The following is a 72,089-nucleotide window of genomic DNA, read 5'->3' on the forward strand; positions in this document are numbered from 1 at the left end:
AGCCAAAGGTTGGGTATTCTAATTGATCGATCTTAACGCATAACTTGTGATATTTCAATTATATAACAAAATATAATGCCGAAAAGAAATAACACAAACACCAGAATTTTGTTAACGAGGAAACCGCAAATGCAGAAAAACCGGGACCTAGTTTAGATTGAACACCATATTGTATTAAGCCGTTACAGACACTATCATACTACCAATTAACTTCGTACTGGACTGTAGTTGAACCCTAATCAACCTAACACTGATTCAAGGTACAGTTGCGCTCCTTACGTCTCTGATCCCAGCAAGATACTACGCACTTGATTCCTTTAGCTGATCTCACCCACAACCAAGAGTTGCTACGACCCAAAGTCGAAGACTTGATAAACAAATCTGTCTCACACAGAAAAGTCTATAGAATTGAATAAATCTGTCTCCCACAGAAATACCCAAGGGTTTTTGTTCCGTATTTTGATAAATCAAGGTGAACAGGAACCAATTGAAAAACAGGTCTTATATTCTCGAAGAACATCCTAGTATTATCAATCATTTCACAATAATCTAAATCGTATGATGTTGAAACTAGATATTGTGGAATCAGAAATGATGAGACGAACATGTTTGTGATTACTTTTTATCTTACCTATTGGAGAAATAAATCTTAAGCCAATTTTACAGTTGTATTCGTACGATAGATACAACAAGATCAGATCACTTAACTACAAGAAAAGTAGTTCGGTCTGGCTTCACAATACCAATGAAGCCTTTAAGTCGTTAACCTACGGGGTCTCGAGAAGAAACCTAAGGTTAAAGTAGAATCGAATCTAGTTATGCAACTGGTATCATACAGGAGGTGTGGGGATTAGGTTTCCAATTGTTAGAGTTCTCCTTTATATAGTTTTCAAATCAGGGTTTGCAATCCAAGTTACCTTGGTAACAAAGCATTCAATCCAAGTTACCTTGTGGGGATTAGGTTTCCCAGTTGCTAGAGTTCTCCTTTATATAGTTTTCAAATCGGGGCTTGCAATCCAGTTTCAAATCAGGGTTTGCAACCGGATTTGAGTTTGTTTAATTTCCAAAATCAGCAGAAATTTTTGGTTCGAGAACTTCCGCCAGTATGCGTACGGGTACGCATACTTAAGGTGACTAGTTAAGAGTTTGTCAATTCCCAAACTCAGCAGAAATTCACGGACGTGAACTTCCGCCAGTATGCATACGGGTACGCATACTTAACTTGTCTCCTTCACCAATTTCGTATACACACATATGCATACACTTGGCTCCCGATTTATGGATTTATTCACTAATGTGCGAACACACTATATATGCTTATATCCAAAGATGGTTACATAATCTCAACTCTTCATTTCAATCATTGAAACTTTCTTAGAGAAGTAATTAGCATTCCAAGTCTACACCAAATGATTGTATCACACAAACCATGTAAGATGTTACTCGATAATTTTTTCATGATATAAGATGAACTTGGTCGAAGCTAAAGCTTGCCAACACATATTTCGAGAAATATGTAAGCGAGATATACTCAGCTCGAAATATCAAATGTGTATATAGAAAACTATATCGTAATACGACTTATGTCTGAATATAGGAGATAGAGTAGAAATAGACTTTCCTAGTGATAGATGAATTTAAGTCTCCACATACCTTTTTTCGATGAGGTTCCACAAGCTCCCCTTAGTAGTTCTTCATCTTCAAATGACGAACGTCGTGAAATTTAAGCTCAACTACACAATCTATGTCCTAGTCCGAGACATCTATAAATAGGCTAGACTTATAGTTTTGATCACTAACATTGACAAACATGCTTGAGATAGCAACGCATGCGAGTTCGACCGAGCAATAAGCTATAAGTTCTTGGTGTTTTCTGGATACTTGTGTTGATAACACTTGTTGTTAAAATAGGTTGAAAACCTATTTATACAAGTCATAATTGAACGCACCATGTCTCATAGGAAGTGGACGTAGTTGAGTGATGGAGAAGTGGAGATCGTGCTGAATGATGAAAACCACGTCCCTATCGTAAGGAAGACTGGTTGGTTTTATTCCCACTACTTTTCTCTACTATCACTAACTGTCCGCCTTTCCTGACACTTTCTCATAATGGGCGTGTTGCACGCTACACGATATAAACCGCCAGACCAATACCCTGATGAACGTCCCCCAGTTTGTGACATGTTTGATGTCTCGAGTATTTTTTGTAGAAAAATTTACAGCAGGCTGCTGAGTGGATCTTGCTTGCAATACCTAATTATTTTGACGGCGGGCGGTCATATATTATAAGTCAATCCATGAGACTTTCCGCAAGAAATAACATGTAATCGATGCATATAAAGCATCGCTTTTAAGCAAGCAACTCAGAATAATCGATACTCATGAAGCATTGTTGTATAAAGCTCGTTTAGATTAGTCGCAGAGCTTAATGTCTTAAAAGGAGCATGACCGTCTATCTTCAGGAATCTGCCAGAAGGTATTCATGTATATCAAAGGTGAGCCGGTCGGTCCTTATAGGAGAGTGGTGGATGGTAGCCATTTTGACATCCTATTGGTCGCCCTAAATTAGATCTAGACCGATTAAATTGGCTAGACAAATTGGTTGGCTGCGATCGTTTGCGGCAGTGATGTGATGATGTTGAATTACTTAAGACTCTTATGAGAGCGTGGACAACTAACTTTGGGCAGCCACCAGGATTCATATAGATAGGCTGAGGATTGGACGACCAGTTCTTGTTGAAGAGGGGATGCCAGTGATCAAGGCGGTATCTCATTGGTTCCCGAAATCAGATCTAGGCCGGTCGATTCGGCTGGCGAAGTTGGATGCCCGAGATTGCTTTGCGACAGTAATGCGCCGTCGTTGATCGATCTTGAGGCTTTTAAAGCCGCGTGGCCAACCTACTTTGAGCCAACGCGGGCTGAGATCAATTCGATTTTCCAGGGCTAAAGGCGATCCGTTGGTGAGCATATCGACACATCATTGGTCGCTCAAAACGAAATCTAATCCATCCAACTAGGCTGGCTAAGTTGACGACCGCGATGAATTTGAGACTGCCATGGCCAGTCTTAACTCGTTAAACCCTTTGTTCAACAACGCAACTAGCCTACTTTTGGCCAGCGATTAGGGTTGTTGCTGGCGAGTTAGGAGAATTCCGATTGGTTGGAATAGTAGTGGGCCCGCCGGTGAACACCATGGAGCTTGTTTGGTCACGCTGGGAGGAAGCCAAGCTTGTTGAATTGGCCGGCCAAATCATGCGTACGTGATTGTTTTAAGACTGACATGGGCAGACTATATTCGATTCCTTAAGGAATTAGGTGTGTCGACCAGCCAACTTCCAACTTTAATTAAAATTGTAGGATGCGTGTTTAGTGCGATTTGATTGGTCGATGGGAAAGAGGGGTCGGCAGGCAGCAGTATGGGAATGGTCGGCCGATGGTACGACGTCGCCAGCTAGGGCGAACCGGTCGGCGAAGTGGCGCGGCCGCATACCTTTTGATGCCACCTTTACCTGCCGCGATTCCTCTTTATGTCTTGAAATAGAGTTTAAAATACTTAACCATTATTGGATTATGAACATATTATGTGTTCTTGCATATATGTGATCCATGACCGGAACTATAGTATGCATACCCGTATGCGCACCTGTTAGTTTTGAAATTCCGAGTACCTAAGTACACATACCCGTATGTGTACTGGCGTAAGGTTTGGGTCCGGGAATTTCTACTGTGTTTGGAGGTATGCGTACCCGTTCGCATACTGGCGAACTCAAACTCAGTACGGCTACTTAAGTGTGCGTACCCGTTTGCACACTTGAGTGGTCAAAGACCAATATCCAAGTATCAATCAATTTAAATCAACAACCAAAAGGTCGGATATTCTAATTGATTGAACAACGCACACCCTGTGATATTTCAATTATATAACAAAATATAATGCGGAAAAGAAATAACACAGACACCAGAATTTTGTTAACGAGGAAATCGCAAATGCAGAAAAACCCCGGGATCTAGTCCAGATTGATTACAGACACTAGCCTACTCCAAACTAACTTCGGTCTGGACTGTAGTTGAACCCCAATCAATCTCACACTGATCCGAGGTACAGTTATGCTCATACGCCTTTGATCCCAACAACATGCTACGTACTTGATTCCCTTAACTGATCTCACCCACAACTAAGAGTTGCTACGACCCAAAGTCGAAGACTTTAATAAACAAATCTGTATCATACAGAAAAGTCTACGGTGATAGATAAATTCGTCTCCCATGAATATACCTATGAGTTTTGTTATGTCTTTTGGTAAATCAAGATGAACATGAACCAATTGATAAACCGGACTTATATTCCCGAAGAACAGCCTAGTATTATTAATCACCTCACAATAATCCTAATCGACGCAGCGAAAAAAGATATTGTGGAATCACAAACGATGAGACGAAGTGTTTGTGATTACTTTTCTATCCTGCCTATCGGAGATATAAATCTCGAGCCAATTATTACAATCGTGCTCGTAAAGATAGAAGATGCAAGATCAGATCACACAACTACAAGAAAAGTAGTATCAGTCTGGCTTCACAATCCCAATGAAGTCTTTAAGTCGTTAACCTGGTTTAGAAGAAGAAACCAAAGGTTAAAGGAGAATCGACTCTAGCTATGCAACTAGTATCACACGTAAGGTGTGGGGATTAGGTTTCCCAGTTGCTAGAGTTCTCCTTTATATAGTCTTTCAAATCAGGGTTTGCAATCAATGCTAGCTTGGTAACAAAGCATTCAACATTCACCGTTAGATGAAAACCTGATTAGATTCAAGCTAATATTTCTCAACCGTTGGATCGAAAACTTAGCTTGTTACACAGAAACGAAATGTCTAATTTTGGGTTTACGAACCGTTCCCAAACATTAACATTTGTTGGTTCAACAATAGTTAACCAAATGGTTAGCCACATGATCACTTTCATATCCATCATATTCTTCTTCTCCATAACTAGTCCAAATGACTCAAATGAACTAGTTAGAGAGTTGTTCAATTGATTAGATCTTATGTAACTACAGAAGACACAATCGAAGAAAAAACGGTTTGATTCACTCGAATCGGTTCATGAACTTTAGCCACGGTTTGCAAAAGCATTCCTTAGTTTATATAAACATGAGTTCAAGAACAACCGGTTTTAGATATAACCTGCTCAAGTTCGCGGACTGGGTTCGCGGACTTAGGCTCACGGAAGGAGTTCACAAACTCCAACAGAAATTCTCGGGTCGAGAACTTCCACTAGTTCGTGGACTGAGTTCGCGGACTTGGCTCACGCCACATTCCGTTTCTCTTGATCAACAAAGTTCGCAAACTTTGGTTCAAGGAAGAAAGACTTATGCATATATGTGTTTCCACAACAATGCTTATATCCTACCAATAGTTATGTAATCTAAACTCTCATTTCAATCATTGAAACATTCTCCGGGGACGTTATGTATCCGTTATTCACAGACCATTTTTCGTCAGAGTAATTTCCAAAGTGATTGAAACATAATATGACTTTCGTCACTACGTAAAGATGAATTTGGCTAAAGCGAAAGCTTACCAACACATATTTCGAGAAATAGATAGGCGAGTTATACTCGGCTCGAAATAACAAATGTGTATAATGAAAGTCTATACATCAACACGACTTTTGTCTCAAGAGTAGGAGATAGAGTAGATAGACTTTTGAGTGACAGATAAGTTCAAGTCTCCACATACCTTTTAGTCGATGAATATCCACCAGTTCCTTGAGTAGTCCTTCGTCTTGTATGATGATTGCCATGGAGTCTTGAGCTCAACTACACTTTCTATCCTAGTCCGAGACCTTCAGCTATGTAGGCTGGAAATCAAGACTTATAGTTTTGATCACTAATATTGACAAACATGCTTGAGATAGCAACACATGCGAGTTCGACCGAGCAATGCTCTAACCATCTCCCCCTTTGTCAATTTTAGTGACAAAACTATTAATACATATGGAATACAAAAAATAAATAAATAAACTTTTGTAGCTCCTATTCCACATGCCTAATCTTCAACATTACTCGAAATCTTCGTCACTTCCAAGTACTCCAATGATCCCAAAGGTTGTAAGTTTAGCATCATCGTTGTTGAAAATCCGTAGCTATAACAACAAGAAAACAATAGTTCTCAATCATTGTTATACAATTTCATAGTATCATTACACAACGTCAAAGTCCAATTGTATCACAACTTCAACAACAATACTATGGTGATATGTATCACTCCCCCTTAGTCAATACTCCATCTCACATGGAAACCACTCCTCCTTACATAATGATCCGAAAACCATATGTATTTGTAGTGTGAACTACATATTAATTCTCCCCCTTTTTGTCAATAAAATTGGCAAAGGTACAAGAACGGATCCTAATGAAATTTCGGAAAGAGATATTTCTTGACCAAAAGAAAGTAAAAATATATCATCTTGTTTAGATGCAATCATAAATCCGAAGATAAATGCATTCATCAAGGAGTTTAAAGATACAAGATAACCCCTAAAATATTCCACATCCGCACTCCCCCACAAAGATTTGGCAATTAAGCGCAAGTTCAAAAAGAACTCTCCCCCATTTAATGTCATTCCCGAAAGAACAACAAGAGCGACCTTAATTTAGAAAGAAAAGAAGGATTTCTTTGGACATAAAAAATCACATACAAGTATGAATTTGAATCCAAAATATTCAATTAAACTAACCACAAGAGAATTCATGATTAATTTAATTGACAAATGCTCAACATAAGTGAACTTATGGAGACTTAAAAAATACAATTAGATTAATCACAAGAGAACCCATAATCAATATAATCGAAATAAACAATCAAACTAATCACAAAAGTAATCAATTTAATTGGTCGTGCTCGACATAAGAAAACTTACGGAGCAACAACTAAATAACCAATCAAGATGATTAATTTAGTTGAAAATGCTCGACATAAAGTACTTCACGGAACAACAACATAACTAATCATAAAAATAATCAACTTGGTCGTTCAATGCTCAACATAAGACACTTTACAGAGACTCATAGTAATACATAAAATACGGATCAAGGAAGATCAATTACTGCAGAATACACAAGGATTCATTCTATTTTCCATCACTATTCGCATAACGATATTCAATAGACATAATCCTGTAAAACAAAAGATTTTAACCTATCTTCCATCAATAATTGACATAATAGGCTTAACTTTTGTATTTGTCAAAAGTCTATTCATTCTTTTATCAACATATGAATATCGACATACGAAAGACTTTACTTTTTACAAGATATGGGATAGTCAAGTTCACAGACGTAAACACACAAATCCCATAACAATATTGCAATATATAAAATCATAAAGATTAATACTGCAAATATCATCTTCCAAACAAATTTAGAACTTAAACCAATAAATCTAAAAACAAGAAGATGAAAACGTTGGATATAGCTATGTGCAAACACAATAATGGCTATTCCAAACTCTAGTTATTCTACTAAACAAAAAAAAAGGAAGATTTATTAGGTAATAAGAGAAATCAACAAGCTAGGGAACAAAAGCAGACTCCAGTGCCATGGCCGAACACGAACTAAGGTCAAATAGACGGTTCAGGATCCTCACGAGTCTTGGCGTCTTTGAGCTTGTGATTAGCAGCATCCATTGCATCTTCAGAGAAGAGATTCTATTTATGAAGATCATTGATGTGAGATTTTATGAGACCAAGGTCAGTTGAAACCTTTTTCAACTCAGTTTTCAACACATCAATACTTCTTAGAGTATCAACGAGCTGCAGTTTTGCTTCCTCAAAATACTTAAGAAAGTCATGGACCACTTCAGCAGAAATCATATCATGCTTCTCAACATTCTCATGAGTATACACATAGTAACACGAGGCATTGGGATGATTTTCATCTACAAGGGTTCTTTTCTTCCTCCCTTCGGATTCAAAACCAATACCTTTATCAAGAAAGCCTTTAGCAAAACCACACGATTGTGAAGAGGACGACATTCTTGATAAACCAAAATAACCCAGAGTACGCAAACGTGACTCAGAGGTTTGGTATTTATATGGTTTCTTAGTGAAGAAGACCTTTTAGGGTTTACAAACTGTTGACTCGTGATGTTAACCCGTGTACACATACGAATACAACATGGCCCATAAGAAATAAAAACAACAAAAGAACTTTTGCTACATGAAAAATCATAAATGGCTCAATAAATTCCTTACTATAGGAGTAATTTAGAGCACAAGTGTAGCTGCCCACAAAGATGCAAAAGAATTGCATAAAGAGAGAAATGATAAAACAAAAAAAAAACATTCTAGGAAATATTGTCTACAGGCACTAGATTAGCTATAAACGATAAGAGGATAGCTCAACTAAGCAGAATACCGAATTGCTAAGGAATACCTGAATTTTACACATCTTGCTCAACATGATTTTTATGAGCAAGTTCTTAACCCTTGTGATTAATTCACACAAGTATGAGCCATTGGCTCATTAAATGGATATTGCCTTTGGTTATCTTTTTCCTTACGAAAAATTGGAGGAAAACCATTATGATGTGAAAGGTAAGCATAAAATTCATCCTTACAAAAACATGACTCAGAGAATTGATTCTTACTTGAAGTAGGTCGGCTTCTTGATACCTTGTTCACATTAAATGTATTATTAACTCCCCTTTTGAATATGAAACGATTCTGATCTTCTCTCAGATTGTTAAGACCTTTTTTCTGAGTCAGAACATTTAAGGAACTCATAGAACTAACTTTCCTGGTAGGATACACAGGATGAGTACTGAAACCAATTGGTTTAGACATACGAATGTCAGTTATTCCTTTGAATATTACGTCAAAGGTGGGTTGAAGATGAACAAGGGAATTTCTACTCAAACTAGAGTTTCTCATTTTCCTGACCGGTCCACTTGAATCACAAAAGGGACATACTTTATGTATGTTAGAAAGTACTATCTTAACATTCTGTGGAGATTTCCTTCCTTCATGTAGTGTTCACCCTTTTTGACAAGAGGGTATATCCACATATTTTCCACAAGAAAAAGACCTTGACTTTTTTCTTGGATCTTCCTCAGTCACAGTTGTGGATGAGGAAGATGGTCTAGAGATATTCCTGAAACATCCTTGAATTGCGAGCTTGTTCAAACGATGTTTGATTTCCAATATATCTCTTTCAAGACAAGCCTTAAGAAAAAGCAGAGCTTCAGAGTTTTTGGAGTTGTAGTCTCTTATTTCCCCAAGAAGAATTTTGACATGTTGTTTCAACTGATCAGCTTGAACTTTAACAAAACTTATTAGCAGTTCACTCTCTTTAGCTATTTCCTGTTCATTTAGAGAGAAACACTCTTTTGAGGGGTAATCGTGATAACACATGTCGGGTCCTGTCTGTATTGTTGGAACACATGGTTCGTCTATATTCGAGATTGAGGAATCTTTCTCTTTAATAGAATTAGACAAGATAGAGCCTTTATTTCTGGTGATGTGTTTGTCAGAGACACTATCGTCCATCCTCAGATCGCTACAAACACAGACTTGTAAGGTCTTGAATGTGTTTGCCTGCTCTGATACCAATTGAAAAAGTGGGGGTACAACAACCATACCCAATATTTCGCTTAGAAATCTGTATGGACAAACTCCAATATACTTTCTAGAGAATCAACTAGACAGTCAGACTCAATCTAGATAAAAGTATATCAAAGAGTTTATATCTCAATCTCTCAATTTGATCTTTACTCAAGCAAATAGAAATCTGCGAGTCTTTATCAAAGAGAGATAACTTGGATGGTACCAGAGACCAATATCCAAGTATCAATCAATTTAAATCAACAACCAAAAGGTCAGATATTATAATTGATTGAACAATGCACAACCTGTGATATTTCAATTATATAACAAAATATAATGCGAAAAAGAAATAACACAAACACCATAATTTTGTTAACGAGGAAACCGCAAATGCAGAAAAACCCCGGGAACTAGTCCAGATTGAATATATACTGTATTAATCCGCTACAGACACTAGCTTACTCCAAACTAACTTCGGTATGGACTGTAGTTGAACCCCAATCAATCTCACACTGATCCAAGGTACAGTTATGCTCCTACGCCTCTGATCCCAGCAGGATGCTACGTACTTGATTCCCTTAGCTGATCTCACCCACAACTAAAAGTTGCTACGACCCAAAGTCGAAGACTTTAATAAACAAATCTGCATCACACAGAAAAGTCTACGGTGATAGATAAATCCTTCTCCCACGAATATACCTATGAGTTTTGTTCCGTCTTTTGATAAATCAAGGTGAACGGGAACCAATTGATAAACCGGACTTATATTCCCGAAGAACATCCTAGTATTATCAATCACCTCACAATAGTCCTAATCGACGCAGCGAAAAAAGATATTGTGGAATCACAAACGATGAGACGAAGTGTTTGTGATTACTTTTCTATCTTTCCTATCGGAGATATAAGTCTCGAGCCAATTATTACAATCGTGCTCGTAACAATAGAAGATGCAAGATCAGATCACACAACTACAAGAAAAGTAGTATCGGTCTGGCTTCACAATCCCAATGAAGTCTTTAAGTCGTTAACCTGGTTTAGAAGTAGAAACCAAAGGTTAAAGGAGAATCGACTCTATCTATTCAACTAGGATCACACGTAAGGTGTGGGGATTAGTTTTCCCAGTTGCTAGAGTTTTCCTTTATATAGTCTTCAAATCAGGGTTTGCAATCAATGTTAGCTTGGTAACAAAGCATTCAATATTCACCGTTAGATGAAAACCTGATTAGATTCAAGATAATATTTCTCAACCGTTGGATCGAAAACTTAGCTAGTTACACACAAATGTAATGTCCAATTTTGGGTTTACGAACCGTTCCCAAACATTAACATTTGTTGGTTCAACAATAGTTAACCAAATGGTTAGCGATATGATCACTTTCATATCCACCATATTCTTCTTCACCATAACTAGTCCAAATGACTCAAATGAACTAGTTAGAGAGTTTTTCAATTGCTTAGATCTTATGTAACTACACAAGACACAATCGAAGCAAAAACGGCTTGATTCACTCGAATCGGTTCATGGACTTTAGCCACGGTTTACAAAAGCATTCTTTAGTTTATATAAACACTAGTTCAAGAACAACCGGTTTTAGATATAACCTGCTCAAGTTCGCGAACTGGGTTCGCGGACTTAGGCTCACGGAAGGAGTTCACAAACTCCAGCAGAAATTCTCGGGTCGAGAACTTTCGCCAGTTCGCAGACTTGGCTCACGCCACATTCCGTTTCTCTTGATCAACAAAGTTCTTAAACTTTGGTTCAAGGAATAAGGACTTATACATATATGTGTTTCCACAACAATGCTTATATCCTACCAATGGTTTTGTAATCTAAACTCTCATTTCAATCATTGAAACATTCTCAGAGGACGTTATGTATCCGTTATTCACATACCATTATTCGTCAAAGCAATTTCCAAAGTGATTGAAACATAACATGACTTTCGTCACTAGGTAAAGATGAATTTGGCTAAAGCGAAATCTTACCAACACATATTTCGAGAAATAGATAGGCGAGTTATACTCGGCTCGAAAAAACAAATGTGTATAATGAAAATATATACATCAGCACGACTTTTGTCTCAAGAGTAGGAGATAGAGTAGATAGACTTTTGAGTGACAGATAAGTTCAAGTCTCCACATACCTTTTAGTCGATGAAGATCCACCAGTTCCTTGAGTAGTCCTTCGTCTTGTATGATGATTGCCATGGAGTCTTGAGCTCAACTACACTTTGTATCCTAGTCCGAGACTTTTAGCTATGTAGGCTAGAAATCAAGACTTATAGTTTTGATCACTAACATTGACAAACATGCTTGATATAACAACGCATGCGAGTTCGACCGAGCAATGTTCTAACACTTCCCACTTACCAGCTTTAATGTATTGATGATCAATCTCATTATCTAGTTTAATAGTGAAGAAACCTCTCCTCAGTGGAATAAGTTTGCAGTCTCCAACTAATTTCCATTGTTGACGTAAAATTATAACAATATCTACAAACTTTATCTACTTTAAGTTTAATCTTCCTATGAGAGATAATTTCCAAGGATTCAAACCCTCTTCAAAGAGATCATCAGGTAATTCGATCGAAGGGATTTTTGATGAAATTTACCATTATTAAAACCTAACTTATCTGAATGATTTTCATCAACGGAAGTGGTTTTAGGACAATCCATGAAATCACTTGAATTAATGACTACTAAACATGATAAAAATGAAAACAAGAAGAATTAAACACTAAAATTACCCTGAATTAATGAAGAATTGCACGAAAAACTATATATGTAATGATAAAAGTCGCTGAGTCAGTTGCCGATTTGCAGAGCTTGACTAAAAAAAATTGTTTTTAAAGATTTATGAGAGAGCACCAAAACCGATTCTAGATTCAATTTTAAACTGCATTTCCATTTGTCTGTTAAGATGACCATGATCGGGGTGCGGTGTGAGAGGAGTGTAAACAAAATACAAGAAAACTCGTAATGTCTAGTTTTTGAGCTATAAAACAACATGGTTGTTGCTAATGCTTTCAACACAGTTGCTGAAAATACAATCACCTACTAAACTATTAACAATCAACACTATAAATAAGTTTTCTAATAAAAGCAAAGAAAACAAAATCTTGTGTAAGCAAAAGAGGTTGCCCATTGTGCCCTTGGATGTAAGACAAGTGTCCACAACTAGGTTGTTCTGGCGTCAAAATGATCATTGAATCACAAAAAGATAAAAAAAATTTTGCAATGTCAATATCCTAATTGTCGTGAAGAAATGCAGTGGATAGACGATATTGTGAAATCTAAAGAAAGTGAAAAAGAAACAAAATTGTGCAGAAACTTCAAAGTTAAAGCAAAATTGAAAAAACTAAGGGCCACCACCCTGGAGGAAATCATCAAATAAAATATTATGCCCATAAATTATTGATTGCACAAAACCTAATTGTAACACCTGTATGCTAATGCACACTTCAGAAGCAGTGGAAGCATATGAATTAACATTTTGGGAAATGTCCTAAGTATAATATGATGTAGTGGATTGATGAAGTATGAAATATTAGTGTAGTATCGGCTATAGAAATGTTATTACAACAGTAAGTTCGAATGAACATGTGTAATTAAAATTTTTAATTAGGTTGATTCAAGTCTTAATCACAAATGTACACTTTTAAAATTAATAACCAATTTCATAAAAATAGACGTCAAAATCCAACAACTCAAATTATGGAATATTGATACAAAATGGATGACCCTAATTGAACGTAAAAAGAATATAAATAACAAAAGTTAAATAAAATAAACAAACGTGGTCAACAACTAAAATTTCTGCCGAAATGATGTAAAACCAACTTATAAAAACATAGACTAAGGCTCAACATGCTACACATTTATAACATGCACTAACTGAGGCTATCACCCCAACTCTTATTGTGGTTTCTGATCTTTTTTTAGATGGTACAAGAACATGGAATGATGTTTCGATCAATAATGTTTTTCATGTTGAAACTGCTTCCAAAATTATTTTTATGCATATCCTCAGATGGGTATTGATACACTCATATGGAATCTAGATAAAAAAGGAGTGTTCTCAGTTAAGAATGCTTATAACATATTTATTAGTAGTTCTAATATAATTATTGGAAATCAACAGATTCCCAATTTTGTATGGAAAGCTTTATGGAGAACTAAGCTCCCACATAAGGCTAAACTGTTTGTTTGGAAATGTTTGAAAGACATAGTTCCCACTAGAAGTAAGATTTCTAGATATAAAAATGATATTGATCTTCATTGTCAAATTTGTGATTCCTCTTTAAAAAATTCTAATCATCCGTTTATGGAATGCCAATATGCTAAATTTGTATAGGTAGGCATTAATGTGAATATGAATAATGTTCTGGATAGGAAAATTAATCTTTTGAACTGGATTAGGAGTTGGTTCGATACTGTTTCTCAGCAACATGTAGGTGGGAATGGTGATGTTGTGAAAAGGCTTTACCATCTGATGATAACTATCTGGTTTATATGGAAGGATAGGCGTAGCCTTATTTTTTCAGAATGTTAAGCCAAATTGGAATCTCTCTATTTGAAAGTATCCTCCGTCTAAGTGATCATTGTTTATCTCTTAATAATAGTAATATGTATTCAAGTCCCTCTGTTTATCTGTAGGTTCAAACATGGAGTCCTCTAACCAGAGATTGCTATAAGATTAATATAGATGCCTTTTTTGGCAAGGAAACTCTTAAAGGTGGCACTGGGATAATGTGAGAGATTTCGTAGGTGCTTGCAAATGAGCAAAAGAAAGATGCTTTGATGGAGGGTTGATTGAGGTTTATGAAGTAGAACAACTGGAATGCCTTGCAACGAATGATGCTGCTGTGTCCTGGGATGTGAGCAAAAGATTAGCTTCAGTAGTGTTTGAGTCAGATAGCGAGGCTTTAATAAAATCCATCAATGAATAAACATCATATGTTCATTGGAGGAATTATGGGTTAATTATTGACATTAAGTTTACTTTGGAAAGTCATGTTGGTTGGTCTTTTAGTCTTGCTACGAGATTTTAAAATGGTGTAGCAGATTTCCTGGCAAAAAAAGCCAGAATTACTATGTCTGTTATTGAGTATAATGAGGTTGTTCCTCCTGATATTGAAGATGTAACCCTAAGGGACAAACCATCTGTAATCATCCATTCTCTTTAAAACGGGCAGCTAGCTCAGCTGGTCATCCCCGTTCCTCAAAGGTTGATGACCTCCAGAAGGTCCCAGGTTCAAGTCTCCGGTGGCGCAATATTACAGAATTTGACATGGAAGATAGAGTTAGTTTTCCCCTCTTACGACATAATCTCACCCAAGGTTTGAAAAACGGGACACACCTCAGGTCACGACGACTGGGTGTGACTGTTATATCGCGCTTTGTTGGGTGTGAACACGTTTCGGACAAAAAACATGTTATTTAGGAAAAAACGCATTTTTTATATGTTATTTTAAAATAACGGGTGTTATAACAGTTAAATAGAAAATAAAAAAGAATTATGATCTGAAATTCCTATCTAACGGTTATAACGTGCGTGAAAACAGTTATAACACGTCTAATAACGATGTTACGACATTTTTTATATATTGTTATTTTATTCTTTTATTTTCAAAAATATTATTGTAATTTTTTAATTTTTAATTTAAAAAATAAAAAATTATAAAAAAATATTTTTAAATTCTTTTTTCTATAAAAACGGTTATAACTGATGTAAAAACGGAAAAAATGGTCTAAAAAATTTGCTTTAAAATGTTATTTAGAAGCAAAAAAACGTAAAATTCAATTTTAGAAAAACAGTTATAACTTGTGTGAAAACGGAAAAACAGTCCTAAAATACTACCGTTATTTCCTTTTTATCGACTTTATATAGGCACGGGGTTCGGGGACCCTCACGGCCACGGTATCTGGGTGTGACCGTTAGGCCGTTTTTTCAGAAAAAACGGGTGTTTTTCAAACCTTGATCTCACCCCCAAGGTTTGAAAAACAGGTCACGACTTAGGTCACGACCACTGAGCGTGACCGTTATAACGCGTTTTGACGGGTGTGAGCACGTTTCAGGCAAAAATCGCGTTATTTAGATAAAAAACGCGTTATTTATACGTTATTCTAAAATAACGGGCGTTATAACGGTTAAATAGAAAATGAAAAAGAATTATGGTTTGAAATTCCTATCTAACAGTTACAACGTGCGTGAAAACAGTTATAACGGGTCTAATAACGTTTTCTATATATTATTATTTTATTCTTTTATTTTAAAAATATTAGTTGTAATTTTTTAATCTTTAATTTAAAATATATAGAATTGTAAGAAAATATTTTTATATTATTTTTTATTAAAAACGGTTATAACTGACGTGAAAACGGGAAAAATGATCTAAAAAACTTACGTTAAAATGCTATTTAGATGGAAAAAACGTAAAATTCAGTTTTAGAAAAACGGTTATAACGTGTGTGAAAACGGAAAAACGGTCCTAAAAAACTGCCGTTATTTCCTATTTATCGGCATTATATAGACAAGGAGTTCGGGAACCCTCATGGCCACGGTATATGGGTGCGACCGTTTTAACAGGTGTTTTTTTTTTGGAATGATGGCATTTATGTCAATTACACATGAAATGTGGGTGTTGTCAAACTACTGCTCCAACAGGACAACTAATAAAAGATGAGGAATTTCCTGTTTAGTCCACTAAACCCGACCCGGTTTAGTGGCTAGTCCAGTGGGAAAAATCATTTAGTGGCTGGTCCAAAAAAGTTTAAAAGAAGTTCAAATTACTAGGTTACCCTTTAAAAACAGTTTTCAATCTACAGCAGACCTAATTCAAAACATCTCGGTTTCATCTCCTATTTCAGTTTCAAATCAAAATTGATCAGTTTCATCTCCTATTTCAGTTCCTGACCTAATTCAATTGAATAAGAAATGGGTACAAGTAGGAAAATTAAGAGGATGATTACAGAAGAAATTACTGAAGTGTCTCCTACATCAGCGACACCAGCGAAAAGAAGAAGGAAATCCGACGAAGATTCACCAACAGAATCCTCACCTGCTGCTAAATCTCCTTCACCAGCGAAAAGAAGAAGGAAATCCGACGAAGATTCACCAACAAAATCCTCACCTGATGCTAAATCTCCTTCACCAGCGAAAAGAAGAAGGAAATCTGTCGAAGATTCACCAACAAAATCCTCACCTGCTGCTAAATCTCCTTCACCAGCGAAAAGAAGAAGGAAATCTGTCGAAGATTCACCAACAGAATCCTCACCTGCTGCTAAATCTCCTTCACCAGCGAAAAGAAGAAGGAAATCTTCTGATGATTCACCAACAGAATCCTCACCTGCTGCTAAATCTCCTTCACCAGTGAAAATAAGAAGGAAATCTTCTGATGATTCACCAACAGAACCCTCCCCTGCTAAATCTCCCACAACAAGAAGTATGACTAAGGTTCCTCAGAAAGAAGGTAAATCAATTCAAAAGCCTAATTTGTACTTTATATTGACATGCAATATTTCAAAAATCTGAAATATGTATTGTTACATATTAAAATGTAGTGCCGTTTAACTAATACATACTAAAATCTAGTATGTCAATTGATATGTGTACTACATATCAATATGTTGTCTTCAATTTGTACTTCATAGTGACAAGTTATATGTAGTACACATTACATATTGAAATGTAGTGATGTTATTTAATATGTAATGATATCATCTCAAAAAATGATATTGCGGTACATTTTGAAATGTAGTTCTGCTTAACTAATACATATTAAAGCGTGTCAATTTATATTTGTACTACATATCAATATGTTGTCTGCAATTTGTACTTATTGATATATAATGATAGCATCTCAAATTGATATGTGTGCTACATATTATTATCTGCCTGTAATATGTAATGTGTACAAAACTTTTGGTTTACAAAAACAACAAAAACCAAAGGAATGAAAGCAGTTGTTGCTCTTGAAGCAAAAAGCAAAAGAAAAACAACAACATCAGCTACTAAAGCAAAAGGAAAAACAGCAACAAAGGTTGCTACTCCTTCACCACCAGCAAAGGGGAACAAAGCACTTGTCCTGAGAGCTGCTACTCCTTCTCCAAAAGGAAAGGGAAAAGCAAAAAGGGGGAAAGCAAAAGCGCTCCTGAAAGAAGGTTTGTAATGTTAGAAGTGAAGATAATTCTTAATAACGTATGTAGTTATCAGTATGTAGTTATAAAATTACCATTATGTTGTGGTATCTGATATGTAGTTGTTTCATGTTCATGGTAGATACATTAACTACATATTTGATATGGTGTAGGGGAAGAGAAGGGGAAGAAAGCACTTGCCTTGAGAGCTGCTACTCCTTCACCAAAAGCAAAAGGGGGGAAAGCAAATGTAGAAGGTATGTAGTACAACTACATATAAGAACAAAGCGTATGAATAATATGTATCCTTAATAACATATGTTTATGAGTATGTAATGATGCATTGTTGTGCTTGTTTTTGGTATTAAGTGTTTTTACATTTTTACCGTATCAAAGCAGATACATATGCCATACGTACTATTACAAATCGATATGTAGTTAAAATAATACGTAGTGGTATCTACTATTACATATCAATATGTAGAGGTAAATACTTATACTCTCATAAAATATTACATATCAATATGTAGAGGTAAATACTTATACTCTCATAACATATTACATATAAATATGTAGAGGTAGATACTTATATTCTCGTATGTACTGTTACTAATATGTAGTTTCAAGACTTGGTAGATATTACAGCTACATGTTGATGATGTAACTACATATTTGATATACCATATTGATATGTACTGTAATATTTTTTGGTTCTTGTTATTGTGTAGGTGCTAATAAGCGTAAGAAAGGAGATGGAAAACCACGAAGTTTATACCGTGGCGGTTTCAGGGGCTTGTGGGGGCTTGCGAAGACTATTAGGACCACTAAGAAGGCTATTGCGAAGTCCACTGAAAACCTTGAGTTGAGTGAGTTGCAGCTGAAGATGATTTCTGAAGCATCATTCGGTAACCTGTTCCTAATGTTCTGGTACACAAGATTTGAGTTGGAACATTGGTTGAAGATTGAAGATGCAATGACGAAAATGTTACGCTGCTACGTTAGGGGTCAAGATCCAAACAAGCTTATATTTTTCTTTAAAAGGCATGGCCAACCGAATGAGCTAGTATCCACACCAGAAGAAATGGCACTTATTTATGGGATGCCGAGAATTCCAAATAGGGAATATCTTGATTATAGGCTTACATAAGTCAATAAAAAAGTGGATGGCGTGAAACAGAATTTTTCAAAAGGACTTTTCCTGCTGATATGAAAGCTGGTGATAAAGTGACTAGGCCAATGATTGTGAAGGCAATCTTGAAAATCTTTAAACGAACACCAATTAATCTGAAAAAGAAGAAGTCTGATGAAGAGTCTCTGCAAAGCGTGGGTGATCAATCAAATGAAGATTCTGAAGAAGACGAGGAAGACGAGGAAGATGCTGAAGATCTTGTTAGGCTTATCTGCCTGTATATGTTCACTTCATTATTTTTCACTACAAGTGATGCAAACGCTTTGACTGAAAAATATATTGGTTTCGTTCTTGATCTTGAGAAGTATGAGAATATTTCATGGCCTGACCTCATCCATTCTCATTTAGATAAAGAGCTGAATGAAAACGTGGAATCCATAGAACGCACAAATGGTTGCGCTATTTATTTGTTGGTAAGAATCTATTTATTTGTTTATTTTACTTCAAAATGTTTTTGTTTTATGTGTTTTCTACATTTTGATAGTATATCTAATACTGCATATCAATATTTTGCAGCCATGGTTTGCGGAGCATACCCATTTGGTGGCGCCCGAGGATATAGTGACAGAACCTGCAGGAATGTATGTGCCAAGAGTGGCTAGGTGGAATCATACAAAGATGTGTGCTGAGTTCCTAAAGGATATTGATCTTTCTGAGTATCAGGTAAACTTGCCGTACATATTTTGTCATAATAAAAATATATATTGATAAGTACATGTAGTTCGACATATTGATATGTAGTTATTAGCATATCAATATGTACTACATATTAGCATATCAATATGCTACTACATATTAGCATATCAATATGTAGTAGTTATTAACATATCAATTTGTGGTGATACATATTGATATGTAGTTATTAGCATATCAATATGTAGTTCTCCCTGTGTATCTAATAGAGAAAGAACTACGACATGTTTTTTTTTTTTGGTAATATCTAATATGTAGTTGCTTTTTTACATTTATTTGATTTGCACCAGTTCCATGTTGATTTCAAAGACGAGATCACACACGAAGAAAGACAAATCCTTAATCGTATTTCAAGAAGGATTCAATAGGAAGCAAATGATGATGCTTTTTGTTTAGATGACAATTCCGAATCGGAAGAAGAGAAAGAAGAAGAGGAAGAAGAGAAGGAAGAAGAGAAAGAAGAAGAGGACTCGGTATTGGGGGGAGAAGATTGGAAGATTAAATACGATGATTTGAGGAGTACAATATCTGCCAAATGGAGTGAATTCAACACAATGCAGCAAGAGGGCGAACCGGTTGACGCTTCAAAGCTTGAGTTCATGTTGCATGATATTTACCGGAAAGCTTTCCCTTTGCAGAGAGAATCCAGCCAGGAAGATTATGTTAGCTTGGGATGTACACCTACTCCAAGAAACCCCAATGAAGAGTTGAATGTGGACCAAATAGTTGAGAACGAAATGCAAGGTTCTACGGAAGATCAAACAGATGATAATGTCAACATTCCTGAAGTTGGTTTTTCAACACCGAAAGATCAAACTCATGCTAATGCCACCTCTGGGGTTGAATTGTCAACAACTTCAGTATTGAAGTTCCATGATGTTGAAGTTCCGCGTTCTGAGGTTAAAAATTGGGCTAAATCTAATTTGGAGCAAAAAGTCAAAGAGATACAAGAGAAAAAGGGCAAAGAAAACACACAGGTAAGTAGCATATCAGTGCGTAGTCTAAGTAGCATATCAATATCTATCTGTTACATATCAATATGTAGTGGTATCTACCATTACATATTGATATGTAACAGTACATTCTTGTATACCACTATCTATCTGTTACTTATCAATATGTAGTGGTATCTACCATTACATATTGATATGTAACAGTACATTCTTGTATACCACTATCTATCTGTTACTTATCAATATGTAGTGATATCTACCATTACGTATTGATATGTAACATTACATTCTTGTAGTGGAACATATTTATATGTAACAGTACATTCTTGTGGTGGTAGACATAGAAAAAACTCAAGCTAAGTAGGTTTTTGTTGACAGTTTCAATTGATTTTTGTAGGTTGATCAACTTGAAGTTAGGCAGGAAGCAGCAAAGGAGTTGCTTACAACTATGCTAGAAACGAAGGCTTCAGTTGTAGTTAATTCGCAGAAATTTGCAGAGTATAATGCCGGATTGGCGGCGGAAGAGTTTCATTTGCTGGATGTACCTTTGTTTACTATGATGTCGAGTTTGGAACACATTAAAAAGCTGTTGATTAGAGATTTTTCGTGGTTGTATTAGTGAAGGTTCAAACTCTCGGATTTGTGAAGGATAATTTTTTTTTAGACTTAATAAAAATAAATAAATAATTTTATATGCAAAATATTAACAAAATATGGGAGAGAATTTTTACCGGGGATCAGGATTCCACCATTCACCAAAATTTATGTGATTCAATAACAATTCTTATCATGCAATTCTAGACAATATAACTCCAATCAAAGGAAATTGTGATTCTAATCATTGCCTAAATTAGATTTTGAAAACATCCACTGTTAATCGCGAGCATGAAGTATCAAAAGCAATTTACTAAGCATACTCCATCAAGATAAAACACAATTGATTAATAAAAATCATTTACTCCATTTTTATTCGGTGCAATTAATCATAAAAGAGTTGCATAAATAAATTTAAATAAATTTTACCACATAACTTTTGGAAGAATGGTTTCCTCCGTCACCCCTGGGATTGGGTTTAGATACTCATGATGAAACACCTCTGAAATTGATTCATTGATACTCAAAAGTTGTTTACAATCAAGAGAAAATGGAGAAAAACGGTTTACAACAGTGTTTGCGACAATATAGAGCGTTCAAAAAGAACGATACAACAGAGGTGTTGTTGTTCCGAAGTCGGGGAAAGGAATTGAGTATTGTCGCAATTAAGCGACACTAATCAACGACTGTCCCTGAGGGTATTATGTTCTTCGTGTTCTTCCTTGCACCAGCAGCAAGCTTTTCTCCTGCGTGACTTTCTTTCGATTCTTCTCGGCTCCTAAACTCTCCCAAAGACTCTCCAACTCTTCTAAACTCTTTAGCCTTGTATTTATAGTGTTTTAAAACAAAAATATCCGACCATAACACCGTATAATCTCCCATTAATCCCGTCATTGCTCGCTTCCCATATTTAACAATAATTTCCATTTTTGGCTTCTACACACGTAAACTTTGATCCTGCACGCTCTAGTTAACCTTCCCCACGCCTCCGAAGTCATCAAACTCCTCCAAAACACTCCATGCATGGCAAACACACAATCAAACTCATGTTACAGGACACGTTGCTCTGTTTTGAGCTCGTGACTCAACCCAGGATTTCCAGCCAATTCCGATCGAATACGATGCCCACAATGTGTTCCCTATCCCATATCACAACTTCCCACCAAATTTCAGCGATTGAATCGCACTAAAACACCTTCATTTTCTTGATCACAAATCTGCCAGTTTTGAATATATTTTTCCCGCCAAAAAGTTGTTTTTGAATTTAAAGAGAAGATGGATGCCCCTTAACCAGAGCTTGGGTGCGAATAGCAATTGGGTGGAAATAGTAATTTTTATGGGTTCCTCCGGGACATTTCTGGGATGCTTCCGGTGCATTTCTGGGGTGCCTACGATACATTTCTCCGGGGTGTAAAACACTGCTTTTTGAGACCATTTCGCCGCAAGGGCTTATTTCTCTAAAAATTCCTACAAAGACATAAAAGAACACAATAAATACAAAATTGAGCACTAACAATACATACAATAGAGACATATTAGACACATAAATGCGTCTATCAACACCCCCAAACTTATTATTTGCTAGTCCTCGAGCAAATTTATTCTAGAAAGGAAAATCATTTGAACCCCTAGGTGGCCCTAGTGGCGGAGTGTTGTCTCCGGAGGGTTTACCATAGGTGTATCCACAAAACCTTTACTCCATACCCTAGCTATCTACGCAAAACCTTGGAAAGCACTAAAGAACCTCCTTGGTTGGCATACAATTATTGACTCTAAGAAGAAGAACCCTGATGCGAAATTCCAATTGTTGTACACGAGTTTGCACTCAAGCATACTAAAATTCATATAAGTGACAGAGCTCTACTAAGATAGTTTCACGATGGACATCATACTCGGAGTCAGACTAATCACATGAAAAGATTAAGAAGATGGAAAAAGAAAAATGTAGATGGTTGAAAAGCGAACGGTGTTTCCCATATCTGTCTGAAGGCCTCTGCCAAGATGAACCTAACCTAAATGATTGAGATACCGGTCTGACTAATATAAACACACTGGCATATACAAGGGAACCAGTGGTTAATAATCCTAACTCTAGGTCAACACAACTGGCATATACAAGGGTACCAGTGGTCGATTTTATTAAACACACATTTATTTAAGAACTAACAACATGATTGGACCTTGTGGACCGAAGCGCATGTTTCTTGTCAGCAGATTACATGGTGATTCCCGTGGATCCTGCATTCCACGCTTGTTTAGGCGACGGAGACAGGGAGAACACACACATATTGCTATCCAAGTGTTAGTATTTATTCCGATTGGTCTACTGGTCTGGTCTAATTTTTTTATTATTTTTTTTAACTTTTTTTTGAAAAGGTAACTCAGTCACTCTATTTCACCCTAGCAAAGGTAACAACTTGAATCGTGTGCCCCACCAAATCACTTGAAATAAAAGAAAACTAAAAATAGAAAGTGAAAAGGACTCGACGAGATATGGCAAAACTATCATGTTAATTCTAACACCTGAGCTCTGTGCTTTTATGAATAGACTCTATAGATGTTTCCATCTAGTCAGATTGGTTCCTCAACTCCTAAAACAAAAATGTTTCCATCCACTTAGATTGGTTAGTGTTATCCTTAATAGGCGTAAATTTCTAGGCTCTGGAGTTTATTTATTGCAACTAAAAAGTTTCTCCCATACCCCCAAACTTAAAATTAACATTGTCCTCAATGTTCTAAAGATGAAATTAAAAGCATGAACAAGGAGAGACAGTTACTATTTGAAGCAAAAGAGTGAAGGAAGGATATTACCGGGTTGCATGAGATTGGGTTACCTCCCAAGAAGTGCTAAGTTTATAGTCTTCAGCCAGACTAAGAAAGGTTTAATCACCTCGAATCATATAGCAATAGCCGAAATAATTGTGGGTTATCGAAACCAAATAGAGCTATCACAAGTAAAAGGAATCTGCAACAAGCCAAGAAAATGAACATGTACTGCATACCCTTATCTAGTTTCCTGATTAAGATACCTATGTCCCATTGTGGTTCAGGTTCAGGTTCTATGAAAGGATCTTGATAGAATATTTTCATTGGATGCACTTCCTCATAGCTAAGATCCAACAGTTCAGGTTTAAAAGTCTGGAAAAACTCAATTAAAAATAATAACAACCTGAATAACTGGGGATCCTTAAAGTCAATCAGATTTGACTTACACAGACCACAAAGAGAGTGGTGGTCTTCCTTAAACAGATGTGTCGACCCTAATCTCCTAAAGTAATTAGGTTTAGTCTCAAAACTTAATAATTGACACATCTGAAATTTATATGTTCCCACAATTGGTAGAAAAGTTTTTGGTGGGAAAACAAAGTCAATCTTGGTATTATTGCCTGGGCTAACCTCATCAACCAGAGGATGGGTTTCTAACAGTTGAGACTCGTGTTGAATATTATTAAGTTCGGGAAAACGAGTACGAAGATAGTCTTGTAAGATGGTTGAGGCATTGATGTCAAGTCCCACGTGAGGGATTTTTGTAAGAGTTAAAGAACATGGAGAATGATAATCACCCCCAAACTTAGAGTTTTCGGCGTCTCTAGGTAGACTGGTCATAATCTCCCTAATTTCTAGGTCATCAGATTCCTGAAAGTGGGCGATTGATTTTTCTAAGTCAGGTTCATCCCCGCTAATCTCTACGAGTTCATCTAAGACTATTGTTTCTAAATCGTTTGACTCGAAAACAGTACTCTCAAGATAAACTGGTTCCTCTAAACCATCATCGGTTTCGTAATCATCGTCTAAAACGGGGGTATTTCTAGTCAAATCCTCGTCCTTTTGAATAGGTAAATAATTATTAAAATTATTTGGATTTGAACTAGAAATATCATTATAATCATCATCACCATCCTCCTCCTCATCATCATCACAATATAATTTTTGATATTCACGAATTCTCAAGCTTTGTTCCCAACTACATGGTCTATGTTTATAATATTTCTCATAGATCGTTAGAGGTGATTCCTCAATAAAAGTTGGAGTATCCATATATCGCTGCCCACGCATATATTCACCAAGAGTCATTTCCGAAGACGTCTCTTGATAACGAGAATTTCTAGACATATATTCTCGTAACGTCATCTCAGGTGGCGTCTCCTGAAAAGGATTCATCACCGAGGAAACACAAACTACAGAGGAATTCTACACAATCACAAACAAGGCTGACTCGACCAAATCAAACCTATAAATTCTAGCAAACAAAAAGCATGATGGCTCCACTTAGATTGTTTCTAGACCAGCTTCTATCTTTCGAAAGGGAATTCGTTGCAATTTGAGCAAACCCCTCTGGAATCAATCCGAGTCAAAGTAAGTTGAATAGAGACGAGGGAAGTAGTAGAGTTTGATACCCAAGGTACCGCTAGAAGGCGGCCGCACCACAATTCAGAAGGCGGCGCAGTCACGCATTCAACTCACAGAAACCATCATGAACTTTGGTGTGCTTAAAGAGCAACCAATATTTTTCGAACGAGTTTATTAAGATCGTTACCCTATAGGTCTCGTCTAGTCAAATTTTAGGCTTAGGATCGCGTTTGGTTTCGTTTCCTAAGGGGAAAGAAGAGACGGTGATGGAAATCCGAACCTTATCTTGTATTGGCCAGGCCTTGCCCTTTACTAGGAATTTAAAACAGCGTATTCAAGTTTCAGCATATATTCACCTAAGGCAAACAGTAAACCCGCTTGCAGGAGATTCGCGGGTGTTTAGAAGTTTACCTCCCGTACCAGACGGGCGAAGAGAACCGCTGTAGTCGACTCGGGCCACTGACTCCTGTGTCAGTGTGCGAACCCGAGGGGCCGAGACGATATAGTAATCGTCGTCCTTCCCTGCAAACAGTTGTATTAATTTTTTTAATTTATAACCCTTCCGATTGTCGCAATTAAGCGACACTAATCAACGACTGTCCCTGAGGGTATTATGTTCTTCGTGTTCTTCCTTGCACCAGCAGCAAGCTTTTCTCCTGCGTGACTTTCTTTCGATTCTTCTCGGCTCCTAAACTCTCCCAAAGACTCTCCAACTCTTCTAAACTCTTTAACCTTGTATTTATAGTGTTTTAGAACAAAAATATCCGACCATAACACCGTATAATCTCCCATTAATCCCGTCATTGCTCGCTGCCCATATTTAACAATAATTTCCATTTTTGGCTTCTACACACGTAAACTTTGATCCTGCATGCTCTAGTTAACCTTCCCCACGCCTCCGAAGTCATCGAACTCCTCCAAAACACTCCATGCATGGCAAACACACAATCAAACTCGTGTTACAGGACACGTTGCTCTGTTTTGATCTCGTGACTCAAAGCAGGATTTCCAGCCAATTCCGATCGAATCCGATGCCCACAATGTGTTCCCTATCCCATATCACAACTTCCCACCAAATTTCAGCGATTGAATCGCACTAAAACACCTTCATTTTCTCGATCACAAATCTGCCAGGTTTGAATATATTTTTCCCGCCAAAAAGCTGTTTTTGAATTTAAAGAGAAGATGGATGCCCCTTAACCAGAGCTTGGGCGCGAATAGCAATTGGGTGGAAATAGTAATTTTTGGGTGTAAATAGTAAATTTTATGGGTTCCTCCGGGACATTTATGGGATGCTTCCGGTGCATTTCTGGGGTGCCTACGATACATTTCTCCGGGGTGTAAAACACTGCTTTTTGAGCCCATTTCGCCGCAAGGGCTTATTTCTCTAAAAATTCCTACAAAGACATAAAAGAACACAATAAATACAAAATTGAGCACTAACAATACATACAATAGAGACATATTAGACACATAAATGCGTCTATCAGCTGTCTATGCCAGATGTTATAGAAATGGCAAACTCTGACATTCGTGTTTAACTCGAAGAGTTTGCAGACCTCCTTCCAGATAACAACGATGGTCTTTTTGGTATTAACTTACGGGAACAATTTGATAATCTGTTTGGAAGAGATTTGCGGCCTTTACAAATTCCACAAGAAACAACTGAGAAACAAGAACCCATTGAACCGGAAGATGCAGGTGAAGTTACAGGTAAGCAACAAGAATACATACCTACAACCAGTTCAAAAAGTCATTTGGAGGTTGCATCACAAGATCCTTTGGATGTTTCATCACAAGATGTTTTGGATGTCCCCTCGCAAGATTTTTTGGAGGTTCCATCACAGGTGAATGATGTGTACTAAAAATCTCATTTTGTGTAGTTAATATTACACTACAAATCACTACATACTGATATGTATATCAGTATGGTAGCACTAGAAATCACTATACCAAACAATCATATACCACCACATGCTTTCAAAAATGATTAGGTGATGTAACTATGTTTTATGCAATATAGATATTTACATATTTTTTTATGTTGATTAAAAATGCAGGAACAGTTTAGCCCAAGCCAGAAATAAAAAATGGTAAAAGTGAACAAAAAGCGCGCTTCAAAGCCCGAAAAGCAGCAGGTAACAACACCCACCAGACCTGTTACTCGTTCCCATCCTGCAAAGAAGGTAGATGATATTTATGAGAGTGGAAGTAAGTTCTCACCATCATATAAAGGACCAAAAGCTTCAGCAGCAGAAGCAATACCGCTAAACAAAAAGAGAAAGCTTAAATTGCGCAAGTATTTCCGGAAACTGACTAAATCACCATTCTATAATGACATGAACGATGAACAAAAGAGTACTCTTTCCACATACATCAATAATGCAAAAAATCTTAGGTGAGTTCTCAATTGACACTTTTATATTGATATGTACTATTAGTTTGTGTATGTACTTATGATATACATACATATTTGTATAAAAAATACTGAGAAAGACATATCAGTATGTACTGTTACACAAAGAATACTAACCTTTACGTCATTTATTTTCTATCTCAATTGCTTGGAGAGTGGGAGAAAGTGGTCTTTGTGTAAGTGGGACTACAGTTGATGACTTGGTGCAAAACAATTTATTAGAACAAGATCTTCTCAACTATGCACAATACAAGCTTAACACCAAATTTCAGAATGAGCAATCGATGCACGAAGTATACAGGAAATACTTGCCTGTGTTGCATCTGGATCCGTCCGCTTGGGTAAGTTGTTATCTTACACTGCATATTTACTACAACACATATTCAAAAATTAAAAAAGTATGTAGGGGTAGGTACACTACATATAGATATTTCATAAAACAAAATTAGATATAAACTATTTCAAGTACATCCATGTTTTCAGTACAATGTCGAGTTCCCGGATAACCTCAAAGGAGCAGCACATGATTCTGTTTACAAACCAATATTGGCAATGGATGAAAGTATCAAGAAGATTCTTGTACCAATGTGCCACCACAATCTTCATTGGACGCTACTTGAGTATGACTGCGAAAAAATGGTGTTCAACCACTACAATTCTTCTAAGGATGAATGGGGAGGTATTTGTTATCCACACGCCTGCAAAATGGCAGATTACATGTACGTACCTATCAACGTGTACTTGCTGGAGAAGAACAAAGTAACAATGAAGAATGTAATAGTGAATGAATGTGAAGCACCTCAACAAGGGGGATCGCCAGACTGTCTACTGTTTGTGATGCATTTTATGAAGATGAAGTCAAAAAGCAAATATGTGGGAGTGCCTTTGGGAGATGATGAAGAAGTGCAAGCGAAGATTCGTAACAAAAGGGTCCCGTTAGCATGCAAATTGCTGAAAGCATCTCCACCAGAAATCTGTTGGCAGATGACACAAAAATAGTCTTACTTGCTAAAAGTAATCTGACAGTACATATCACTATTTACCTATTTTCTTTTCTTTCTATTCTTGGTTACATTTCATTTCATGAGTTCAAGAATGTTCAAAAACATATAGCTTTTCCAAACATGTTTTTTTTTGGTATATCTAATATGTAGTGATTTTTAATTTGAATTTGGGTTTAACTTTAATGCAGTGATATTTCAATTGTGTTACTTAAACATGATTTTATGTTGTTGATACGAGGGGGCGCTGCCCCCTCGACCCCCTTCAAGATGGTGAATCAGCTGGAAAACCACAAAAAGTTTAAAACTAATCACAATTACTAAAATGGTGAATCAGCGTGAACATATCATAATTAAACTAACCACTACATATCAGTAAGTACTGATTGTTTTCTTTAATATATACTAACCTGATTGAAACCACAAAAGTTTTTGTGGAATTGTAATTATGATATGTTCTAAATAATCTTAGTGGAAGATGGCTAAACTACAAACCAGTACATATTTGATTGTTTTCTTGTTACAAACATCTAGTATGGTTACACTACAACCACTACATATCAGTATGTAGTGGTAGATACTAACACTACAATACTGACATGTAATTTCAGTATGAAAATACTTCACTACTGGTGATAGATACTGACATTTTGATAGACTTAACAACATATTTCATTATTCGAAAATAACTACAATAACTACATTTTGATAGACTTATAATGTTTCAAAAACCAAAATATGTTTTAAGAAACAACAAAAACAGTATTTTCAGTACACTTGTAATGTATGTACTGTAAATGAAATACTTATTAACCAAATTCAGTTGGTACTGACAAAATCAAAAAGAAAAACGGTAGAATAGAACAAGGGCTAGAGGAAAGAATTGTGGAAAAGGAATCTGACAACATCACCGATATAACATTCTGCTGCACGTTCAAGCCTGTGATAAAAGAAAAAGAGAAATCAGAACACTACTTGCTTAAAAGTATATTGTATTGTATCATACTTACTTAATTAAGAAATTAATATGTATCTGACTGAAATATATACCTGACACAAAATCATTCTTCAGAAAGTTCATATTGTCGGATAAGATTGCATGTTGCCTTGTTGTGATGAGTCTTCAAATTACAGTTTGAACACTTGACAGATTTTCTACTAGTCTCATATGCATACTTAATACGTTTCCCCTTTTTCCTGCCTGGTGGAGCCCTAATTACTTCTGCTAGGAGAACGATATCGTCTACGTGATACTCATCGGGCCTGTGAGAAAAAAACAGTATCATATAAATGGAATGAACCACAACTACATATGAATATGTACACGGTATATTGTTCCTGAAAAAAATAAATATCAAAAAATGTAGTGGTATCTACCATTACATATCAGTATGTAACATCCATATGTAAGTAGGTTTATGTTGACAGTTTCAATTGCTATTACATGTGTAAGTGGTATCTACCATTACATATTGTTATGCAAAATATGAAAATGTACTGATTAAAGACACATACCTGTCGTGGTTAGGAACGGGTCTAATAGCTATTGAATATAGCTTACGAAAAGTGGTAACTTTGAAATAATCTTCAACGTAATCAAGAATCCTTCCTTCAGATCTAGTAATAGCTGCAGTAGCGTGCGAGCATGGAAAACCATAAACGCGCCATCGTTGGCAAGTACAAGTTTTTCTCTCTAGATCTACCATATGAGATCTGCACAGTACATATTCATATGTTATTCTTCAGTACACCTAATATACACAGTACATATTAATGTGTTCTCACAGAAACATGGTACTTAAAAAAAAGAAAGAGAAAGTAAATAACATTCAGATGATAGAGATTAGGGGTAAACGCTAACCTTGGAGAATGCACTTCATAACGATCTAACTTTCCAGGGACGACCAATTTGGATGTGTAGTTCAAGCAAGGCTTGATACGTAGGGGTTAGCAGTTCTGGGTCCATCAAGAGACTCTCTTCACGACGTTCTGACATCATTTCCATCATACGTGTCCTACACGACAAGGGAATAACAAGTCTATTATACTAAAAATATACGTAGATTAACAGAACATATATGCTAATACTGTTACAAAAAGAAAACTAATATAAGCTTGTACTGTGACTAAGGAAACTGATACAAACCTGATCGAGTCAACGAACGCACACGCAGGTAATTTCTTCTCTTTGTTAATCCAGCTATTGAACGATTCAGCAACGCTAGATGAAGTGTAACCATAACTACAGCCCTTGAAGAAAGCACTGGACCACTTTTCTTTTGGAATGTTGCGGCAGTAGTCAGAAACCCAAGGCCTTCCCAAATTAACCATTTCTTGAAGACCTTCCTCGTATGTTGCAGGAGAAAGAGCATATGTCGCCTTTCGGAAAGCATCAGTCACTTCCTTATACTTTTCGTCAGACTTTGCGATAGGTAAGTTTTTGTCCAAATGGAAGTAACAATATCTTTGATGATAATCAGGAAACTCTTTGGGAATGTATTTAACCAACCCTTCACCTCGGTCAGTCATAAAAGTGATTGGGCGATCATCATTCAAAGCCTCCTTCAGTTTATTGAAAAACCATTCCAACTGATATTGTCTTCACCGGGTACTAAAGCAAATGCAAGCGGATAAAACCCTGCAAAAAGGAATTACTAGTTATGTTAAGCAACTAATATTGACACTACATATTGACATGCAATATGGTTTACCTCTTTGTTGATATGTGAAAACCTGACACTACATAATGACATGTTAAGCAACTGATTGACACTACATTTTCACATGCAATATGGTTTATCTCATATTCAGTAAGGTCAATATGTAGTATGTAGTATGGTCAATACTCATTGTCAGATAGTGAAGTAAGGTCAATATGAGTGATCTAAATACCAGACACTACATATAAAAAAAAAGAACCAGTTACCTTGATTGCCATTAAGACATGTTGCTGCCATGAGACCTCCTTTAAAAGTTCCAGTGAGAAATGTACAGTCACAGAAAATCATGGGACGACATAGTTTATATCCCTCTATACAAGCTCCAAAGCAAACAAAAAGTCTGTTGAATCTTTTTGTAGCATCATTGAAATCGAAATCAATAAATGACCCAGGGTTTGTTTCCCTAACAACATTAACCCACCAAGCAAGATCAGTGTACGACTTCACATCATTACCAAAAATCTGTTTATGCGACAACTCAATTGCATGATATGCGTGGTGATACTGGATTTCGATGCCACCACCAACTTTAAGATAATATATGATCTCTGCTGGTGTTATGCGAGGGTTGTGCCTGACCATCTCATGAATTAGACTGTTCATGAGTTTTTTTGTAACTCTTGGATTCTTCAACATATAACCACCGCCACAGGTGTGCCTTCCCACATATTCCTTTATCTTAAAAACATCAATAGAACTACCAATGGCAGTTGCGTGAAGCTTCCATGAACAATCTTTCATACTACATACGGCGGTGAATCTCTCAAGGTCATTCTTCTTCTTAATTACCTCATATCCAGTTCTCGTGCAGTATTTTTGGCATGCTATACGTACGGCATCAACACCACCATAGAATAATTGATCTGTATCATCAAAAATCTTATCCCAACCATCTGAAAAAAAACACTCTTGGGGCTTCTTTACCTTCTTTCAAATAACTATTCTTTGCACTGACAACTAAGTCTGCTTTACTGTCAACTTCCATATGCCTAGATGCGCCATTTGAAATTACATCCACGTGCAAATCAAAGAAAGCTGATTGCTTTGAAGAATGTAATGCAGAGATGCCATGGAGTGTTACATCGGCAAGAATAGGAACTATCGCTTGATTCTGGAAATAGTTAACCAGAATAGTCGATGGAGTCAACCAGCTCCACATATTACAGATGCAAAATTTCAAATCCTCTAAAGTTGAAAACGATGTAACCTCATATGCAAAATGATATTGCTTATGGTATACATGAGAATAGATGGAGAAGTCTGGCTTGGGAGCAACGTCAGACATGTTAACCCTGTAAAAAATGACATGTACTGAGATGAAACAAAAAGAGTCTTTGTATTGACATGCTATAAGCAGTACGTGTTGACATGTACTGACTCATATTGATATGTATTGGCATCTACTGCAGGATGAAAAGAGAGCATGCTATATGCAGGACGCATTGACATGTACTGACTCATATTGATATGTATTGGCATCTACTGTAGGATGAAAAAGAGCATGCTATATGCAGTACGTATTGACATGTACTGACTCATATTGATATGTATTGGCATCTACTGTAGGATGAAAAGAGAGCATGCTATATGCAGTACATATTGGCATGTACTGACTCATATTCATATGTATTGGCATCTACTGCAGAATGAAAAGAGAGCACGCTATATGCAGTACGTATTGGTAATACATACTACACGATCTGTCTAATGAAACTAAACAGAACATCAGCAGAAAAACGTAGAAAATACAAAAAATCATATTACAAAAAACAGGACAGAAATCATAAAAAGAAATCATACCTTGTTCGAATCTGAGATAAACCTAATTCGAAGCTCAAATACCTAATTGAAACACACAAAAATCACGAAAATTACTAAAAAAACGAACGGAAATTACTTCGAAACTGAATTGACATTGTAAATCATCATAAAACAGAAATCATAAAACGAAATCATAAAAAGATAACAATGTACATCATATACAATTATCCTGATAGAAATCGGATCAGAATAAACCTAATTATTCATCAAGATTTCTAGAACAACATCAGAAGAGGATGATTGAAAGGATGAATACCTTGGTTCGAAGCTCAAATGACCTAATTCGAAACTCAGAAGAACCTAATTCGAAGCTCAGATGAAGATGATTGAAAAACAGTACCAGCAATTGATTCTATCCAAAACGCAGAGTGAGAGAAACCGATCTGAGAAGAAAAAAAGAGGAAAGAAACCGACTTGGTTTTATGTTCGTCACTTTGAGTTGCAGAAGGGTATGTTGGGAATATTTGAAAACTGGTCTTGTGTAAACCGCACGTGGATGGACTAGGGGATAAAATTTCTGGTCCAAAAACATGAGGATAAATCAATTCTGGGAGTGGACTAGCCAGTAACCGATTCCCTCATTTCTGGACTAGCCAGTAATTCCTAGATAAAAGATCAGATAACGATCGAGTCGTTACTTGTAAAACAGACAATAAGATCCCCCTCTTTCTCTCTCGGAGCTCAAGCCATGGCTACTGCCCTCACAGACCTCCTCCCGTCTCTCACATTCCGCCATAGGTTTCCCGCCAAAAACCTCCACCGAAACTCCTCCACATTTCTTATCTTCCCGAAACTCTCTTCTAACCCATCTCGATTGACAAAACACAACAAAAATGGATTTCGATTCAAATGTTCAATTGCCAAAGACTCAACCATTTCTCCATCAACAGTCAACAAAGACGGAGAATCAAATTCTTATTCAGTCGATTGTGTGATTGTTGGTGCTGGAATTAGTGGTTTATGTATAGCACAAGCTTTATCAACTAAACATGGTGAAATTGCTTCAAAAGTTATTGTAACAGAAGCTCAGAACCGTGTTGGTGGAAACATTTCAACGAAGGAAAGAGATGGATATCTTTGGGAAGAAGGTCCTAACAGTTTTCAACCTTCTGATACTATGCTCTCTGTTGCGGTACGATTTTTCAAATATAGGGTTTCATAATTTGGGAATTTTTCTTGTTTTATATAATTTTCACCATTTACTATATTATCCTCGCATATTTAATCACATTTCTGAAGAAATATAGAAATTCCAATTATGGTTAATTTCGTTGAGGTGAATTTTGGATGTTGATTGTAGGTAGATAATGGATTGAAGGATGAGTTGGTGTTGGCTGATCCTACAGCGCCACGTTTTGTATTATGGGATGGAAAACTGAGGCCTGTTCCATCGAAACCAGCTGACTTGCCAGTATTTGATTTGATGAGTATTAAAGGGAAGCTTAGAGCTGGACTTGGTGCTATTGGCATTCGACCTCCACCGCCAGTTTGTTCCTTCTTGCAGCTTTATATAGTTTCATTTCGATGTATTATTCATGAATTGTGCATATGTATTATGAGTTGTGGAGAAGTGAATTGGTTTTCTCATATCGTAATTGTTTGACGAAGTTGACAGGATCGCGAGGAGTCGGTGGAAGAATTTGTGCGCCGTAATCTTGGTGATGAGGTTTTTGAACGCTTGATTGAGCCATTTTGTTCAGGTGCCAACTCATCATAGTGCCAAATCTAAATATAGTTTTTGTTATTAGTTATATTGCAAAAAAATAAAAGTAGTCACATGCTTCTGACTCCAGACCAATGGCAATAAGAAAGAACAACGTCATCTCAATCTTTCACATATACCGTCCTGTGTGTTTCGTAAAGATAGTATGTAAAAGATCTCATGCTTAGAATCATGGACGTTAACTTAGAATACAGAATAGTTTTGTTGGTGCCCAACGTAGAAGCGGTTTTAAAGTATAGAACACCTGCCATCAAATTTCTTTTGGATAGGAGGGCTGCTTAGTTTTCTTTCTCATTTCAGTAGAAAATGGTCAATGCAGGTGTTTATGCTGGTGATCCTGCAAAGTTGAGCATGAGAGCAGCATTTGAAAAGGTTTGGAGGCTAGAGCAGAATGGCGGCAGCATCATCGGTGGTGCTTTCAAAGCGTTCCAACAGAAGGATAAAAATCCCAAACTACCACGAGACCCGTAATAAATTGATGCTTTGAGACTCATGACGTCTTCAATGTATGTTTAAGTTTCTTGATTGAATTGAGTTAAATGCAGGCGCTTGCCCAAACCAAAGGGACAGACAGTTGGGTCTTTTAAGAAGGGGCTGGCTATGCTTCCTGCTGCAATTTCTAAAAGGTAGAATATGATAAATAAAAGAAATGGGTCTTTACTGTCTTTGTTTTTTGGTTCGCCAGAATGCTTTAAAACTTGACAAGCTTAACATAATTGCTTCTTGTGCAGTTTGGGTAACATGGTCAAACTATCTTGGAAACTTTCAAGCATACAGAAATCAAGTGGAGGAGGATATAATTTGACATATGAAACACCAGAAGGATTGATTTCTGTCCAGGCCAAAAGTGTTGTCATGACTGTTCCATCTCATGTTGCAAGTGGCTTGTTACATCCTCTCTCTGTATGTCCCCTTCTTCAGCATTTTTGATTTATAATTAAGTCTGCTTGGATATATTTTTCTTGCTAATTTCAGTGACTTCATTTCTTATATTTAGTGCATCATTTTAATATATTATGCATTCTTTCTTGTTAAGTGTGAATAGTGAGTACGAGGCATTGGACCCCTCTCATACTGCCGTCCTGCTAATTTTATGCCTTGTTGTTAAGAAGCTGAATATAATTTCTGTTTACTCTTATGGACGTGCTTAGCTTTGCGACAATACTCCACTGCCCTATTTGACCAACATATATGAGAAAGTCCGTCTATGATAAACCAGTTGTTGCAAATGAAATATTTTTATGCAAGTAAATGATAATGACTCATATAGCTAGCTGATTTGAAAAGTTTTTTTTTTTTTTTTTTAAATTTTTTGTTGTAAGGTGGAAACACCTAAGGACTTGGGATTGAATTTCATCAGAATTGTGCTATTTCATGTCTGGAACTGTATACAAGCCTCTTGCTTGGGGGTCTCTTGAAGCGTTACGAAATGAGTCCACAACTAGTTGGTCCGCTTGAACTACCACCTCATACGTTCATTAATTTATTTTGAAAAATATGCAGTGAAGCTGCATGAGAACAAAAACCTATTTTCTTTTTAGGGAAGCGAAGTATGAGCGATCGAAGGCCATCTAAATTTTGCTCCATGGCTATCGAAACACAACCATGCACATTGCTGACATCCAAACTCGTATATCTTTTTTTCTTCTTATTAATTGATATTAAATGTCCGTGCTTATTTCCTGCAGAGTGCTGTTGCGGATTCCCTGTCCAAGTTTTATTACCCGCCAGTTGCAGCAGTTTCAATCTCATACCCATTTGAAGCTATCAAGAGGGAACGCCTGATAGATGGTGAACTAAAGGGGTTTGGCCAGTTGCATCCGCGCACTCAAGGAGTGGAGACTTTAGGTACGTACTTCCTCTAGAATTCTTTGTCTAATGTGCACACCTTACATCGTTTAGCCTTTCTCAATAAGGCAAGAACTGTTTTACTAATGATACTCAACTGTATTCCTCGTCAAACAGGAACTATATACAGTTCATCCCTCTTTCCTAACCGAGCTCCACCTGGAAGAGTTCTGCTTTTGAACTTCATAGGAGGTGCTACCAATACTGGAATTGTTAACAAGGTATGTGACATGTTCTGATTTTTCGGCATCTATGGAAGGTTCTGTATAAAACTACTATATGGAAAATTAAATTGATGCTTGTTTTTGGGAGATCGTGATTTCCTTCAATGGACCTCAAGGGCTTCGTTCTTTTGTGTACTGAACTACTGATGGATTACATTACATACATTACTGAATGCTTGCAGACGGAGGGAGAAATTGTTGAGGCAGTTGATCGAGACCTAAGAAAGATGCTAATAACTTCGAACTCCAAGGATCCACTTGTTTTAGGTGTCAGAGTTTGGCCGCAAGCCATACCCCAGTTCTTGGTTGGTCATCTGGATACTCTTGCGGATGCAAAACGTGGTCTACAAGATGGAGGATTACATGGCCTGTTTCTAGGGGGCAACTATGTTTCCGGTGTAGCCTTGGGGCGTTGTGTTGAGGGTGCTTTTGAGAGTGCTGCTGAGGTAGCTAAGTTCTTATCAGAATATTCTTACAAATAAAACAACAAATTTTGGCTGAAGAGAGAAAGTGGCATCTATTCGTATCAATTAAAGAGCTTATGTAGGATGATTGGCTATACATCTTAGCACAGGCTACTTCAATTTTTTGATTTGTTCATTGAAATGCGAAACTGAGACAGTGCAAAGGCCCCTTGTAGATGTGTAAATCCCATTCATAATTTGGTAATTTTCCATTGCTTAGTTTGTAGTAAGTGGTGTATGTAAATTTGGTAATTTTTCCATTTTTTTGAGAAACCATCCAACGTGATGAATCTTTATTAGCCAAGGCATAGTACAGGCCTTAGCCGGCCATTTTGACTTACAGGCTACCAGTTCAACCCTGATTATCCCTTGGGCCATCACATCTTTCCATCAAGACCTATCCGACCAGGAACAAGTCTGTTGCGACAAAGAATGTTTGGTGATATTCTTTTTAATCATGGAGTTTTTTACTCAATCAACGGGGTTTAAACTCCATAAATAATGCCAGAAAGTCTAATTACTACTATGTCAAAGGATTATACAACGTGATAAACGCACACTAAAAATCAAAACTTAACTTTGTCAATACAATCTTAATCTCCCAACAATCTCAAGCAATGAATGAAAAATCCCACAAAGTAGGCCCTGAAACGGGATCATGCCTCTCCCTAGAACTCTCCAGAGTCCAGCCAGAGTGGAGACTTTCTTACACGGCGAAGTCAAAGCAAAGACCCTAAAAGGCTAGCTAAAACCCTACCTTTGACTGGTGGAAATACTAGAATGTTAATGAAGGGAAACCAAAGAACCACAGATTGGGGATTATAATGAAAATGAACAGTGAACTCACCAAATCCCACAGCTTGGATTACAAGAAAGTACTAACATGTAGGGAAGAGAGATTATTTGAATTCTATATTTCTAGAAGACTCCTCCTTTATTGGTTTTACAACTTTCTCTCTTTGTGTTTAAAGTTTTAAACCATGGATTGTGGGCAATGGGGGGCAATCTAATGAGGTGTTGAAAAACTGGTCCATTCAAGTAAAGACAGTGAGGCTCGATGAGGCTCCTCGACCGAGGTCAGGTCCCTCTCCCTATCTGTAACTCTTGCAACATATTAACAACAAAACTTAGACACTCTCCTTTAGGTTTGTCTTTGTTTAGTGTTTGAGGCTATTAGCTTAGGGAATAGAAGAGAGTGAGATCTATCTATGCTTGAGTTATACACAAAGTGCAATGCACCAAGAAAAAAAAAGTCATTGAACCAAGAGAAAGATGCCCAAGGGAAGCAACATTGGGGGAACAATAACAACCTTTTCTTATTCATCTTGTTTGTTTGTTACCACCCTAATTTTCTCCCTCGCCATGGGCTTTTCTTTAGGACCAAGCTAACTATTTTGTTCCCTCTCTGAATATCATAGCAGAAGAAAAGAGTGGGAAAATTATTACACAAATCCGTAAGTAATGATAGAGGAACAGGAAAACACTAGCCACTGTTTCATTAGTGTTTTTTTTTTTCTTACCAAACATGCATTTTCATCATCAGTCAAAAAAATGCAGTACACAAATAACACAGCTCTTGCTTTAACTTTTCTATCCATTGTCCATGGCTGAGTTGATTGCATGTCTCCTAGACTTGCCTTCATGTCTTTTCTTTCGAGAATATTAAACTCGAAAAAACCTTAAAACACAAACATATCTTCTTTCTCACCCATCAACTCATGAAATCCTACCCAAAGAGCCTTCTAATGCTTTTACTTTGTCTATTTTTCCCAATTTTCAAATCCTTTGCCTCTTGTTTCCTCCCCTTTCCCTAAACATATTAATAAACAACAATATCTTACATTCATACCATAAACAAATATTGAAAAAACCAGTAGACAACCAAACCCCCTCCCCCATACTTTTCTTGCCCTATGATAGTACAATTTCACTAACCCTGAATTGTCTCAATCATTATATAAATTTTTCTAAACCACCATACTTTATGTCTCTCGTATTAGTTTAGAAACATCCCCTATTCTTCATTCTTTTTTAGATAAACAAATGAACTACTAATATATTAACATAATCAGCCTTATAACTCGTCAATTAACAATTGATTAGACTAGTTTCTTCGATGTTAATTAAATGTACGGTACGGTAGGAACCAATACATTGAACATTAGATAACGATGAGCGGATACCGATGGTAATTGGCCATTTAATTGTGCCCATTTCTTACATTCTTGAGTTCATCACAACCCCATTGTTGAAAACACGATCAGTACTGTACTAATATTATTTTATTGCTCAGACTTTAAACAAATGTTAATCTAGTAATTAACATGGGTCAAGAACAATCAACTGTGAAGACAAACTCAACAATCTTAGGTGTAGTGAACAGTATAATTGTCATTATAGATGATTAATCATATTATAAGACATACACTGTGATATTCTAATATTAAGGTTGGCACGTCCATGGAATCAATGATTTCGAGCCACACGGAACGTGGGCATCCCTTGTCTCCTTATCATATTCCACGTGGGTTCGCCGAGCATCAACTCGTTCCGCTCTCGAACTCATTAAACTGACTCGGCTCGCGTAATTAAGAAGCTTAATCATATTTGAATGTGGACGGTTCTTTTGAATAAGAATAATTATAAGGTTGGTTTAGTGATAAATCAAATCGAGAGTGGTGAAGAAAACCCAAAACAGCAAAAAAGGAAAAGAAAGAAAGAGTAGAAGAAAAGAGAGAATGGGATTGTCTGCCTTTGTATGGAGGTGATAGAGAGATATTAGACTTTGATTTTTGTTAAACAAATTTTTTGCTTTTCTGTTTAATTGTCTCAAATCTTCTACTCATTTATTTTATACGTACACAACCACTGAGGCCCCTACCAAACATGCTTGTTTTAGTTCTTTCCCTCTTTTTTGTCTATTGCTTTAGGGTTAGGGCAGACGCATCTGTCTGTCTCTTTGGGACTTGATCAAACTTCTTTCGTTCGTGTGATCTTATTCATTTCTTCGAACCAACCAAGTCACTGTAACTAACAAGGTCCAAAAGAATAAGATGTTTAGTATGGGTTCTTAATCCGTCACACATCACCCAAATTAATGGCGCATATAATGTGACCAACTGACCATAGTTGGTGGTCAATTATATGATTTTGTTAGGTCAACTTGTGGTCCAATATTCGATCCATAGATACACTTATGGATGAACATATCAGTGTGGGCTAAAGATATTTTTTGCCCTACATGCAATATTTACAGAGATATCATCTTTTTCTTTTGTCTAGCCTGAATTCGAATATGAATTGTTATGGACTAGATTTCTGCCTCCAACTTTGCTATAAAATCTTTATCCATTTCAATGCATAAGTCAGTGGATCTTTGTCTAAATCTAGTAAATCTATATAGGTTGCATTATTAATCACGTTAGTGAGCTTAGTTAAGCTGGTTAAGGGCAATATATGACACTGCAGGACCACCAATATAGTGCTTCCTTTCTTTCTTGTATTAAAAGGTACCACTGTTATTGTTGAGGACTTTCTGGTTGCGCCCCATAGTTTTCTTTAAATCAGTTACTGCACATGTTAAATCAAAAGGTAATTAAACTGCAATGCGCATATAAACCACTATGATCGCTTTCATTTTCTGCTGCGGACAATATGTTTATTTATCATCTGCATCAGACAAAATTTTCCGATAATACCATGGTCACGGATAAATTTGTCTCTAAACCTCATTGATATAGCCGAACGTGTGCCGGTTGTTTGTTTAGATGTGATGTGATTGCTTGTCATCATGAAATTGAACAAGCATATGAACTCAAGTAGTAAACATAACCAGTCTTGTTATTAATTTATTGAAAAGGACTAAAGGTCTAAAACTAAATAAATTTAGGATTAAAGGGTCAAAACAAGATTAATTAAGCCAAGCCGATGTGTTTTAGATTGAAGACACGTCTGTTTAATGTTACGTGTGAATGTCGGCCACACTGACGACAGTCTAAACCAGCAAGTCTTTTGAAGATCGACTAGCTCTGACTGACTCTTTAACCACCCTCCCTCCCACTCTCTATTTAAGCCAAAGTTGGCGGCTCTTCTCCCCTGCTCTAGCAACAAACACCAAACAACAATGGGCAGACCAAGCGTTTCATCTTCTTCATCAATTGATAGCAGTAGTCATCCTAATTACTCCGTTTCTTCATCATCCTCTGCATCTTCTTCAAAAATAGATCTTAGCACTGATTTACGTCTTGGCTTAAGCATTTCATCTTCTTCATCAAGGTTCGTACATATAATTAACAATACAATTTCTTTGCCCATCATAATGCAATGCTCTGTTTTGCAACTAGTTTATATCAACACCTATGTCTTTTGTATGTATGTTATTCGCAAAATCTTGTACTTTTTTTTTTTTCATTTTGTTGATTACATATGTGATTTGATTTCAGGGATCATGAGCAACCCAATTGGCCGCCGATAAAAAGGTCTATGAGAAATACATTAGCAGAGAAAGGAAGCAACAGACCAACTTTCTATGTGAAAGTGTATTTAGATGGGATTCCAATTGGAAGAAAGCTTGATCTGTTTGCTCATAATGGTTATATTAACCTTATAAGGACTCTTTCTCGCATGTTCCTAACCACCATTATCTGTAAGTGCTTTACTCTTGCTTTACATTTTGGATTAAAATAAAATTAGCAGTTGCAACCAACTAATGACATGATTACAATTGCATACAGACCCTGGTGTAGATCGAGTACATTCCGATCATGAAGATTATCACGTATTAACTTACGAAGATAAAGAAGGTGATTGGATGATGGTGGGAGATGTTCCTTGGGAGTAAGTTTAAAATTTTAATCTGTCCATCCATAATTCTGCTCATTTGTATAAATGTTCTGACATAAACTAATCAAATTGTATTTGTGTGTGCAGTATGTTCTTAACAACCGTGAAGAGACTGAAGATCACAAGGTCAAACCAATGCTGATGAAGTTAATCTCCACCACTCCCTGTACAGTGTTGTGTTGATGGATGAGACTTATTGTCAGCAACAAGATCGGAAACAATTAGATATATGCAATGTTGTTCCATATGACCATATGGAACATATATATTATATAGAGATGTACAAAATACAGAACAAAGATCTTATAAATTTTGGTTTTGATTTCTTTTCTTCTTTTTCACTTTCTTAACTTTTGTGTTTTGGGTGATGCCATGTCCTGTTTGCAATCCATCACAATCGATAAATTCAATTACTTGAGTAAACTAACCGCACTTGCGTGAAGAAACAAGGAATAGAAATGTGCACAAGCATGTATACTGGCCGGCCTAATGCAGTATGACCCGATGGTTTAGACGTATACACATACTAGATTTACCCTATTAGGAAATATCATATGCAATGCAAGATGCAAGGATTAAGACTAAACTTAGATATTTGTCACTCTGAATTACCCTATTTTTTATGTGAACCAGCAACACATAATATTCCAAACCATTAGTGGAACCCAAAAGTGATCACCTAGCCTAATCAAAAGAAGCAGGCTAGAGTTAACTTTTGAACTTATTCCCCTACCCTAACTCTAAGTAGTAATATAAACTTAACTTTACAGTTGCGTTCACGGCATTTCCTACTTCCTCACTAACATGCAATCTCTCTCAAGCTTCACCAAATAAGAGTAGACTATATCAATCTGACAAAATGTATTCAGCTAATTCCAGGTATGCTGAATTGTTCATCATCTTGGATATAACATTAGTAATTATTATTTTTTATTTTTTTGATCAACAAATGTAACATTTTTCGCTGAAAATGCTTCCCAGATGTAAGCAAAGTATAACAACCCATAGAAACCCAAAAGGAGAGAAGGAAAAACAAGCACAAAAAAATAAAAAATGAAGGGGTAACTTTACAAGGTCCAAATAGTCTCTGCCGGTAAAGCTCCTTCCTATGTCTTCATTATCTGAGAATTGATCATCAACCTAGTCACCAATCTGCTCCTCAGCACTGAAATCCTCTTCGTCGCCATAAGGAAGGACGACGTTCGACCAGAATAGATAGTTTGGTGTGATAAATGTCTCACTGCATTTTTTTAGTAGACATGGGTCAAATGGGAAAAACATATCAGGTCTTTCCAATCCACCATAAGCCATCGAAAAATCTGACTCGAGCAAGTTGTTAGAAACAAATTTATCAGACGCCATATACAATGACGCAGCTCTTGCCTGCCTCAAAAATTCCTCCACAATAGAAGGCAAGCACACCTTTAATGGGTTCAAAGAGTGTTCGAAAATTAGTTGTAGAGGAAATTGATAAATTTGAGGATCACCCAACATTTCCGTCATACGAAAGCAGAGCACGTACATGGCGGCCTGACATCCAGAATAAAATAGTCTATGGGCTTCGGGATTTAATGTTTTCTCTTCAGCATCAATTAACCTACAATAATGAAGACACCAATCTAGCAGACTACGTAATGTCTTACCGATGATAGGCATTTCAAGAAATTTCCCTCGAGACAAGTAACTAGCAAGATAAGAAACCGCACTCATTCTGGTTATTAGTGGATTTCCGGTACTATCAAAGGTAAAAACATTTAAAAGCGTGGTTGCAAGCTTCCCACCACACTTTCCAGGATCTAATGAGCAGGCGTAGAACATAACAAAATGGGCAAACTTCGATTTGTGTGTATTTAAAACAGTAAAACGGAAGGAGTGGACAAGTGCTTCAAATACCTCCGACAGACGACCGTTTTCAGCACAAGACTTAAGATGTTGACATGTGAGTACCATCAAGCTATCCAACTTCTCAGCAATGGAAATCACCTCATTATCGTTAACGAGCTTAAAACCGTTGTCCACATCAAATATGCCTTTACTAGGTTCAGGTGGCAAGATATCATCCCATCCTATTTCCACATCTAGCTCTAACAGCCTATACACCACTGCCGATAGCAGCATCTCTCTTCCAACAAGTTCTCCTGCTTTCAAGCCTTAACATGTTCTCAACATATACTGCCATCAAAGCTTCATCAGCAGAAATGTGAGGCATTCGCTGACTAATAATGGGGCTTAAACTCCGAGGTGCAAGAGGCATTAGCTCAGTAATGTTTACCAATGTGGAATTCACCCGGTGAAGCACCTGCTCCTTTTTTGCAATGCTGCAAGGTAGATTCAAAAATTTTACGGAAGAATTAGAATTAGGCGGCATAAAATTTCTAACAAGCATCTGCAAAGACGGGTCAAAACATTTTGCGTCAGAAGTAGCCAGACGTGTAATGAAGTCCATCAAAGCATCCAACACATATGGTCTATATTTCCACATGTTCATCCCGAAAACAGATTGCAGGAGTTTCTCATGTTGATCCACATCAATAACTGCAACTGCTCTAGATAATGCCTTTAAACACGTCACAAGCATTGCCTCTTCATCGTCAGATAGGTATTCAGAATGGTTCATAATCTCAAGTAACTGTTCATAATTGTCCGCATCTCCCCGAGCAACTGATTGCAAGGCATCACGAATTTGCTGCCACCTTATTGTCAGATAGGTATTCTTCCATGTTCCTTTCTTCTAGCATTCCCATAATTGTTCCAAGTTCTAGCTGATTACTAAACCTTTAAGCCAAGGAGAGAGATGATCCGAAGAAGAATTAAGGGATTTGTTGAGTTTTTCTGCAGTGCTATTCACAATGATAATCTTAGCCTTGAGTTCTCTCTAATCTCATGGTGATCGTAAATTACGGTAACTGTTGTAGGGCTTAAGCCTACGGATGTGCAGCCCAATATAATAGCTAGGGTTCTATTCCTATTGTATATAAAGGACTATCTATGTAACACACAAAAGCTGATGTATGAAATATTTTTCTCTATGTGCCTCTTTATCTTTGCCTATTATCTACTACAAAACGTTATCAAGCACGAAGCTAACCGCGGAGCGAGATCGGTTAAAGTTTCGTTTTCTTTTTTCTACATGGATGATAAATACAAGTTGTTCAAAAAACAAAAAAAAATGGTGCTTGGATTTACACCGTCGCTGTTATGGAATCATCGTCAAGCTAAGTGAAACCTGAGACGTTAATGGGTGAAAGATGGGCCGAAGAGAATATGCCGATTTGTACTAACGCCAAAGGAAATCTGTTGGTTTGATTTGTCGAGGCGAATGGGTTTGGTTATGATTTTTTTTTAGTAAGGTCTTTTCCAGTCGGACCTAACTCGACGCAAGAATGACATTTTGGACTCAGAAGTACTTGATCATCATTATTGTGCATTTGAGGTGGAAATCATTTTTTTGAAAAAAAATAAGGAATATATTCCTTTATACAACTTTATGCTAATGACAACGCACTGTCTAAAAGGTAGAGCTACGTATTCCCTTGTGTTTCTAAACACATGCATCCCAAATTTTGTGGAAGAACACACAAAAAGTCATATGAGTCAGATTTTATTTTGTTCTCCCTCTTCCCATTTTTTTTTTACTTCATCCATAAACTAATGAACCAGTATATGTTAAAGTATCAACAAGAGATTCACTGTCTTTAGTAGGCTATTCAACCTAAAGTAAATGGTACATTCAAAATGAGATTCTCTTGACCTATTGAGATGAAGAAATTTCTCAAATTAAGCTAATCGTAGAAAAATTGAAAATAATAAAAACTCCGAAGTAATGAGGGTAGACGTACTGACACAAGTGAAGCATGTGAAAAGAGTTGGGAATGAATCTTCTTACTGGTATTGGTAAAGCAATGCAATGCAGGTACCATAGTAGCAACCAATTTCCACTGGAAAGGTCATCAACTCACAGTGATGAGGAACTTTGCCTGGCATATTAACTATTTACTTGAATTAGATCCGATGTCTGTGCTTATGGATTGAAAAGTACATCATTCCCACGAGACATAAATTCTCTATAACACTTGAGATATATCCGGATGAAAAATATATCATCGTCCCTGAAACGTAACATATATTCACTCTAAAGTACTTGAGTTGAATCTCACTTTTGTTACTAATAAGGCCACACCACTTATTTAATATCTCAAGACTCAATGTCTAACAGATAGTGGTTTCCCTCCCACCAGCTTAAGGAATTTAAACTAGTAGTTGAACTATTTCCTTATAATGTGACTACGAGGGTTGGATCATCGAGCGCGGCATTGCTAAAAATTTGTTTCCAAGATGGAACAAAGACGTCACAAAATCTCTACATGTTCCAAGAGATGATTACACCTTGTTAAATTCCAAAGAAACCCATGCAAATGGATATCATGTGGAACCTCACAGCGATGAGGATGTAATTGATTGCATCTTTTATAACCTTTAATGAATATGGAAGGAAGCATATTCTTAAAGAAATTTATGAATCGATTTGGTGAAATGTAAATCACTAATATTTGGATATTGAATCTATATTGACCCCGAGAATAAATTTTGGGTATTGACTCATACAGACTTTGGCATAACTATAAAGCTACTTTGGTTGTGACATGATGATCGTTTTGAAAGGACTCATACATACATCACTTTATTTGAGTGAACGAGACAACGGAAAAAAGATTGACAAAATGCGAAGTGAAGGCATATCTTTCAATACGTGTTTTCTAAAGTACTAGTTGCACAACCCCCCATTCCCATTGTGCTTTTAAGTAAGAAAGCATATCACTCATTTTACAAAGTCTTCAGTAAAACAGGATCGAGACCATCCTAAGATGCAATTTACATATTACAAAGAAAACAAGGTGAAATTCAGAAAAATATTCATGCGGAATGCGGACCATTAAAGTTACTTATGACTCTGGTGAATGTTTTAAAATTTTGGACTAATTATAGTTTCCAAGAAATTTGCGTTTGGAAACTACTAGCACATATTTTACATGTAGGGGCTCACCACCCCTTGTGAATGCTAGCGAGTGTACATCAAAAGGACTTGATGGTTATTGCATGTTTAATATGATCAATGCAGAGTATCTTATACCCCAAGGTCTCGTAAAGGATATTATCAAAGGTTAAAGATGGTGCCTTAGGCATGGTTATGCGTACAAACCTACCTTTAACTGCTCGAGGAATATGCAATATTGACGCATCTTTACTTAATTCATTTTAGAACCCATATTCAACCTTTTATGCGTACCAGTTGGTAACTGGATTTAAGCCTGACATTCGTGTTCTTACGCATTTTTGGTTGCACTATGTATGTGCCATTACGAGTCCACATCGTACTATGATGGGTCACGAAAATGATTAAGTAATTTTGTTGGATATTTACTCTCAACAAATTATCCGCATTTTAAAACCTTTGGCAGGAGATCTCTTACCGCAAGATTTGTGGGCTATCATTTTAATGAGACAGTCTTCCCGTCGTTAGGGGGAGATAAGAAAACGCATTTTCTAAGGGAACGACAGGAATTGTCGTGGTGTTACCATTGTGTCTCATATTGGTTTTTGTACTCCACAAATGTAAATGTGAAGTGACAAAGAATAATCGATTTTCAGAATGTACACTGATGTCTCTAAAGTGACAAGATCACACATACCAGCTGCAAATATTCCTGCAAGGTTAGAAATCCTCAGTATGGGGTACACCATAGACTAAGGTGTTGCAACTACACTTGGTGGAAGTGTAGTTGAGGCCGTGACTCCATAAAGGAAGATGGAGAGACCATCAGGTTCGATCAATGCTCACCTAGAAAGGAAGTAGATGAGTAATTCACAACCTAATTTATATCATTAATGAAATCATGTCATTTGATTGTCTCTGACTATGTCCATGAATCAATACTGGAGGACGCTCCGAAGTTTTAAATGATTCTAGAGAACAATGAAATCCTAACGGATTATGAGAATGCACATGAGTCAATAGAAGGATCATGCGTGCACAGTGATGATATAATCCATAAATAGTTGCTCCAGAAGTAGAGCACAATGACATCGAACCATGCTTTATTTTGATTAATTTCAAATAAATAGCATATTTGGCCTATACACTCCAGGTAGAACTTAGTTCTTCGGAAAATGTACAAGTATTTGGTGTGGTAGTGTTAACCAACCAAGTGTAAAGCCTATTGGACATACACAATTAATTTTTCATAAAGCATAATGAGAAGAAAGTAGTCTTAAAGTACAAAGACTCGCCTTGTGGCGCGAGGTTTCTCACAAAGCCCTGGAATTGTTCTCTTGTAATGAACGTTATAGAGTTCTGTTACTTAGTTAGCTTGGTAATTTCAAAAGGACTTGAAATGCAGCATATGTATGTGGTTGTTACGTATCTATGAAAGAATCAAGAGATAAAAGATATTTCCAAAAGTACTTGATAGACTTTTGTTGCCCAAATCAAATGACTCTAAACCACATAGTGCGTTTACAGTTAGATAGAATGCTCACTTATAGATTCAAGCAATCAGGAGGATGTGGTATACCCGTCTAAGTGGCTATTTGATTTAGAGGGGATAGACAAGTAAGTTATTTTTCCTTGCGTATTCATAAGAAAGTTCCTGATTTGGAATTGTAGCTATTTATGTTGATGGTACAGACATGATGTGCACTCTTGATGTAATAAGAGACCTTAAAAGCTATTTAAAATCCGAATTTGAGATGAAAAATCTAGGGAAAGCTCGAATACTGATCTTGTGGTATATTATTCCACCAGTTTGCATATGTCTAAAGCTGTCAGGCAATTTAACAAAGACATGCATCCTGATAGCACTCCCATGATTAGTCGAGGTTCAAATGTAAGTAAGTAACCATTTCGTCCAAAGGAATATGACGAAGATGTGTTGGGAGATGAAATTCCCATATCTAAGTACAATATACGCATTGTTGTACTTAGCATAATAATGTACTCGATTAAATTTTACATCCTCAGGGAACTTGTTAGCTAGATATAGCTCCGCGCCAACGCAACGTTATTGGAATGGTATAGTGAATGTAATCATGTACTTAAAAGTAACCATTGACATAAATTTGTTTTATCCCTACAAAGACATTAAAAGGAATGCTAATGAAAGTGCAATCCAAAAGTTGTTGATTATGAAGGAACAATAATCTCTTCTCCAACGAAAGTAATCAGAGGGAGATATGGTAGATTATATTCTAAGTCATTACCAATATTCAGTTTCGAAAAATACATGACTAAAGGAACTATCTGGAACAACTCTAAAAGTAATCAGGGGGAGATGCCGACATGAGGGGGAGGATCCAAGGATATGATGTCGACATATTTTACTTCGAAATTGAAGTTATGTTGTACTCTTTTTCCCTTCGATCGAGAATAGTTTTTCCCAAAGGGTTTTGTTACTCGACAAGGTTTTTAGCGAGACAATACTAAAAGCATCAAGTATATTGAACATTGAAGACATGAAGATCGCGTTGATATTACTGAAAATATCTGAATCAAAGAAATGAAACGCGATAGTCTGTTAAGCAACATAAATTCCAGAATCAACAACAAGGTCTTATAAACATTCAAGTCACTAAAGTAAAGTGTGACAAACTTCTTCTGACTGCATTAGACTAATGAAAATTGTCTGACATCAGGGGGAGCATCTAATGGTGTGTTGAACTATTTTCCTTCACCGAGGTTGCTTTTCCCCACAGGGTTTTGTTACTCGACAAGGTTTTTAATGATACAACAACAAACATCGGGAATGTAATTTCCCAGCTAAGACTATTGTCTTTCCTACAAGGATTTTCTTCCTCAGGAGTTGTGAAGCGACTAGTGAACTTCAATGGAGCAAAGTGATCATCTGCAACGGATCACCCTTACTTGCATCTGTCACGTTGTACTCTATTCCCTTCGTCAAGGTTTTATCCCACTGGGTTTTCCTTGTCAAGGTTTTAATGAGGCAACGTATACGCATCCAACTATGTTCTAAGTTTACTTAATGTTGTACTCTTTTTCTTTAGTTCAGGTATTGTCCCTCTGGGTTAGCTTGACGAAGTTTTAACGAGAAAACTAACTTAAACTCAACGATCTTTGAAGATCGTATTACATGTGATGAACTACATGTAAAATACGAGGCAACATGTGGAGTATTACATGTGAAGAGCTGTACCAAGGTTTTGTCCCACTGGGTTTTTCCTTGTCAAAGTAATAATGAAGCAATTGTCTTAGACACAATAGTCATCAAGGAGAGAACTACATTTGAAGACCTACATCCGAAACATTTTATGTGAAGTACTGCATTTGGAGTTCTATTGGACCGCACAAGGGGGAGTGTTGTAAGGTTTTAGCCCACGGATGTGCATCCCAATATAATAGCTAGGGTTCTATTCCTATTGTATATAAAGGACTATCTATGTAACACACAAAAACTGATATATGAAATATTTTTCTCTATGTGCCTCTTTATCTTTGCCTATTATCTACTACAAAAGTAACCTTAATTTAACCTAATTATAAGAAACCTAGTTTATATGGGAAAAACCCTGGAAGTTTTGCGGGATAGTTATACAATCGGGCCAGGCTGGACGGCGTTAACGACCAAGAGGCTGTTACCCAAAAGACTGCCCACGGCACCTATATTTATAACTACCAGCAGCCCATAGACCAGGGCCTTTGAATTTTTCTCCCCCACCCCAAAAAAAAAAAAAAAAACCCTAGAAACTAAAGAGGGCCGCGAAGATACAAATCAGAATCTAAAATCGAAGGGTGAGAGGAATGAAATATTTCGCGGGAAGCTTTCCAAAGATACAACCCGTCAAGTTTCGAATGTAGGATCTCGTCCCCAATTTCAGATTTTCAAAGTCTACTATGAATCTCTACTTTTTAGAGTTCGGTTATTAATGGAATTCATGGTTTGTTTTTGTATGTAGCCCAACTTCTGAAGCTTTAATTCCAATTCGTTTGGATATTGAGATCGATGGGAATCGATTCAAAGATTCATTTACATGGAATCCAACCGGTAAATCTCTATTTTGGATTGACATTTGTTTTTATTTAGTTTCCATCTTGCTAATCTTCTGAATTGGTTTTTAATAATGTTAAAAGAACCGGATTCTGAAGTGGTGCTGTTCGCGAAGAGGACAGTGAAGGACCTGAAGCTCCCTCCAGCATTCATTACACAGATTTCTCAGTCTATACAAGTGAGTATATGTGTATAACTAGTAATGGTTGTGGGTTCTGCTGTAAGTTTTGACCTAATTCTAGGCAACAATGTAGTGAGTGAATCGAAGAATTCGCAGTGAAACTGTAGTTAGTTGCTTCTTGATTAGGGGATGCTTTTTGTGACTGACGGGAATCACTTTTAGTCACCCCCAAAAGGATCTCTTTGTTGGTGACTGATACAATATGCTTAAATGCTGATATAGTTTTCAGTTACTGTGATTTATCTCAATGGTTGTGAAATTGTGATGCAAATCTGGTTAAGTGGAAGCTATGTATGTATTTGTTGTATGGAAACAGATGATCTCTGGGCTTTACTTTTTTGTGAGTATGCATAGTGCCATTCTTTATATTCTGGTTGTTCATCTCTTAACTGCCGGAAATTCGTTTGTTTGTTTTCTATTTGTTACAGTCACAGCTCAACGAGTTCCGATCTTTGGAGGGTCAAGAAATGTTTACTAGTGAGAAGATAGTGACTCTCAAGGTTCATTACATGAAAACTTCTTATTTTAATCTTTTCTAGCAGTTGGTTATGGTTCTAGCAGTCGGTTATGGTTTGAGTTGCTATAGATAGTAATGTTCGTGTTTTCTTTCAGCTTGATCTTCGTGTAAATAATACCATCATAAGGGACCAGTTTTTATGGGTAAGTCTGCTTTGAGTTTTGCATTGTGACTTTGAATATAATTGTTTAATCGTGCATTTGGATTATGTAATTCTGAATGTAAATTTTGCTTATATTTTCGGCATCCGTTGATTCTTATATCGTAGGACATGAACAACTTCGAGAGTGATCCAGAAGAATTTGCAAGAACCTTCTGTAAAGACTTGGATATTAAAGACCCTGAAGTTGGGGTAGGCATTATTAGTTAAGTACTTGTTAGTGACTGATAACTTCATGCTAGTAGTTGTAATTAATTCGTATAAGTTGTATTTTACAGCCAGCAGTTGCAGTTGCAATTCGTGAACAGCTTTATGAGGTGGGGATTTTCCCAAATGTCGTTTTCTTTCTCATGTTGGATATAACTGCAAGAAAATTTTAGTCTAGCTTGCTCTGTAGAAAATTACGTTGTTGTTTGGCACTGACTATATTATGTTCTGTAGATTGCAACCCAAAATGTAACTTCTGCTAGGGAAACCAGAGTAAGCAAGAAAGGTCGTCGAGGTGAATATGTCTCTGCCAGGTATGTTATTGTTGGGTTGGATTCCTAGTTGGTATGCCTGCGGACCGTTGGTTTTATTTTTTTTATTTATCCAAAAGGATTTGAAGGCTAAAAACTCTTTGCAATTTGTTTTCAATAACCCTCAGCTTCTTTTGCTCATTCCTGCAGCAAAGTTGGTGGAGCTGCCGTGGACTTGATGAAATTATTTGGTGGAAAATCTAGTGTTCTTAGGTAGGATTGCTCTGCCACACGCTCGAGCTTAAGATTAAGGGGTTCATTTTGAAGACCCTTGTGGTTAATAATGTTGTGCATTATCTTAAACAGGAAAAGGAAGGAGTGGGACTTATATGAACCCATTGTTGATCTCTTATCAAAGGAAGAAGTAGAAGCTCTTGATGCAAGAGAAGAACGTCATGCTCGGTAAGCAACATAATCTACAAAAAAATGTTAGAACATATGTATAAGCTGATTTTAAATTTGTGCGTATGCACAATTTGCAGGATGAAGAAAAGGTTCAGTGACATGGACGATGTATATTTGACGAATTACTCAAGTGGCTAATGTGACCAAGCCTGCCTGTTTCACACCTGTCACCTGCTACTACCTTGCAGATGCAAAAGTTGTAAAACTATCCTGTTTCTTATACACCTAATATTAATATGAATGATTCACCTAGTAAAATCTAATGTTGGAATGAGCTCATTTTTTTGTTTGTTTGTGTGTTGTGTGTATTCTTTGCGTCTCAGGTTATGCCCTTTTATTATCCTGGAAGTACTAGAACTTCTTTTACTGTCGTTGATTACGAGAATATTATCAACGTCAGATTCATGGTTACTGCATAGATTATTATGGTGCAGGCTAATGTCAAAGGAACGTAGGAATAATGCTCTAGACGAGGAATCTCAGGTCCTGGAAGAAATATGTTGTGGGACAACAGATGGAATCGTTGTGACATTCCTTTAAATCTTGTGGTTATTATAGTTGCTTCATGTGGATTTTAGTACACCCGTCTCTGAGTAATTTTTCCTGGCTAAATTGGGGTCTATGCCATTTAATTGAGGCCTATGGCTACACGACAAAATAGGGTCACTAACAAGTAATTTCTAGAAACCCCTTAACCATCATTTTTGTTAATACCTAATATACCCTTATTAAATTAGTGATGATTAATTAAGTTAGTATAGTTAAATTAATTAGTGTTTGAGTTTGATTATAGTGTTAGGATTAGAGTAGAAATTCATTTCCTCTTTTAAGGTTTGGAGGGAAAGAAGAAGTAGAGGGAAAAAAGAAAAAACTAGGGTTTGTGATTTTCTTAGCAAAAATGAAACTTTATAGTGATGATGAAGACTCTAGTAGTGATGAAGAAGTGTGTGCATCAGATTATCATGATTTCGATCCTACCGAATTGGAAAATTTGTTGAAAGAAGAAGAGGATGTCAACCAAAGAATGCTTGAGGACATTATTCAAGCACAAGAACAAATTCGTCGGGAAGAAGAGTGATGATGCTTCTAATAAACATGTATGAGTTGTAACGATCTACAAACATGTATTCGCACTCTCGATCGCTCAAAAAGGGAAAAAAAATCAAAATCGTTTTCCAGAATCGGTTTATTTGATAACACTATATAAACCGATTATGGGTGAAATCCCCAAATTGGGTACAGGAATCGGTCTTTGTTCATCACCATATGAACCGATTGTAGTAAATTTTTGGCGCGATGAGTACGTGACCAGAATCGGTTTTTGTTGGTGATGTTCATAACCCGATTTCTTTACTTGAATAATCACGTAAGTCGACAATCGGTTTATTTTCGTGTATATGTAATCCGATTTTTAAAGTTCCAGGAGAAATGTGAAGGAAAATCGGATTATATGACGCGAGACGTGAACCGATTGTGGACTTTGTAATTTTTTAGACAAATCTTTAATCGGACTTTATAGTTGCACATATAAACCGATTGTAGAAAATCGGTTTACTCGGCTGTAACATATAAACCGATTTTGAATCATCAACTTGTTGATATTTGTTGTAGATTGTTGCGGCGTTCGACGAAGATCAGCCCAAACCCGTTGGTGTTGATACCTCTGCCCACTATTACACCGATTTGGAATGGGAAGATAGAAACGATGCACAACAATGGTTTATAGACACGGGAATAGAGATCAAATGCGCCTTAGTTTTAGGCCGTCATTCAAGTGAAGATCGTTTGGAAATTGTTTGTGAGAGAGGTGGAAAGCAAGAAAGTCACTGGGCAAAGGAAAAAAAGTACGTGAAGAAGACGACAAGAAAATACATTACTAAATCAAAGAAGTATGGTTGCCCGTTTAAGATTATAGTTAATAGACCCAAGAGACCCAATGGTAGTAAGGTATACAAGTTCTCTAAAGTGATGAATGGTTGTCACAATCATGATGATCCGGAATTGGACACACGGCCGTTTGTGGGTTGAAACCACATCAATTGGAAACGGTGAGGTCGATGAAAGCGTGTAAACCAAGTGACATCCTTAGGAAGATTAAGGAGGATGATAAGGATAACTTGTCCACTTTGAGGAAAATTTACACGGCAAGAGCAGCCTTTAGGAGGAGGTCATGGGATGGTAGAGCGATTATGGAACAATCTCAATGGTTAACCGATCAACATGGATACACAATGAGGAAGCAAGTATTGGAAGGAAAAGTGACTCGCATTTTCTTGGCGCATCCGGAGATGATCAAGTTGGCACAATGCTTCTATCAAGTTTTGTTAATAGATTGTACATACAAGACCAACAAGTACAGTATGTCGTTGTTAAACATTGCTTGCCATACTTCCGACAAGCAAACTTTCACGGTATCATGGGGGTTTATGGATCGGGAGAATGATGTGAGTTTTATTTGAATACTAGAGACTTTGAAGGAGATATACCGTGGCGATCAAACTCCGAGGATCATAGTAACGGATAAGGACCAAGCACTAATGAATGCCATTGGAGTTGTTTTTCCGGACGCTAAGCATTTTCTTTGCACATGGCACATACAATGCAATATTAGAAGTAATTGTAGGGGTCATATCCAAAGGCCAAATCCACAAAAAGGTACCGCTCGTGAAAAGGCCGAAGATGAGCGTCTTCAAAAACAACTCCCGAACAAAGAGAGGCGGACAAGAAGAAAAGGCAATCGGAGTATGAAGCGAATGGGTTACTATGGAAGGCTTTTCAACATCATTGGGATTTAATGGTACACTCAATGTCCGTGTCCGACTTCGAATCCTACTTGGAGAGTTTTATTGGGTTATGGAAGAAAGATTACGAGAAGTGTGTGTTTTATTGCATGAAGGAATTGTTGGATCCATACAAGGAAAAATTTGTGTATGCGTGCACGTACCAACACATGCATTACAAGAATGAGGCGACAAGTATCGCGGAAGGATCTCATGTACGTTTGAAAAGCTTGCTCCGAGGGAGCCAAAATACCGTGGTTACATTACAAGAAGCCATCCATGAATATACCAAGGACGATATTATCAAGATAACCGCTCAAATGGAAAGAGTAGGATGAAAATCATCACAAACTACAAGGAACACTATCGGATGATTAGAAATTTAAATTATAGGGTGTATCACTGGGCAATCATTTCTATGATGAAGGATTACAAATATTATGTGGATAAGGAGAAGTGGAGAAGAAGAATTGAATGCAAATGTATGACGATGACGGCCTTCGGATTTCCATGTCGTCACATGATCGCGAAGTACCAACAAGGAATTCCTTTTGAAATCATTGATTCGTTTTGGAACCAACTTACTTTCAAACCACCCCCAATCGAAGAACCACTCGAATCCTTTGTGGACACGGATAGTGGAAGGGAAATCATCAAGAAATACGCAAAAAATGATGGCTTGGGAAGAAAAGTTTTGATGTACGACTTAAAACTAGCCGCGAACCCCCATATGGTACCGGTCGGAGAACCAACGGTGCTACCGCCGAAGGGAAGACCACCTACGAACATGGATTGGAAGGAAGAAATGAAAGAGTTTAAGGTTGCGATGAGTACCGGAAAAAACCCGTTGTTAAGTCATAAAAGAATCCTTTGTAGACATGAGAATGAAGACGCTAAATATGAAGATGCGCCGGTTCCAAAGAAAAGGGGTCGACCAAAGAAGGGACAAAGTGGGACAAATATTCCTTCACAAATTGATAATGAAGAGGCACCGGCTAAGAGGAAAAGGGGTCGACCAAAGAAGGGAGAAAGTGGGACAAATAGCGCTCATTCGCAACATGTGGATCCAATCGGTCCTTCTCAAGAGAGTCAAGCGCCAAACAATCTATTCGTTCCTTCTCAAGAGAGTCAAGCGAGTACAACATGAGTGTCAAGGTTACGTGAATGGAAGGGAGAAGCAAGACAAAAGGGTTCTATGGTGACTCTAAGGGCCGCTCTTAGTGATGGATGCACTCTTAGGGATGAACGAGGTAGACCCCATCGAACTTGTTACACCATATTTGAGGAGTATTACTCGAAACTTCCTGAAATCATTAAGCCCTATGTGTTATCCACCGACGACGTGGATGCGGATGGGAATTGTGGTTATCACGTTGCATCGGAACAAATAGGCCATATAAGTTTGGCGGACGATGAGAACCTAACCCAATGTCAATATTTTAGAAAGATTATGGCCTTGCGCCTATAAGAAGACAAGGAATTTTACATATCGATGATGAAGGAAGGAAAAACAAGAGAAGACAAAAAAGTGATTTTTGAAGAAATGGTTGTTAGAGTACAAGGGCCAAAGGGGAATGGACCAATTACCCGAGAGCATTGGATGCAAATGCCTCTATGTGGTCATCTCTTGGCGGAAACGTGGAGTTGCGTTGTTCATCTATTTGGTAAGGGATCACGTTATACATACGCACCAAAATACACCATTTGGGATGAATCGCTTAAGGATCGGAGAATTATTTTATTCAACCATAACAACATACATTATATCGGTCTTAGAGTACGTGATGATTTCCATTACCACCGGTAGATAAGTTAAATGAGATCTCGGAGATCACCAAGGAGAGGCTTAAAAAATACGATGCCAACATGGGGCAATGGGAGGAATTGATCGAGCCGTATCAATTCGAGAGTCTGCATTTGTTGGAATGAGTATTTTCCTTATGTTAAAAACTTGATCTATCGGATGCTTATATTTTGTCGCTTTCTTATATTGTATTTTGCAAAAGCTTAATGAATGAAAGTGGTTTTGTTTTTTTGGGAAACCTGGACTCATGAAATTTGTTCCAGAATCGGACTTTAAGTTTATTTATAAAGTCTGATTCCTGAAGTAGTTTGTTGCAGCTTTTTCAGAATCGGTTTATATGAAGTATAATGAAATCCGATTATTGGATACAAAGATTTTTAACTGAACAATCAGATTACATATGGTCCAAAATGATCCGAACATGAATCAAGAATCGGTTGATTTGTGTATTAACGTAATCCGGTTATAGTTGATGTTCATCACATCAACCCAGAATCGGGGTATGTAGGTTCACAGTAAACTCCGATTCTTCTCACAATCGGATTACTGTGGTTTATATATAAACCGATTCTGGGTGATTTTCAGATACCTTGATGAGCGAGTTTCAAAGTTTTAGAGGTAAATCATTGTAGAGTATCTCTTAGAAGGAAGGGGTTAAAGGGATTTAACTCAATCACTTGAATTGACTGTTTTTGGGTTGTTTTTTTTTTGAAAACCAAAAGAAAATTAGATGATAATTGTTGTTTGTGATTGATTAGGATTTAGTTTTAATTTTGATGGAAGTTGAGTTTTGATTAATAATTTTTGTATTTGTTAATTAAGTTATGATTTTGTATTTGTGTTAGAATAATTAAAGTTTTTTAAGGTTAATTTAGTAATTTTACAATTTTTAGACATCCCTTATCATTCTCTATTGGATGGATGAAGAAATTCATAGGTCCCAATTAAATGGCATAGGCCCTAATTTAGCCCGATAATTTTTTTTGTACACTTTCCTACTAGTAATCAGAACTTTTGACGCGGAAAACAACAATCCGAAAAATAAAATCAAATAGATTAACTAAACTTAATTTTACATATCCAAATTGGACCCTAAACTTATTTTTACTCGGCAACATAAACCAAATTGGACCCTAAACTTATTTTTACTCGGCAACATAAAAAAAAAAAAGGAAAAAAAGGCGAAAGAAAAACATAGACCCGTGAGTAAGTATTTTTCATGGGTGCGCCTACTACCTAGGACTACAAAGATCATTTCCATGATACAAACTCACGTGACCTAAAGTTTGTACTGTGATCAGAATCTGGCATTCTGGCAGACGTATAGCTCGTGACCCAAATTTACTACTAAGTGACACAAAATGTACACCATAGCTCAAACCATGTAATGTAAAACCTGTCACGTTATTCAAAATTATGCGATGTAATCCAAAATTTACATGGTCACCATATTATCAAGTCTGCGACTCAAAATCAATCATGTGAAAGAAAACTAGTTTATCTGAAATTTGTTACGTGGCACAAGATATGCAATCATTTAAATTTGTTAAGGCTTAGTTCTATGGACTAGATATCTAGCTGCTAGATTGGTCATCCACGTCAGTATGGGCAACCTCCTAAGTCCTATGGGATGACTAATCTAGCAGCTAGATTAGCAGCGGGACCACCATATAACGCCGAAAGGTTCGGCGCTTTAAATCTCAGCCGTTAGATCAGAAAATTTTCTCCCAGCGCTGAACGGTTCAGCGTTTAGATCACTTTTTGAACGCCGAACGGTTCAACGTTTCAATCTCGCTGATAGTTGGACTGCGAGCACCTGGTAGGAGAGAGAACTATCAATTATCACTGTTAACTTTTTTCCAACACTTATTTTTTGATTTGCAACACTTTTTGACCAATCTAGCACTCCAATCTAGTCCATAAGGGTTAGCCTATACAATGTAACTCAAAATATACATCATTTGACTAGTGACCCATAATTACTTAGTAAATGATACATAATTTTTGCAGATAAATATGCTTTGACTCAAAATGTACTCTTAATTAAACCTAACATGTGCCATTGTGGCATAACTTTTGCATGATGACCCAAGATCTATACCATGACAGATATTTTCAATACAAGCAAAATCCTCATAGTGATTATCACTATAACTGCCAATCACCAAGAGGTCTGGTGGTTGGCATGCTCCCTCCCATAACGGAGGTAGGGGTTCAAACCCTGTAATTGCCAAAATCCAACTCCAATTTAAGGAGTTTAGATGTAGTCTAGGGACCACTAGTTTAGAGTATCAAAAAAAAAAGATTATCACTATAATTTAAAATTATCATCGTGCCGCAAAATTTGCTACGTGGTAAAATCTTGTTAGTGTAACATAAAATCTGTTTTATAATTGTGGTTTCTTCAAAATTAACCACCACACCCCAAGTAGAGATAAACTCACTACTAAGCTACGCTATAGTAAAGAGATACCAAAGACCAAATTTGCACTTAACTAATAGAACTTCAAGTTGGATCTTCAAGAGAGTCAAGGATGGGATCTTTAACTTTGAGGATAAGGTTACATATTTATAGGTATATGGGAGGCCTTCTCTGACGATCCAGTGTCCTCAAGGAGTACATTAGTTGGGTTACTGTTAGAGCATTGCTCGGTCAAACTCACAAATGTTGCTATCTCAAGCTTGTTGTCAAATTTAGTTGATCAAAACTATATCTTGATTTCTAGTCTACATTTAGTCAAGTATTGGATTAGGATATAAGTGTGTAATTGAGTACTAGACATCACTGTGTTCTACCGTTTGAAGGCGAAGATCAACCGAAACTTTTGGAGATCTTCGTCAGCAAAAGGTAAGTGAAGGCTGAACCACCTATTACTCAAGTTTTCACCTTTCTATCTATGAGACTATGTCGCATGACTAAAATGGACTTCACGTGCACAACAGAAATTTCAAGTCAAGTTTATCTTGATAATTATTCTCGAAATATGTTGACTAATCTTAAGAACATTTGTTCATATTTGATGAATTTGGTTAAGAACAATTTATTATTTATGACCTAAATTATGATTCAAGATTATTATTTGAAAATATCTTGGAACAATGACGGTTTTCCAGTTTGCAAACTTCACAAACCTCAGCAGAAATTTTCGGTTCGAAAACTTTCGCTAGTACGCGTACCCAACATGTCTCCTTCGCCAATACCGTATGCACGAATGCACACACTTGGTTTCCGGCGCATGGAATACACTAGTGCGCGAACACACTATATATGCTTATATCCATAGTTGGTGAATTATTCTCAACTCTATATTTAAATCATTGAAACATTCTTCTATAATGTTACAATAATTGTTATTCACGACTATCGTCATCAAAGCTATTTTCAAGATTGAAACGTCTTCATGACTTGCGTCACGGATAAAGATGAACATCGGCTAAAACGAAAGCTTTACCAACACATATTTCGAGATAAAAGATAGGCGAGTAAACTCAGCTCGAAATGTCAAATGTGTATGTATGAAAACTAACATACTTACGACTTTGTCTCAAGAGTAGGAGATAGAGTATATTTTTGAGTGATAGATAAGTTCAAGTCTCCACATACCTTTTTGGTCGGATGAAGTTCCACATGTTCCTTGAGTAGTTCTTCGTCTTCGCAAGATGATCGCCATGAAGTATGAAGCACAACTACACTAAACTGCCATACACTTAGCTATACGTAGTCTAGAAATCAAGAAATATAGTTTTGACAACTAAACTTGACGAACATGCTTGAGATAGCAATGCATGCGAGTTCGACCGAGCAATGCTATACGTCTGTAATCTTAAACAAATATGACTATGAACATCTAGTACTCAGGATAAAAAGGGAGGATATTCGAAAATATCATGCTGGATCATGCTCCACAAATAATGAGCTATCACAAACTCATTCCAACAACTGATGTTGGCATTCGAAATTTCCCTAGTTGTGCTCAATTCAAATAAAAAGGGAAGTTCTTAAAAGGAGCACATGAATATGAAGAAAGTATAATTTTAAACTCTTGAATATCTAAAGTATTTTTCTATTTGGAATATTTCTTCTATTTTTAGAAAAATACTTTCAATCCTTGGAATGTCCATGAGAAAAGTTCGAAAATATTTTTCAGAACTCCTAGGTCATGTTCAGGAAATCTCTTATGGTGTTTCCGAAAGTGTATATTTTCACAAATAAAAGATACCGCGATTAGGACCGATTCTTCTATGTTCTGTCTATGGTCAAAGATGGGTGAAAATACTACAAACATTGAATCTCAACTTCGAAAACTTGAAACCTTTCCAGTTGAGTTCAAGTGCTACTTCTCAAATGAACATAAAAAGAATCATTTCTTTTGAGCTTATGCTTATGTTAATGGGAGATTTTGAAGTTGCTCGTGATCTTTTGGAAACTGCAGTAGTGAATGAAAAACTAATCGAGTCAAACCTCTTGAAGTCGATTGTGGAATTGAATCTACTGAAACAAAGACTCAATCATCTGAAAGAGAAGAGAAGACTCAAGAATCAAAATACCGAGGAATCTTCGGTAAACAATGGGAGCTCTTCTAGAGATTAAGTTATATGCTGAAATACTTAATCTAGGAAAAATAGACGTCAATTTTTTATTTCTTTCAATGATTGTATTTGGTCTATTAAGAATACAATTATTTGATTTATAATTTTTCTTGTGATAGTTTTTGATTTACATAACCTGTGCTTGAATGCTTTATTTTATTGTTATGTATGTTTATGTGATGTTTGATTTCGGTTTTACTACCTTGATATTCGATCTCATAATGTTGTGAACCCTTATGGTTTGGGTGAATTTTTGATTTAGCAGGATTAAGTTCTAGCCCATGTTGGTAGGATTTATCAAAGGATCATGAGGGGTTCTGATAGAAACAATATGTGAAAAAGTTACAATATGTTGAATCGGTTTTGGTTTAGCATAAAAGCATATGTGTTTCGGGGTTTTCAACTTTTGCTTGCAAAAGTTAAAAACCGTTTTTCAACCTTTCTCTGGTAAAGGTTGGTTGTTGTTATTCTTTTGTTTTGTATAAGGATGACAACATAATGATATTTCGATATCAATTCTCCCTGGAAGAAGATGCAAACATATTGGAGAATTGGATGCGAAATTTGAGGTAACAATCTTGTTAGTTAATTGTTTTCCTGTTTAAGAAAAGCCTGATTTTATTGCGTATATTTATTGCTTTTGCTTAACAAAATTTCGGTTCAATTGATGTTTTATTCCATTATGTGTGTATGGATGTGTGTGATTCAATTGGTTCCGGTTAAGAAAACTATTGTTATCTTTCTTTATTGTGTGGCATCAATCGTTTAGGCTTAACAAATTTCGGTGCAATTGCGGTGCTTTAATGTTTATGTTGTTCAATTGCTTCCGGTTGAGGTGAATAATTATGCAAGTTGATTTATTTGGTTTGTATAAATTGTTTATGGCTTAACGAAAGAAAAAGTTTACGGGGTGAATTGTTTAGTCCAATTCGATTCCGGATAAGAGAAACTAAGTTAATTCTGATCTTAGTTAGACTTATCAAAGTGGAGGTTTCGGTTATTCAAGTCTAATCGAATGCCTTAACAAGAAATGCTAGTTAACTAACCTAGTATTTTTCTTGTTTAAAAGTTAAAGGTCTAAGTTATATGGATAATTAGAACCTGATGAGAAAAATAGAGTTATATTTATTTTGGTCTTATCGAATGAAGCGATCGTATTTGTACAATCGGTTTAGCAAAGGAACTAAAGTGCTTAGTTGATTTTTGGTTTGCCAACTATTAGGGAAAATTGCTTCATGCAATTATTTCCTTGGTACCATATCAAAACAAAATTACTTTGTAGTTTCGTTTTTGATATTGGTTATCAAAAATGGTGTGTGGAACCCTCGTTCTTAACTCTATAGGTTGCAAGTCTATTGAGATTTGTAAGATCCTTTTCGGTTTGTTCTTTATTTTTTCGTTTCTTTGTCATTTTGTGACAAAAAGGGGGAGAAATATATGGAGTAAACAAGTGATACTGGTATTGATTTTATATTGATTGGTATCACTAAGGGAAAGGACATTGGTGCTTAAATGTTATCTAACGAAAGAGTGAAAGCACATACTAAGGGGGAGTAGCATATCATACCTACAAATTGAATAACAAAGACGTGCGGATTGAAAATCTACCTATCTCACCTTTAGTGGGAGTATTAGCTTTGTTATTATAATGTCAACTGCGGCATTTAAGGATTGAATGCATACAGGTTATTGTGTTGTTGAATTCGGGAATCAAGTAATGAATTATTGTAATTCGTTTATCCATATGGTTTAAGAGTTTTGTCACTAAAATTGACAAAGGGGGAGATTGTTAGAGCATAGCTTGGTCGAACCCACTAAGCGTTGGTATGTCAAGTTTGGTTGTCATATTTTAGTGAATCAAAACTCATTTTAAGAGTCGCTTGATTATGTACTAGATTCAACTTCGTATAGGTTAGCTTGAAAGTATTAAGTTATGAGACATTACAAGTATTGCGAAGACTTGAAGAAGTGAAGAAGTAAGAATCTACAACGACAATATCATCCTTCCACTTGAGGTTAGTGATATTTGACTTGAACTGTTTCATTCCCTAACGTATCTTTCAAGTTTTGCATATTGAAAACAAAACTGCGAAGCATGAAGACTCTAGATAGACATAGTATTAAGGAATACAATACGAGGTTTATTGCTTAACCATTAAACTTTTTAGATAAGACATCGGCATAATCGTTTGAATGCTATTGCGATTATGTATGGGTATGAGGTGAGGATTTCATCCTAGGAAACAATGTTTTACATGTGTTTTAAGGAAGTAAGTTCATGAACTTGTTTTGTGAATTGAAAAGGAAATCTCCGGGCATTATTGGTATTGTTATTCATTGCATATCTTATGAACTATCAATATGTGCGATTAGTATAACCGCTCATGACTTGTTTGTGTTCTTGGTAAAACTATTCACAAAGGCCTGACTTATGTATTGGTATGAATTTTATTAGTGAAACCGATTTTAAGTAATCACCTGAGATGGTATGATCGATTTTGTGATTTTGTTTATGATCGATTTTGTGATTTTGTTTAAGTAATCACAAGTTAGATACCATATATATGTGGGGAACCGATCCTAGTACCTAGTCAAACGTAAAGCTAGTGTGACTATGCACAATATTCACATAGAGGTAAAACTGAAACTTGTTTTGGTAGGACCATTAAACCCATGATTTGTGATTGAGTGTTCTTGATCAATCGCATAGTTCTTGAAAGTCAGATGAACCAATTCTAAACTTGTTTATAAGTGTGAAAAATCGGTTTCAAGGTTGTAAGTATGAAAGAGGACTTACAAACTAAGGATGTCGACACACTTTGAACACGTGCAGTAATGTTTATCTTTTATTGTTCAAAGTTATTCCTTAATAGCTAAAGGAAGACAATCCCAGAATCGAAATAAATAAGTTAAGAATCTTTTATTTAAGGTTTTTAATTTTATTTTAGGAAAATGAGAATTAGTAATGTGCATTTACTAGTTGAAGATGTTCCAAAGAGATTTTCGGTCGATATTTTGGACAGCGTTTCCAGGAATTATGGAAACCGAATTTGGAACTTATTGCATATCTTGAGAATATTTTAGGTTTTGAAATTCCTTGGTGTCCAAACTTCCTTGTCTATAAATACTTGAAGTTTGCATTTCGGGCAAATTAATCCTTCGTGACAGCAAACTTCCTCAGTTGTGTTGTTACTGGTGAAGCCGCTTATTCGGAGAGGAGAGTAACCTAATTAGGTGAAATCTCTTACGGCCGCTCAGTTTGAAGTCTTATTTGGGATTGAGAAGCTCTATTAGTACCGTTGGTGGGAAACTAGATAATTGCGGTTTATCTTTTGTTTTTGATTGATTTGATTGATTAATGGTGGTTGAAATTTGATTAAACCTAGTTTGTTTATGCTTGAGAATATCCTCTTCTGATATAAGATTCACTCAAACTAGAACGAAGTTTCGACAGGGATTTTAGACTGTTTGTAAATATAAAGACGATCTTGTGATAATCCATTGTTAACAGACTCTGTTCTGTGCGTGATTGATTTCAAGAGATTCAAGTTGTTGTGTGCAGGTGTTTGTTGAAGATCTAAGAAGATTTGAAGACAAAGAAGATATTGAAGATTTATGATTTGGGTTTATAATCTTTGGTGTGCACAATACTTTTTCGGTAAAAGAGGATCCAACTATAATCGGTTTATCCTTGTGATAGATTAGATTGATTAGTTGTGTAGATCAGCATCAATACAATTCTTTGTGATTAAAAGTATTGATTGCAAAATTTTAACAATTACTTTAGTAGTTGAGAATAAGATATATCTAAGAACCTAACGAAGGAGTTTATTGAGATATACAGAAGAGCCTTTGTCGAACTCACATCACTTGGTTGAAGAGAGTTGATACAAAACAGATTTGTTGTTCCTTTACTGTTTGGAATACGAACCAAGGGAATTGTTCCAAGTACGTGACTTATTACAGGTCGGAGGCGTGGGAATACAGACAGAACTAGGTGAACTATAGGTTAAGTTGCTTGGTATCAACTATACGAAGTTGGTTTGATTTTGTATAACGGCTTAATCCTGAGAGTATTCAATTCTGGACAAGGTCCCGGGGTTTTTCTGCATTTGCAGTTTTCTCGTTAACAAAATCTTGTTGTGTCATATACTTTTATTTTTCGCAATTATAATTTAAAGTAAATTACTGTAGATGGGGAAAAACGATTTGTTGGTTTTTAAGGAATTGAGGAGACTCCTCGAACCGAGCGAAATGTTAAACCTCACACAGATGCACCGCTACAAAGGAGGTGCTTTATATTCGAGAGATCAATCTGTAGTACTCTGGCCTAAATCAAGAGAATGACCGTTCCAGAGTAAATCCGGTCACAAGAGAGGATGGGTTGATCTGTAGGAGGAAAGCTGGGAAATTTGTGGAATCAATGGTAATCAAAGATTGTGGGTGTGTGAATTCTGAATATGATAAGCTCTGAATGATTGAAATTTCTCAACTGAGAGTAGTTGCTCAATTGATGAGTTGATGATCTCGTGTTGTCGATGAGACGTGAGATTGATGATACTGTTGATGTTGATCCTTCAATCATGATTCAGAGACTTATTTATATTGCTTGAATTTTAGACACCACGACCCCATGAAGTGTGACAGTTGATGGAATCAAGGAGTGGGGAAGTGGAGATCGTGTTTGAAACCAGTTTCTCAACGTGTGGAGACTTGGTCGATTTTCCACCCACTACCTCGTGAATTCCTTCAACTGATTGCACGACTTGCTCACATTCCATCGTGTGTTTGAACACACGTGCCGTAGACCGCCAGATCAAAACCCTAAGTGATATCCCCCCAAAGTGACACGATTGACGTCTCGTGGTTTGTTAGTCAACTGATGACTTCGTGGTTTGATGGGACGATGATTCCATGTAGTTGCTTAGTTGAATATGATGTTCTGAAACTCATGAATTGAACATGTCATGAGACAGAGGTATAGTTCTTACGATGAAGTGAGCAAGTATTGCTCATTCGATGGACCGTTGAATATTGATTGTTGAACCAATATTCCTTGGTTTGAGCAAATATTTATCATCTGAGCAAGTGTTGCTCATGTGATGAATTGTTGAATATTTGATCGCCTGAGCATGTGTTGCTCATCTGATGGATTATTGGCAGCGTACCAAAAATATTAATTAGAATACTGGTCGTTGAACCGAGCATAATTAATAAAATAAATGACCATGAGGTCGTCGTAAAATTATTAAGGTTAGAATCTGGAATGATGATCCTTGGATTCACAAACCCTAATTTGATCAATTGATGATCAATTCATGGTTCGTCAGAAGTTTAACCATGGGACGAAGGAGGGAGCGACTACATGGGACCGTGGATTAACCATGTAGTGCCCATATGCTCACGTGAGAAAATACGAAGAACTCCTGAAGAGTTGACGATTTGTTGGTGAAAGAATGATTAAATGCTGGTTTAATCATTTATTCGAAAATGCTCGTCTGAGCCTTAGGTGAGAAAACCTAATTAATTATGACAGAGTGAGGGACCGACCATGGGGTCATGAAACCGTCCCTGGGTAGTCACGTGACCGCCTGATGATCAATTCATGAAAATCCAAAGTGTTTGGAAGAGCCTTGGACCTAATACGTGCAATTGTGCAAATTAGGTCAAAACTGTGAAACTTGATGGGACCGGCTTCTGTAAGGCAAAGAGCCAATCTTGGTCAGTGAAGATAGCGTGCTCGTGTCCTCAAGGCGTCCGCGTCTCATTCCTGAGCATTTTGATATTTTCTGGCATGCAATTGAGCATCCATTCGAGAAAATATGCCAAAATTAGGGTTTCGACGAAACTGAGGAAAACACTATGAGATGATGGAAAATAATTATAAAATAAGGAATAAGGAGGCGTGGGACCGTCGAGGCCAAGGCATGGTCGTCCGGTCATGACCACGATCCCGTGGTGCCATTTCCTTAATTTTATAAAATTTTTGATGATTTTATGAAGAATTTTAAGAAATTTGATGAATTTAGGGAGTTTCCATGAATTGAAGGAGTTTTCATGAGTTCAAGGAAGCAAAAAATATTAAAATAATAAAAACACGGGCGTTGGGACCGTGGGGGCGTGGCCGGCCAGCTAGGGTCCCGGTCCCACGAGTTTTCATAATTTTTTATATTTTTTTTTAAGTATTTTTCATGATTTGAGGGAATTTTTCCTAATTTGAGAGAAATACCATGAAATCAAGGAATTTGATGAATTCAAGGAAAAATAAAATAAAATAATAAAACAAGGGGCGTATGGGACCGACTAGGGCATGGCCGGCCGGCTAGTGGCCCGGTCCCACAAGTTTTCATAATTTTATTTATTATTTGATGATTTGTGCAAAATACCATGAAATCAAGGAGTTTTTTCATGAAATTAGAGAAATAATAATAACAATAAAATAATGAGGAACCGTGAGGTGTGGGGCCGGCTGGGACCAAGGCATGGACGGTTGGCCAACACTCACGCCCCACACTTCTTTCCCTTAATTTTATATTATTTTTTACGAATTTATGAAAATACCATGAAACCGAGGAGTTTCCTCGAGACGAAGGAGATTTGATAAAATGAGAGAATTTTCATCAAGTCATGGAAAATAATAAAAATGCATTAAAAATATAAAACTTGCGTGGGATTGACCACGACACGGTCAATTGGTCGTGTGTCTGTGCTCCCAGCACCTTGGTCAATATTTTTTTCCCTATTTTGCATAGGTTCATCGTTTCGTTGTATTTTGAAATACTCTTTCATGCGGTGACTGTTAGTGTATCGTTGTAGAATACACTTTCACCATTTGAATCAGGACTTACTTAGAGGTAGCTCAGACGCCCGGTTGTTGATTATTTATTACTAATTGTGGAATTCAGTGGAGAATAATTCACTAAACTGAGTAATAAGATGTTTATTATTAATTCATAGGATCAGCTGAGGATTCGACTACGAATTCATAATAATAAAGTGAGCATTACCATTCCATGGGATCGTAGATTCGACCATAGAATCGGAGTAATTAAGTTTTATCTATTACCATTTATGAGACCAGTTGTGGATTCGATCATGAAATCAGAGTAATGAGATAATATAGTTATTGTTATTCTATGAGATTAAGCCGTGGATTCGATCATACAATCAGAACAATTGTTTATTTCCATTCCATGGGACCAGCTGTGACCATGGAATATGAGTAATTCTTATTGCCATTCCATGGGACCAGTCATGGATTCAACCATGGAATAGGATAAATAATAGATTATTTTGGGAATTCAGTAGTGAATGTCACGGCAGAATTAATCTTAATTAGGAATAATTAACTTTGTGGCTCTATACTAGCAGAGAAAGCTGTCTAGGAGCATTAATTATCCCGATATGAGCTTGTCGGTAGGTCGTATCCTTTATATAGTCAGGGTAAACTCGTTGTTTGTTCCTGAAGACGTTATCGCTCTATACTAGCAAAGCAAGCTGTCTAGGAGCCGTCCATCTCGTGATACTATATAGAAATAATCACTGAAGGTGTTCAGTATTCATGAGATATGTCGTTGTCCAGTCGTGAGACTACATATCTACATGTACTCTGAGAGAAAGTACTCTACGTTGAGAATTCGATGAGAGACCCTTGTCTCAATACTCACGTCTGATTGCTGGATCAGAGCTTCGTATAATTATGAGTTTACGATTTTAGCCCTTGTCGAAAATCCACCCTCTACAATTACACAAACGTTAATTCATATTTACTTGATAGAAATCCTGTTCCGAACCTCTTATCAAGTAAACATACTTCATTGTTGTATTTTATCGATCTCGTATCCATAGACGATCACATGAAGTATGAACCGATTAGTTGTGTTGTCTCGACTCAGTCCATAGACAATCATTTTCGGAAAAAGGACTTATAGCTGGAAAAGTTTTAGCTTGAGGTATATTTGGGTACCCTCTCCTTTTCAAAACCTATAGACAATAATTTACTCCCCATTACATGATGCTCCGTAAAGCCATATGTAATGTAGTATGATACCACTTAATAATTCTCCTCCTTTTTTGTTAGCAAAATTGGAAAAGGTGAAAAATCGGGATAATCATGAATTAATCAAAAGAGTTTCAAGACTAGAGAACACTTACCAACCATTAGTTTAGACGATTTCAACCAAGAAATCTCGGTTTGCGTCAATGAGACATAAGGCACCGACATCTCCTACAATTCCACATCCACTCTCCCTACAAAGATATTACCATTAAGCACAAGTTCAAAAGAACTCTACCCCATTAAATGTCATTCCCAGAAGAACAACATGAGCGACCTTACTCTAGTCATAAGAGAAGGATTTTCTTTGACTTTAAATTTATTCGCTTGTTACGAACAAAGTAAATTTGTATCCATTATTTCTTTCTCTTCTCGCCGGTTACGAAAAAAACTTAAAAATAACGATCTTAATGTTAGAGGAACTAAGATACAAGATTTTTGTGAGAAAAATCATCAACAATAACAATTATCTACACCAGTCACGAGCAAGAAAACTGAAAAAACACACCCAATATTTCGTTCGGAAATCTGTATGGACAAACTTCAATATAATTCCAAGAGAATCAACTAGACAGTCATACTCAATCAAGGAAAAATATCCAAGAGATATATCTCAATTTCTCAATATAATCTGCAATCGAACAGATTAAAATCAGTGAGCCTGATTGATATGAGAAATAACTTGGACGGTACCAAATACCAATGCACAAGTGTCAATCAATCTATATCAACAACCAAAGGTTGGATTTATCAATTGATTGAACTACGCACAACCTGTGATATTTCAATTATATAAACAAATATAATAAGAAAAAGAAATAACACAAACACCAGAAGTTTTGTTAACGAGGAAACCGAAAATGTAGAAAAATCCCGGAACCTAGTCCAGATTTGAACACCACACTGTATTAAGCCGCTACAGACACTAGCCTAATACAAGTCAACTTCAGACTGGAATGTAGTTGAGCCCTAACCAAGTCTCACACCGATTAAGGTATAGTCTAGTTCCTTACGTCTCTGAATCCCAGCAGGACTCTACGCACTTGATTCCCTTAGATGATCTCACCCACAACTAAGAGTTGCTACGACCCAAAGTCGAAGACTTTATAAACAAATTTGTCTCACACAGATAAGTCTATTCTGATAAATAAATTTGTCTCAGAAGTGTGGGGATTAAGTTTTCCATTTGTTAGAGTTCTCCCTCATATAGTCTTCAAATCAGGTTTTAATAGCTTTGAAATAAAGCAATCAATATTCATCATTAGATGAAAACCTGATTTATGATTCAAGCTAAGTTTGCTTAAAACCAAAGCAATATCTCTCCATCGTTAGATGGTCTTAGATTCTTACACACAAATGAAATACACCTTCATGTAGATATGGGTAACCTTACCTAAATGTGTATATTGAGTTGGCTCAATAACAATTAACTGAAGTTAGCT

General features: G+C 36.7%; 3 protein-coding genes and 1 pseudogene across 4 annotated transcripts; 3 read left to right on the forward strand and 1 right to left on the reverse strand.

Moving 5' to 3' along the window:
- The first annotated feature begins 34,121 nt into the window (after positions 1 to 34,121).
- On the forward strand, positions 34,122 to 38,034 carry LOC113333236 (protoporphyrinogen oxidase 1, chloroplastic-like). The gene is made up of 9 exons (XM_026579746.1): positions 34,122 to 34,608; positions 34,777 to 34,962; positions 35,092 to 35,176; positions 35,519 to 35,666; positions 35,745 to 35,825; positions 35,931 to 36,102; positions 36,888 to 37,047; positions 37,165 to 37,268; positions 37,454 to 38,034. Exons 1-9 carry the CDS (start codon positions 34,165 to 34,167, stop codon positions 37,751 to 37,753), a joined length of 1,680 nt encoding a protein of 559 aa, XP_026435531.1. The 5' UTR covers positions 34,122 to 34,164; the 3' UTR covers positions 37,754 to 38,034.
- Positions 38,035 to 41,841: 3,807 nt separating this feature from the next.
- LOC113332613 (auxin-responsive protein IAA4-like) lies at positions 41,842 to 42,918 on the forward strand. The gene is made up of 4 exons (XM_026579137.1): positions 41,842 to 42,010; positions 42,178 to 42,380; positions 42,469 to 42,571; positions 42,665 to 42,918. Exons 1-4 carry the CDS (start codon positions 41,859 to 41,861, stop codon positions 42,717 to 42,719), a joined length of 513 nt encoding a protein of 170 aa, XP_026434922.1. The 5' UTR covers positions 41,842 to 41,858; the 3' UTR covers positions 42,720 to 42,918.
- A 799-nt stretch (positions 42,919 to 43,717) lies between these two features.
- Positions 43,718 to 46,497, reverse strand: LOC113332783 (annotated as a pseudogene).
- A 4,813-nt stretch (positions 46,498 to 51,310) lies between these two features.
- On the forward strand, positions 51,311 to 53,706 carry LOC113333284 (chromatin structure-remodeling complex protein BSH-like). 2 transcript variants are annotated; one of them, XM_026579793.1, is made up of 11 exons: positions 51,311 to 51,442; positions 51,545 to 51,633; positions 51,720 to 51,814; positions 52,246 to 52,317; positions 52,430 to 52,477; positions 52,603 to 52,686; positions 52,773 to 52,811; positions 52,936 to 53,015; positions 53,163 to 53,225; positions 53,319 to 53,414; positions 53,495 to 53,706. In XM_026579793.1, exons 1-11 carry the CDS (start codon positions 51,390 to 51,392, stop codon positions 53,553 to 53,555), a joined length of 780 nt encoding a protein of 259 aa, XP_026435578.1. In that variant the 5' UTR covers positions 51,311 to 51,389; the 3' UTR covers positions 53,556 to 53,706. The 2 variants fall into 2 exon arrangements, with proteins under 2 accessions (XP_026435578.1, XP_026435579.1); XM_026579794.1 differs by lacking the exon at positions 53,495 to 53,706 and having other exon boundaries at positions 53,319 to 53,418.
- The last annotated feature ends 18,383 nt before the right edge of the window (positions 53,707 to 72,089 follow it).

This window comes from Papaver somniferum, unplaced genomic scaffold, assembly GCF_003573695.1.
Source record: "Papaver somniferum cultivar HN1 unplaced genomic scaffold, ASM357369v1 unplaced-scaffold_132, whole genome shotgun sequence".
In the NCBI taxonomy this organism is placed as follows: Eukaryota; Viridiplantae; Streptophyta; class Magnoliopsida; order Ranunculales; family Papaveraceae; genus Papaver; species Papaver somniferum.

Coding starts and splice junctions, on each gene's coding strand:
- LOC113332613 (XM_026579137.1), top strand. CDS start 41,859: ATGGGCAGACCAAGCGTTTCATCTTCTTCATCAATTGATAGCAGTAGT. Junction 42,011..42,177: donor ATTTCATCTTCTTCATCAAG/GTTCGTACATAT, acceptor ATTTGATTTCAG/GGATCATGAGCAACCCAATT. Junction 42,381..42,468: donor GTTCCTAACCACCATTATCT/GTAAGTGCTTTA, acceptor AATTGCATACAG/ACCCTGGTGTAGATCGAGTA.
- LOC113333284 (XM_026579793.1), top strand. CDS start 51,390: ATGAAATATTTCGCGGGAAGCTTTCCAAAGATACAACCCGTCAAGTTT. Junction 52,318..52,429: donor AGAAGATAGTGACTCTCAAG/GTTCATTACATG, acceptor GTTTTCTTTCAG/CTTGATCTTCGTGTAAATAA. Junction 53,226..53,318: donor GGAAAATCTAGTGTTCTTAG/GTAGGATTGCTC, acceptor TATCTTAAACAG/GAAAAGGAAGGAGTGGGACT.
- LOC113333236 (XM_026579746.1), top strand. CDS start 34,165: ATGGCTACTGCCCTCACAGACCTCCTCCCGTCTCTCACATTCCGCCAT. Junction 34,609..34,776: donor ATACTATGCTCTCTGTTGCG/GTACGATTTTTC, acceptor TGTTGATTGTAG/GTAGATAATGGATTGAAGGA. Junction 35,667..35,744: donor CCCAAACTACCACGAGACCC/GTAATAAATTGA, acceptor AGTTAAATGCAG/GCGCTTGCCCAAACCAAAGG.